This window comes from Plectropomus leopardus, chromosome 18, assembly GCF_008729295.1.
Source record: "Plectropomus leopardus isolate mb chromosome 18, YSFRI_Pleo_2.0, whole genome shotgun sequence".
In the NCBI taxonomy this organism is placed as follows: domain Eukaryota; kingdom Metazoa; phylum Chordata; class Actinopteri; order Perciformes; family Serranidae; genus Plectropomus; species Plectropomus leopardus.
Window position 1 is genome coordinate 11,787,384 of NC_056480.1, and position 72,089 is coordinate 11,859,472.

Here is a 72,089-nt window from a genome sequence, read left to right on the forward strand (position 1 = left end):
ATTTTTGTCGATTTTTTTTCGACATGCCATGTTATGATGTTTTAGGCTTTTTCTTTTTCAACATTGTATACTATGATGTGTCTCTACAAGCTATAATATGGCATTTTCAGCCATTTTTTTGACACATCAAAATTTTTACATTTTTTTGACATACTATACTAGGGCATTTTTGGCCATTTTTTGACATGCTAAATTATGAGGTTTTTGGCATTTTTTATTGACTTTCTGTTTTATGTTTTTATGCCTCAACAAGCTATGTCGTTTTCTGCTGTTTTTTTCAAAATGCTTAATTATGACGTTTTTGCCCCCTTTTTTCCCACATTGTATACTACGATGTGTCTCTACAGGCTATTGTATGTCGTTTTAAGCTGTTTTTCGACATATGGGTCATATTTGACAGTCACCTCACCTTTGATCAACACATCACCCAGCTCACTAGAACAGCCTTCTTTCACCTAAAAAACATTGCGCACATTCATCCATTACTCCCTTTCTCTGCTGCTGAAACTCTTATCAACACCTTTTTCACATCCAGACTTGACTACTGTAACAGCATCCTCTGCAGTACATCTTCCAAAGTCCTCAATAAACTTCAATATATCCAAAACTCCACCGCAAACCTCCTCACCCACACTTGCCCCCGTGACCACATCACCCCTGTCCTCCAAAACCTCCACTGGTTCCCCATCGCCTACCGTATCCAATTCAAAATTCTCCTCCTCACGCACAATGCCCTCAACCACCAGACCCCTTCCTATCTCAGTGACCTCCTTCCTGCAGCCTCAGCTCCTCCAAAGCATACCTCCTCTCTCCACCATGCAGAACCAAGCACTGACCCTAGGGGGACGGAGCCATCTCCATGGCTGCCACCGCACTTTGGAACTCACTCCCAAAATATTTTCAAGACTGCTCTGACACATCCAAATTTAAATCCATCCTAATAACTGACCTTTTTAAGCTGACTTCTAATGTGTGACTGTTCAGTATTCTTTTTTACTTTTTATTTAAGTATGTCGTCGATTTGTTTGCTTTGTATTTGTGTTTTGTTATTATGTTTGTCTCTTTTTTACTTTTGTACAGTGTCTTTGACTTCCTTTAAAAGTGCTTTATAAATAAAATGTATTATTATAAATTATTTTTGAAGAAATATCATATTGTAGCATTTTTATGATGATTTTACAACATACTATAATATGACTTTTAGGAGTACTTCCATTAGGCACTATATACTATTGCGTTTTGATGACATTTTTGATACATAATTTCTGATTATTTTTTGACATACTATACAGTGTCCTTTTTAAGATATAATAGCCTATTGGTTTAAACTAACTACAGGAAATACATGACTAAAGGAGCCGATTCAATGGGACCTTGACTTACACTTGTTACTATGTGAAACTAATTTTACCTCCTATGTGGAAAATTAATCAGTTGTGAAAGAGTACGGCCAACAAAACCATAAACATTTCATTGTTTATTTTCAACTTCATGTTCAAAAAGTTACATAGTATTTTAACAATTAAAATGTGCTAAAGCACAGCGTTCTAAACTTCTAAAAGCCGCTTCGGACAAATACAGAACATTTCAATGAGCATAAAAAAAGAAACCTATATATGTATAATAAAAAGTGTAAAACACCTACACATTAAAAATCATTGAACATCACCATTAATGAAAATAAAATGAAAGAGGAAATGTACAAAAGTCTGTGGGAACACAGGAGGAGGAGGAGGAGGAGGAAACTTCCATACAAGCAGAGTGTGTTTGAAGTGTGTTGCTTTAATCGAACATGTCGTCATCGTCGTCTTCACCCCCATTGTCTGACTCAACAAAATACTTTACCTCCTTCTTGGCCCGGCCCGGCCGGTCACGGGACGGAGCACTTATAGCGCTCAGGCTGTTGCTGACGTCATCTTCATCATCAGATGGAGGTTTCTGAGGCTTCTGCACAGGAAGACATTAAAATATGTAAAAAGACTGAAACAGGAAAAACATGCTGGTGTCAAGTGCACCACTGCTGCCTATGCTCCTATTCTTTATGCTATTGTTTCTACTATATTTCAATCTCTTTAATAATTAAGAACCAAAAATTTGCTGGAAAAAAAAAAAAAAGTTAGTTTTCATAGCAACAGAGGCAGTCCCTCTTGAATCGCAATCCCATCACTGATGTTAACAGTAGCAGCTGGTATATTTTACATGTCGAAAACTAACACTGCATCTAATAAACATAGGGAGATACTCACTTTGCCAGCAGGTTTTGCTGCTTTTTTCATTGGACTGTACTCATCTTCAGAACCGGAGCACTTCCGCTTCCTCCCTCTGCCTTTACCTGCAAAAAGTAACCACAACTTCCAATTACTAAAACATTCACCATCAGCATTTTTTATTATTTATTTTATTTTTATGTTTAAAAAAAAACAGGATCTGTGGTGAACCTTTAAGAGCTGGTGCTGGCTTCTTGGACCCAGTGTCAGAGTCAGAGTCCCAGATGGATTTATCTGGTTTCTTTGCTTTTGGTGCTGGTGGTTTCTTAGGTTTGGGAGCTGCATCAGAGGGCTTCTTAGCTGCTGCAGATCACAGATAAAAAAACCTGACCGTTACATACTGTTTACACATGGTGAGTCATATCTGGAAGCATTTCACCGTCTTTCTTTTTCATAATATGCTTTGATGAGTTACACCCATAATATCCTTATAAAATGCATCATGGGCTCCACTCTCCTCCCCTCCCTGCTGTTGGCTCTAGTCCTGCATTAGAGCTCCCTCTGTTGAACACGGTGAGTCATTACCTTTCTTTGATGCTGACAGTTTGTCAAACGCAGAGCTGCTGGAGTAAGTGGAGAACACTGGGCCGCTGTCGTCATCACTGTCAGACTTGGACCCATCTGCGAGACAAAAACACAGGCGAACGCTCACCTGCTGCACTCTCAGTACACACCACGTCTGCATGTTCACATCTCGGGCTCAGTTAACCATCTGTGAAGTATCATTCAAATCTGCCTTTCTGCACAACTCTGTTACACTCTGTTTAGTACTTAAAAACTTGGTTTGTCCTATGCTGCAATTGTTCCGACAAACTAATCAGATGTTGACTGAAAATGTTTTACACATCAGAATCCAACAGAACTACATCAGAAATGTTGGAAGTAGCCGGTACAGTAAACTAAGGTGTTGTTGACATTAGGCAGAGTTAAAGGAGAGTTATGTTACACGCTGATGGCAACTCACAGTCAACATACCAGCAGTTGATTAACCCTGGAGCGACATCTTTTTTCGTTGCTTTCAGAAGCCTATCACAAGTATTTAAACCTTTAAACCCTGAGCGAATTGGTGTGATTTCTTTCAAAAACATGGAGAAAAAGGCTTTAAGCAACTTGGTAACAAATTTGCAAGATTTAGAAAATTAGTTTGTAAAATCTATGAGAACATTTCTAGGGATTTTTTTTTACATATTTGAGCGTTTTTGTATTAATTATTTTAATAGTTAGAATTATCATAGTTACATGTTTAAAATTATGTTACACAATTATTTATGCTCTTTGCTGAGGTTATTCCTATCTATCTAATTTCTTACTTTTTAAACTTTATCTTATTTATGTGTTTATTTTTAACCAATTTGTAGCTATTTTCCTTGTATCCCTTTGTTTTCTAAAACCAATTTCTTGCTAGTTTTTGGTTCATTTATTCTTCTGTTGCTCATTGTCTTCTTTTTTAAACAAATAAATACACCATTATAAATTTAAATAACCAGCGGCAATCAAATAGTCAATCAGAACGTGCGTGTGTGCCACGAGCACGTATAACACTCAGCAGCAGCAACCCACGTCAGACGCTTCACACTGTGCCGCAGCAAGCCAACACGCAATCTGTGGTCATTTTAACTTGAACAGCGAACTTCACCACAAGAAGATTAACTGCTGAAACAAGTGACCTGCTCTACGTTCTGCCCACCGGCCCGCAGTTTGATCAGCTGGCTAGAGTCGAGCTGAGATGGGCTAGTTCACACCGCTGCAACTTTTCTTTGCAGCTTTCTAAAATGGTTTCGTCTTGTTGCAAACATTTGGTGTGAACTGGGCTTTAGGGTGAAACTGTAGCTGGTTTTGACTTCAGTCCGACACTGAGCTCATACTCACCGCTGTCGTTGCTTTTTTCAGAGAAAGCTGACTTGGATGAGAAGATGCTGGTTGTCTCTTTCTTTTCAGCTACAGGTGCAGACCTTGAGAGAAGCAGAAACAACATATTCAGCATTTCTTTTCTAGATATTTTTGGGCCTTTCTGCCTTTATTAGATAACGGACAGCAGAGACAGATGACAGGATATTCGGGGAGTGATGGACCTGACATGCTACAAAGATCCCTGGTTAGATTTACAGGTGTGAGAAACTATGGATACGTGATAAACGTCTTGAGACCTTTGCACACAGAGTCCATTTTTTAATCCATCATCCAAAAAACATTTGTTATATCTTATATCACAGATATCTTGCATATTTAGTCGGATGCATTTTATTGTTCTATTCATTGTAAAAAATCATAATATGAGATAAAATGTTAAAACACATCTGCTCCGTCACTTCTCAGCACTGGAGGTAGCTATCTGCTCTGCTCTCTATCGCCACACATTCGCTTTCTGTTTGTCCACCCCTTCGTCATCATCATCAGTCTGACCTGATAAAGTGAGTCATCTGAGTTATGAAAAGATATCGTGCACTTGGCTCCTCTCTTTGACACCAATGTGATTTGACTGTTTCTTGGTCAAAAAACTCTCTTAAAGCTTTTGACGGATGAGAAAAATACAGAAAATCGAACCTGTTCCGAAAACTTTAATGTTAGACAAAAGTTTTGGAGTCAGGCTGACACAACATGAGGTCGTATTTTTAGATGTGCAACATTTTCGGACGAAAAAAAATGGACTCAGTGTACAAAGGATTTTAGACCCTGGATTATTGAAGATGCCCATAAGGAATCGACTCAGAGACTGCAGCTGAAGTTTAACACGCTGCAACTGTCCAACAGACTTTCTATCTCAACACATTCAGATGAAGCTCCCGACTGTGGTTTCAATCTTACGTGGTCTTTTGTTTGGGAGCAGAGTAGGGGTCATCGATATCCTCGTCATCTTCATCATCATTATGGTCGTTGAAGCGCCCCTTGGTATCGGAGGAGGTGAAGTCGTCTTTGAATGACCTCACTGGAGAAGAAACCACATCATCGTCACCGTTCTCTTCGTCTGCCCCGTCCTCCCCGTACTCCTCCTCTGAGAAGTCGAATGTGTATTTTGGTTTGGAAGCTGGAAGACAAGAGCAGAGCGTGTGTCACATTATTATTGCTGCCGATTCGGGTGCCTTGTATAATAATTATTCGTGTTGCGTTTGGGTTACATCAGACGGAGCCCTCAGAGGCTTGAAGCCGTCAGAGGCTAATCAAACTGACGAAACGTAGAGCCGGTTCACAAGTTATTTTTGGCCTCAGGCTGCATGAAGTGGATTTAAATAAAATGTTGGCAGTCACTGTGTAACCAGCTACCTGATCCTGTCGGTGGGTCATATCAAAGAATTTGTACAAATGAAAAGAGAAATAAAGGCTGAAAAAGACACAGATAAACCCTAATTTTCTTCTGTTTTTTTAAAGTTTAAAATAACTGATAATGAATACTACTTTCATTTGTTCTAATTCTTAGAAGATTCTTGTTGATGTAGTTCAGTAAATGTGTCCAGCCCCTCTCCTTTAAAAAGGAAAAATTCATGTTTTTTTAAAGGCTGTCTTAATACAACATTCGCATTTGCTCTAAGAGTTATTGGTCACTGTACAGGTTTCTGGTGAAGATATGAGATACTTTGCTACTAAGCAAAATTAGTAAGTCCATGCTAGTTAAATGAGAAACCTGTTTATAATCTTGATATGGTAGGTTAATTGATAAAGCACAAACAGCCAATCACATCACAGAATAAATGCATGATAGTCCTTACAAAAACCTACTAGCAGGGTTGGTTGACTTAGCTTAACACATCACATTTTTTTTTTTTTTTTGCTTCAAAATTGGATGGAAAGACGGAAGAATACTCCCTCAGGGGACACTTAAACCCAACTTTGTGTTTTTTTTAGGGGGGGGAAGTGATCTGAAGCCTTAAGATCAATTTAAGATGCAACTCAACACTGTGTGTCACAAAACTCTATTGACAGTGTTTTGGATAGGCCTCTATTGAAAGTTTGAACATTTGGAGCGTATGGGGGCTAACAGAAATTTGATGCCCACTCCCATGCTCAATTATGTCTCGTAAATTGTTGAAGCAATTTATTGGGTTAATACCATTTGTTTCACAGATGTGGTGCTCAATTTGAGTGTTTTTTCAGCCCTTGAGAACTGCTAAAATGTTCAAAGATCCACACCAGGCACACCAGGAACTTGAGAAAAAAAAAAAAAAGGTTGTGCCTGTTTTAGCCTCGCTAAAATATAGCCTAACTTTTGAGCTTTTGTTTAACCCAGTCCCCACAGGCCAGCATGATACGGTTGGCACCAAGGGGTTATCTGGTTTCACAATATACCCGTACAGTAAGAAAGGATGGCCGGTGCTGCTGCAGGTTGGTGTTAACAGAGACGAATAAAAACTCAGCTGAGGGCCAGACTTTACCTGATGCCCTCTGGGACTTGGTGTCTCTGGGGATGACAGGCTTACTCTCCTCCAGGTCACTATCCGACTTGGACTCGTCGTCAGACCAGGGGTTTCTCTTCTTCCCCTTCTTCGCAGGGGTACCTTTGGGTGCTGGAGGTTTTCTTACTCTGGGAGGTCCTGCAACACATTAAACAAGATTATCAGACTGTTTGTTTGCAAGTTCACTGACTCGCACGCACGCACGTGCACGCACACACACACACACACACACACACACACACACACACACACACACACGAAAAGAGAGTGGAACATCACACATTGATGCATATAAGGGCATATAAGGCAGAAAATATATAAACCTTTGTCTAACATTATGTGGAAGAAGGTTTTACATGTTATATACGACAGATTACTGTTATTAATGAATTAATCGTTAGTTTCATTACACACGACCAAGTTCTATGACTTTCCAAAACTTTCAATTATTTTTTTCTCCAGGTCAGGGAAGTGTGATTGTGTAATTCCATGTTAAATGATGGATTATAGTTTTGTCACCGCACAGGCTCACAGTAATGGCTTCTTTCAAACCAGTCAGACACAGTATATCTAGGAGAAAAAACGCTGTATCGTCTCTGGATGGTGGTGGTTGTCCGTCTGTCTGTGCTGATCGAACTTTTATCTGCTAGTAATTTCAATGTTTCTTACAACCCATCTCCTCAATCATCAAAGTTTTCTGCCTGGCCTTTTAAATTCTGTATTTTTACATTCGGACAGAAATAGCGATTGCTAAATCTTTGAAGTTTCGAGTGAAAAACTTAAGTGAAGAGCTGAAATTTTTTGTTTCGTACTGACCCGGCTCTTTCTTCTCTTTCTTGACACGAGGAGCCTTTGGTTTGGCTACAGAGTTTTCTCCTGTTGCGCCCTCAATGGCCAAACCATCCTCATCAAACTCCAGCTTCACCGCTGCATCAGTGTCAGCCTGAGAGAAGAACAAAACCTGTTATAACCCTGCACCCCACATTTCACTCCGCTTTTTGTACATTGGTAGTTATTACCTTCTTCTTTTTGGTCGTCTTCTTGGATGCGTCAGATCTGATTGCCTGAGTCGGAGGCTCCACCCTGCGACCAAACGGCGAGGGCATGGTCTCCTCCAAGTTCATCTTCTTTACTTTAGGTTTGCCCACTTTCCCCTTCACCAGTTTGACGGCCTTTCCTGCACTCTGCTCCTCTCTCTCCTGGGCCTCCACTTTCTGTCAGACGAAACACAACAATTGTTTAATTATATATAGCTTTTTACTTTCCAAATACAGGAAATTATCAAATAAGAGCCAGTATTAAAATAATGGCAGAGTAGCAAGCACGAACAAATAAAGGCCAGTTAAAAAAAGGGAGGGTGGAATCCCCCACACTCTAACAGCTCATATAGTTAATCTGCATAATGTACAAGATATGTGCCAGCATAGTTTGTTTTTAACGGAAATCCTCTTTTAATTTACTAATACATCCCTATAATTTCTACCTCCCTTCTTGGGCTGGGAGAACCTGAAGATCATCCTAAAGACATTTCAAGTCATACGTCTTCTAGCAGTTGCAGAATTTTTTTCCTTTGAGCTGCTTTTAATGCCAAACATTAAGTGTACAGGAACTGTTGTGTTTCACATATGGCAGCTTAAAGGAATAGTGCAACATTTGGGGGAAATTTTTGCTGTCTGGTGAGTAAGATGGAAAGATTGTTCCCAGTTTTGTGTCTCTGGTAAGAAGCTACAACCTGCAGCCTTAATTTGGCATGAAACTAGAAACAGCTCTTCTGGTTCTGTCCATCATGTACAGTATATATGTGAGACATTTTTATACTTTTTGTATGAAAAAAACAAATTACATTTAATGTAGTTTGTGAGCTTTAGAGGTTCTGCTTGGTGGATTTGTTACCTTTGGACAGAGCCAAGCTTGCTCTTTCCATATGCTTTCAGTCATTATGTGAAGCTGTGATAACTGCCTGTAGCCTGTAGCTTCATACATAATTAAGAGATAGAGAGTGCTCATGAGAGTTGTGTTGATCTTTGCCAAAAAGCAAATAAGCGTATTTGCCAAAATGTTGAGCTATTCCTTTAGAGATGGATTGGAGTAAATAAAAAAGAAAACTGTAAAGTGTAACTGACTGCAAACAACCAGTGACTGAGAACAGCCTCTCTGTTAGAGCTCACACAGTGGCAGGGACTCTAAATTTCAATTTCAATTTTTTTATATTAGACCAAAATCAGTTATCATTAACTTCACAATAAGTTGCTAGTAACTGAAAGCAAATAAACCCCTAAACAAAACCATCTACTATTGTTTTGTCACAGGTGAGCGAGTGTGGCGTGGTGCAGCTAAAACACAAAACTTACATCCAGCTCCTCGATGAACACTGCCAGGTCCTCCTTCCACAGATCCTCTGGGGATTTCCTCTGGAGATCATTCAGCTCTGCTCTCTGTCCATCAGCACACATTCACTTTGTTAATCAACACATCTTAAGTGTGGTCCTGGGTCATAATCAGACTGAGGAAGACTCTTAGAGTTAGTTGTCTAATTTCAAAATGGTTAACCCCTTAAAAAATAAACGCAAATTCTACAATAACCACAAACTCCGAACAGGCACAATGGGAGTCTAATGAGATTTAAATGAACATGCGAATGATGTGAAAAGAAATAAAACATTGATTAATATACCTTGTGGTCCCTCTGTTTGAGAAGCTCGTCGACTTTCTCTTTAGTCAGGCACCACAGGGGCATGTTGAGGATGTAATTGAAGTTTGGCCCCGAAGACGAGCCGGAGTCCACAGAGCTGTCGCTCTCGTTTCCGTCATGGTCATCTTCCTCCTGAGCCTGTTGGAGAGAAACAAGATACATGCCAAATGCCACCTTCTGACATGAATAATGTACATAAACAGACTTAAACAGACAGAGGCAGCTCTATCTGGTGTTTGTCAAAAAGGATATACTTTTTCACATTAAAACTTTACTGCACTACATACTTACATATACTACTAAATGAAATATTTTCTTTTTGTTTATGTTGTTGCTGCTTCAATTTGTACATGTAGATGTTTAGTTAACCCTTAAAAACCTGGATCGACAAAACTTCTTTTTTTTTTTTCTTTTCTGCTCAGGCGCCTTTCACTAGCATATAAACCTTTGAAACCTAAGAAAATTGGTTTGATTTGTTTGGAAAACACAGGGAAAAAAATAGCTGGGAATATAAGATATGGTTAAAAAAAAACAAGAGAAAAATGTCCAGGAAACTGTATTCATAATTCTCTTAATTATATATTTAAAATTATGTTACAGAAAGGGGAATTTTGTAGCACTTTCTGGAGGATATTTCCTCTTTTTATAACTTTTTTTGTGCTTATTTTCAGGTAATTTTCTTACACTAATTACTAATGTCTTGGCAATTTCTTGTTAAGTTGCTGGTCGCCCTTTTCCCAAAGATATCTAGCCTATTTGCTCAGGTTTTAAAGGGTTAAAGCCACTGTCACAGTACCTTTTCCTGAGCCTTAGCCCAGGCAGCCAATGGATCAGACTCATAGCCTTTCTGGACGAGCATGCGGATCAGTTCACGCTTGGTTTTATTCTCTGTTGGGATAAAAAAAAAAAAAATGTGGGTGAGAACATATTCAACCACTCACTGTCACAAAAGATCTGATCTGATCTCAGCATTCTTACCGATTGAAATTTTTCCTTCTATCTTCTCCAGTACAAATCGAGCTTGGTTTGACAGTTTGGCGGCCTCAGCTCCCAGGCTGCCAAGTAACCAGTCCTTCCTCAGTTTGTAATAGTGCAGACGGAGCTCAAAGAACTCCCTGAGGATATCCTGGACTGAATCGTACCTCTTCATACAGCCCATGTGGTCAAACAGCACCTGAGGATTAAGTGGTTTAAAAATCAGATTGACGGTACAGCCAATGTGCAAGCCATTGATATGGATAAATACTTTCCATGATTTATATTTCACTTGTAGAACTGGTATCAGTTTACCATGGAGTTGCAGGTAAGGCTGGACTGCAGCTTGAAGACTTTGTGAAGACCAACGGCCTCGGCCTGGGCAAGCTTCTCCTCAGACATGCGGACCACAAACTTGACGGTGGTGTCTGTGTGGTATTCCTTATAATCAGTAATGAGAGCTGGTGTTTTGTCAGTGCCCTGCAGCATGGGCTCCAGCACAGACTCCTTATACGCCTGCACAAAACAGGGAAGAATCACAGTTAAGATTTACAACACATTTTATTTTTTATCATTGTTGTGTTCTGCTCAAAATTCGACTTTTTCATATGGAAATTGGTTAACATCTATCTTGTCTGAAAGAAAGGAAAAACTAACATCAGACATCCTGAAGAAAAGAAGCAGAACTGTACCTGAGTCCATGTCCGAACAGGAAGCTCTGTGATCTCAATGGTGTTTCTGTCAATGACTAAAACCTCTCCACTGACAAGGTACTGGTTCTGACCCAGTTCATGGATCACCCCTTTGAAGTTTTTGTAGCTGGGGAGCTGTTTGGGTACAAAAATTAGACAGAAAGATATACTGAGAGAGATGTCTAAAGTTACATCTAAACATAGATTTAGCCTCCTGCCTGCATCCACACTAAAAGCAACAAGTTATACGGGTCCACGAAGAATAAAAAAAACACCAACACCCACAAACATCTGGCTTTTTAATGCAATCTGATTCTTTACCATTGGCAGGGGGTCCTGGTGGTTCAGCATGCGGTTGATGTTGTTGACGATCTCTCGGGGGTCATAGTTGGGGATCTTACATGCCCAGCCTGTTCCGATGCCCTCGGCACCGTTCACTAGCACCATTGGAATGATGGGGATGTACCACTCGGGCTCAACCTTCTGGTTGTCATCGTACAGGAATTTAAGGAGGTTGGAATCCCCCGCTGGGAACAACAGCTTGGCAAGCGGACTGTGGGAAACGAGACCAACGTTATGAGACTCAAATGTTCAGGTTTAGACTTCTAGACTAGAGTCTAGACTTCCGAGTTTATATAATTCAAAGAAACATGAATATTGGTTTCATCAATGGCATAAACCATGATTCAATCCAGCCATGAGAGTTGCCTCACCTGAGCATTGTGAAGATGTAACGAGGGCTGGCAGCATCTTTGCCTCCATTGATGCGAGTACCAAACTGACCCAGTGGCTGCAGGATGTTCACGTTGTTACTGCCCACAAAGTTCTGCGCCAAGTTCACGATGGTCATCATGAGAGCTTGCTACAAGGACGCATGAGAAACGAGTTATCAGTAACAGTAACTAGAATAGAGAATCTGAACAAGAATACATCAAGATACAAGCTCTCAAGAGTGGGTTAAGTAAAAAAAAAAACAACCTTAAGATTTAGTCATCTGTTCTGATTGGTTGATTCAAGTTTGAGGATGTAAAACCCCCGATAAACACATACGGCTGCTTTAATATTAAAATGCCAACACCAAATGACCTCTTATACTGCTAACACTGTAGTCAGTATGAATGAATTTCACAAAGCAAACATTATAGAGAAAATAAAACAATAGCAAACTTTTTTCAAGATTAATTATTTTACGCTCAATAGAAAATTTGATAGAAATCTCAAACTAGCCCACTGACTCTTCATATACCCTGTTATGGCTCTCAAAACACTCACGGGCAAATTATGAGACAATGGTCCCTTGAGCATAGAGGCAGAGGGCCCAACACCTCTTCTCCTGTTTTTATCATTGTTTTGCATCTCTTCTCTTTATTGTCCTTACTCATCTCTTTGTGTTTTTTTTTGTCTCTTTGTAGACATTTTGAGTCTCTTGCTGGTTTTCTTTAGGGATGCACAAAAATATTGGCACGTCATTGGTATCCACAGACACTGGCTTCAAAAGAAAATATCATAATTGGCCAATGTGCTGATTTCTGCTCATGTATACACAAACCGATATATACACATTTATATATATATTTATACTACTGAAAAGGGAACAGGTACAAAACATCAACCTTAACTTGAAGTATTTCTCTTATTTTGCACAATGAATGAAAATTACATACAATGAAAAGCATTGTGTTTCATGTCCCCATCTGCCTGTGGGCCATCATGATAAGAGTGTGCATAATATGACGTGAATTCCACTACAGAAGCAAACTTGATGATCACTAAAACTAGGTGGGTAAAAAAGAGGATATATCGATATCGACAAAAAATCTAATATGGTGCATCCTTAGTTTCCCTGCCTCTCTTTGAACTGATTTTGTGTTTCTTTATGGTCATTTTGAGTCTCTTCATGGTTGCTTTGTATATCCTTTTCGCCTTTTGTGTCTCTAAGTAATTATTTTGCCTCTTTTGTAATCATTGTGAATCTATTTGTGTCTCTTAGCAGTGCATCTCCTTGTAATTGCCTTATGTCTCTTTTTGGTCATTTTGAGTCTTTTAAAAGGTCAGTATGCATCTCTGCCAGGGCCATTTTGCAGATGAAGGCCGAGGGGGGCTTTTCAGTAAACCATGCATGAATGTACTGTGTTGCATGTCTAGTAAACATCTGGTTGACTGTACCTCTCCATGATGGTAGGCAGACATCTCTGCCACTGAGCCAGCCAGCTGTGCTACCTTCACTTCCCTCTTGTCGTTCCTCTTTAAGCAGGTGAACAGCACCTTCCTCTGGCCGGGCTTTAGACCTGGAAACAACACACACACACACAGTCGTCAATACATCACCATTCCTCCAAAGAAAGAACAGATATTGATGGTTTCAACCACAATAGTTTTAGAAAAGAATGACTTTTTGTAGTAGAAAACCACAACAGGAAAGCAGGACAACACCAAACACTTCATAAAATATACAAACCATCGACCAAAGATGGAATGGATCTCTCATTGTCAGAGTTGGAGAACAGAATCAGCTCTTTGTTGATGAAGTCGTTGTAGGAGAGATGCCTGGCCTGAGTTCCATACAGGTATTGCTGAGAAAACATGATCAAAACGACAATTATTACACATACTTAAACCAGTGGTTTCATCTGAGTGGTCTTAGATAAGTTTCTGTGCAGAAATAAGTCCTCTGAAAGTTTTTAGATTCCAACAAATAAGAGTTTATGAAGTTTAGTCCCATGAACTTCAACAGAGTGGGCCACGCACGCACACACACAAAAAACATCTTTGAGCAAAGCCACAAACCTCCGGCAGGCCGTGCATCCTCCTCTGACGTCTGTCTTCCATGAAATTAGTCAGCCACTCCTTTCTGTCATCTGTCTTCTTCTTACTGAAGGCCTGGTGATTGAATAGAGCACATCAGTGTCCATTTCCTACATACTGACCTTGTTTTTCTTGGTGTGGACTATTGTGTGTTTAATACATGTGCATATTTATTTTTCACAAGAGAACAGTTACTAACTGTAGCATTGAACCCACCAGAGTAATGGCGGCGTCGTCCTCTGCACCGCTGTATCTGAACATGATGCGATGCTTCTCCATGTCAGCAAAGTACTCCTTTGCCTCTTTGCTTGTACTTGTACCCAAACCTGGAACAGAATTTTTTACATTTTTGAATCGTTTTTCAACAGCAGGATATAAATAGATATATACAAATGTTCATTTGCAACACTGACAGTGATATATTTAAGTAATCAAAAGTATCAAACCTTTGTAGTACTTTATATGCCAGGTTTTATAGTTTTCTGTCTGTTTCTTCCACTCCTCAAACTCGGGAATGCTGTAGAAGGCCACCTCCTGCTTGTTCTTGGTCGCCTGCAGACAAAATGAACATCAGTGAGATGAAAGTTTACTGTTCAACTTGTACTGAGTTTTCATCCTGTCCAGCAAATATTTTACGCAAAAACATATTTTGCATCTCAGTGCTGCTTGTTATCAGGTGCACTGAGATGGTAATATAAAGTAAGTGTGAGTCTTTTTCTCTCTTACTTTGACAATAGGCGTGATAAACTCCTCCAGGAATGTGTGTTTCAGAAGGGACGGCCAGTTGTGGTGGAAGAAGTTGATAAGGAGACCTTTGATATGGGAGCCGTCTTGATCCTGAGACAAGACAAGAAATGTTAGAACCACTGCCTGAATGGCTATACATTTTAGTAAAACTGAGCGAGTCTTTATGAGGCAGGTCACCTGATCAGTCATGATCATGATCTTGCCATAGCGCAGGGTCCTCAGTGACTCTGCGTCGTCGTAGCTCTTCTTGTATTGGAGGCCAACGATTTTGATGATGTTGTTAATCTCAGCATTTTCCATAATCTGTTGAAAAACAACATGTCAGATGCAAGAAATAATAAAACTGCATTACGCTATACTTTTATATTAATTTTGATTAGTTGACTGAAGCAGATTATTCCCACTGAAAATAAATACAGATTTGATTGCTTTCACATAATCTTGGTAAAACCAAAATATTCTACAAACTGTGGGCAGACGCCTCCAGCAAAGTAGCTGAAACAAACTAAAGGTCCTTTCACACCAACCTGGTCTAAACTTTGGGTCTTTTCAGTTTGATCTGAGCCAAATTTACAGGTGTAAAACCAGAGCCCAGACAGAACAGCTGAACCGTGGTGTGGATCAAACCATTTAATCCTCGTCAACCTCACTGTTTCTAAATCCTCATGACTGGCTCTGACCTTCGTGACAAAGCAAACTATGGACCAGGTGATATATTTTAAAATATTTGTCATATTTTACACCAATACTAGCTTTGAGAATAAATCATATTTTGAAGCGCATCCTACGTAATTGTAACTTTAAAAAAAAAGAAATCACTAAATCAGCCCATAAATCCTGGGGGGACTATTTGCTGCCACTTGTTTCCATATTGTAGTGCCCAGAGTCTTTTATTATAGCCCATTATTATTTCCTATGTTCTCTAATTTCACAATGATCGAGTCTCGTACCTGCTTGTGTGTTGCCTCTCGCACATTTAGGATCTTTCCTCTCAGTGGGAAAACTCCATAGCGATCACGTCCAATGACACCCAGTCCGGAAACAGCCAGAGACTTGGCTGAGTCTCCCTCAGTGAGGATGAGTGTGCATTCAGAGGAGTGCTTGCCACCTAGGACATGGATGCAGATAAGATTAATAATCTCTGTGTATCACTGTACAGTTTTCTGAGCATCCATGATAAAAGAAAAATTACAGTAAACTCTCAGATAAAAGCAGGTGTTCTTGCAAAGGCAGAGTTGTAAAGATGTCCTGAGACAATCCAAAGGGTTGTTATTGAGCTCTACCCAGGTATATTTTAATGGGTTGGTATTGGCTAAAATAAAGATTATCAAAATCCAATACTTTCTTTGCTGTGCAGCCTCCTCGTGCTAAAAGCAATGACCGAGATTACAGAGCGGTGACAGAGGGGCTGCATCAGAGCCAAGGTAGGGCATTTTGCAATCAATTTATTTATTTATTATATTGGCTAAAAAAAGGTAAATTAAATAAAAATTAAATACAATGTTAAAAATGAATGGTGATGAACTCATGACCATAAAGCGCCACATGACCATTGAATTGAGGCGATGCGTTAAAGTCATAACTTAAATACCAATGATGTGCAATTAATGCACTCCTGAAGCCTTGATGTGCCTTAAGAGCAACACTTCATGACCAATCTGATGCTCTGTAAAATTCTCTCTTTACTTCACATAAACTTTTATGATTTTGTTAAAGAGGAGACATTCAAAGCTCTGCCGTCAGTTGTGGACATTTAAGATATTCATCTACAAATAATAATAAACAACCATGCTGTTCACACACCAGCATCGTTGGCGTCATCTAGCTTGGGGATGCCTTTGATCTTGCTGTGCTTCACAGATGAGCACTTTTTATTCAGCTGTGTCTGAGCTTTGAACTTCACCCAGTTGAGGATACTCTCAACGATCCCACAGTTGGTTGCCTGTGGGGGGACAAAGAGACAAAATCCTTTCATGAATGATGCCCAATTATTTTCCATAAGAGACCAAAAACACAGTGAGGAGTTAAAGGCGACAGAAGTGTCCTTACAGCCTTGATAAACTTCTCTGACAGAAGGCACTTGGACCCAAAGCTCTTCATCTGGAGTGTCATGTTCTCCTTGGTCTGGGAGTCAAAAGTGGGGTTTTCGATCAGCGAGTTCACAAACACCCAGATGTGGTTTTTCACCTGAAGCACAAATGAAGGGAGGTTCAATCAGTCTACAATGACACCAACACAATCAGATTACAACATAACATCACGGAACACAGCTTTTCTCTGCCTCCATCACCCGTTACTTACAACATGTCAGCTACTTTTGCACTATTTCCACCTCAGATTATACTGTAAATACATATTCTATTTTCCCACAATCATCATAAATATTTGCACAACATATACACATATTTAGATTTTTTAAACTGAAACTGTGTGACATGCAGTGCAATTTCCTACTTTGCATTATTTTACTACTTATTGTGTAATAATATTTAAAGGCTATAATTCTTTATATCTACTATACACCATGTGTGTATTTCAGTTATCCTGTGCAACTATCAATCATGTACATACAGTATCTGTATAAGTAAAAGGTATATGTAGTGTATCTAGCTTTTATATTGCCATTCTTTATTTTAATAACATTATTTTTATTTTATGTAATTTGTATATTTTATCCTTTTTTTGCACTCAAATCACTTTTTGCGTTTTTCTTTCTGACTTTTGCTCTGCTGTAATGGGTGATCATCGTCATCACAGTCGCCTTGAGTTAGAAATGTTGCATGAAATCATTCATGTTCATACCTGGAAGGGTTTGACTGACACTCCTGCCTTGTTTTTTCGCTTCACCACTTCGATGAGTTTAGCCACTATCTGGTCCACCACATAGTCAATGTGTCTGCCACCCTGAAACACACACACACTCCGAGTTATAAACACATTTTACTCTTTGCTTCCATGTTTACTAACTTCTACCAGTTTTCCACTGTTGATATTTGGATACCTTGGTAGTGGCGATGCTGTTGACAAAGCTGATCTGCTGGAATCCCTTCTCGCTCATTGTGAGGCAAACCTCCCAGCGTTCATTCACAGCTTCATTCACCACTTTTAGAGCCACGCCCGTCTCGTCCAGTTTGTCCTTTACATAAAGATCCACGTAGCTGCGGAACCCATTAACCTTCAGGGACAGAAAAGCCAGAAACAAGTCAGGGTAGGCAGGGAATGTACGCTTTTATTTAACACCATTAATCCTCCATTTAGATTGTCTTTAACACATTTTTATGTCTGTTAGAATCAGCAACCTACATTTGTCAGACTTTAAAGCTAGTGCAGTAAAAAAAAGAAAAAAGTGCGTAATGAGACTTACAGGTAATTTCTTCCCATTCAGCGTGACCTTGACCCCCTTGCAACAGCCGGCTACATCATATGCTCTGCGGGTAAGAAGTGCTACAATATCTTTGTCCAGTTTCTCCATCTTGAACTTAGACAAGTCAGGCTGGAACGTCACGCAGGTGAAATCGTCCCCGTCAAAGAATTTGATCCTGGGATCCGAAGTCTTGCTCATGTTGTTCTGCCACGTCTGAGGACGGGAAAAAAAACATGGTATCATACACACATACCTGCCATTACCTAAAGCATAGTGAAATCCACTTCTAGATTGTCATCTTAAACTCAGACCACCCTTACTAGATCAAGTGCATTTAGTTAATCTCCCAAAGAACGTGATTTGAAACACCCAGTGACTTTACAATTGTGCCCACACATCAAAAGTGATAATATACACGACCTTACCTCAGACACGAGCACATGATCACAAAACCCTATAAAACAGCAATTACTTCATTCAAATATCTCAACGACAAAGTTTCCATACTACAATATTCTACAATCAGATACAGTCATTGCTGTCTGTGAACGAGTAAGACCATCACCTTGGGGTGACTTTAATTAAAGCTGCAGTAGAGCACATTAGCAGCTTCTACAGCTTGTAAACACAATGATATTCTACTTACAGGAAATCTGCTGCATTTACTGTGTTAACAGTGCACTATTCTTGCAGGGTCACCGCACATTTTCATGGACACAATTTTGAAACTTTTCAATGACTGTTTTTTCTTCCTTACCCTACTTGCACGGTATTTTCCAAACATAACAGATTCAGACTCTTTTCACACACATAATTTCATCTAGTTAGCAGTGGAGACATGGAACAGGGGAGAAAATGAAGAAATGTACGTGATGGAAAACAAAACATTATCAAATATCAATGAATACAAGAGCTGTGGTACATTGACAGCTACAGAAACGGAACTGCCATTATGTTACATCACGTGGAAGGCTATCCACGGAAGATTACTAAAATTTATTAAACACTTTAAAATTCAATGCTTTTCCAAACGCTTTAATGATTTTCACCAATTCATTGTCTTTACTATGCCTGGAAAATGTGATTGTGAATTTAATGACTTTTCCAAGTTTTCAATAACCATGGGAACCATGTTTTTATTGCAAGGTTTATGTTTTCAGAGGGAGGGAGATGATGAAAATAACCTTTGACCAAAAAAACAAAAGTTCTCTCATGACAAGCATTGTTATTATAGTCTAAATCTAAACTGATACTGACCATGAACATTCAACCAAGGTATTTTTTTATGGGTGGTGTCACTATATCAAACTATCAAAACATATAATTAAATACCTTTAATGGTACACGGGGCCCAATTATATGACATCTTAATTCTCCTGTCTATTAGCTGAAGTCCTTATGTGTGCCACCATTTTTTTCTATTCTTAACTATTTGCCCTTTTGTTGTTGTTTTTTCTCTGTTTAGTCTGTCCTTTTGATGTTTTTGTTGTTTGTTTTGTTTCTGTATGTGGGTCATGCGCGTTTTTAAGTTGGTTTTTGGATGGTACTTTTCTTGTGATGAAAATTAAATGCAGTATTTCAAAGCACGTTTAGACTTCCTCACCTGTTTGAAACTGTGTCTGTATTCCTTGCAGGCAGTTTCCACTGTGAACTTGGTGCTGAAGATGTTGCAGAGTTTGGCACCGTACCCGTTCCTTCCACCTGGGGCCAAACAAACACTGAGCGTTACATACAGTTTAGCAATATTCCCCTTTCTGTTCCAACGTATATAACCTGATGAAAATGTTAAGACATATCCTCTCACCTGTGACTTTTTTCTCCTCATCATCATAGTTGCTGGAAGTGAGCAGGTGGCCGAAAATAAGAGCTGGGACATACATCTTCTCGTCCTTGTGCTCCACCACAGGTATTCCTTTACCGTTGTTCCAGATAGAAATGGTGTTGGACTCACTGGTGGAGGCAGAATAAAGGACAGGGACGAGTTACAGAGGCTAAAAGAAGAGAACTCGGACACAGACTACCCGAAATCTATTTAGGTGTAAGACCAGATATTAAACATTAATACTTCTGATGTGCTGTTTTATTTCTCAGTTGCCTCTATAGAATAATGACACCATCTGCATTCAGATTGGTTCTTTATAAGCCTCGCTTTCACTATGCAATCTCTTCAGGCAGCAGGTACAATAGGCTGTGAAAATGAAGGCTCTTTTTTACGGCACAAAGGAAGAGCATTTACCATTGCAAAAAAAAAGGGAGATAGCACTTCTGTTTTGCCTGGTGGTGATCTGTAGCCCCCCCACAGTTACAAAAGAGCATCGGTCGACCCTTTTACGCAGCCTCTTTAAGGCAGAAATGTTGCGCAATTAATATGCCTTGCCATTCAACAGCAACAAATTAAAATCTGGTTAATAAGCGAGATGTTGCAGAACAGGACAAGAGTGACATTTTGACGATGTGTTATATGTGCAGACCACCACCGGTAGCTTTAAAACACAGCTAGCAGCAGTTTGCTGCTAATTAAAAGAAGAACAGCAACAGAAAATGTCCACAATTTGGGGTGACATTGACGTCCGGGAACAGAGTTACAGGAGGCAAGTAAGTGAGCAAATGTTATTTATATAGCACTTCTCACAGAGAGGACTCACAAAGTGCTTTAGACAGGATAAAAGAAATACAAAATACAATAGAATATAGAATACAATCAATGAAATAACAATTTAAACACAGAAAACAGGGCCGCAGTAAATTACAGTCATAAAAATAAATATAGACATATAGTCACAATCGTTCGGCAAACGCCTGTCGAAACAGAAGTGTTTTTAGCTGCTTCTTAAAAATGTCCACAGTGGGCACAGCTCCCAAGTCCTGCAGAAAAGTGTTACACCATCTGGGTGCAACAGACTCAAAGGCTCTATCACCTTTATCACCTTTATCACCTTTAGTTTTGAGCCCCGTGCGGGGGACAACCAAAGGCCCGGGTCAGCAGACCTCAGTGGCCTGCTGGGAGCATGTACGCGGAGCAGGTCAGACAGATATGCAGAGAGATGCAGCTAGGGGAGACTGCACAATCACACTCAGAAAAACTGCATTTAGCCAGTACCATAATCAATTAGGGAGTCCCTATAATATCATTAATTTATGTGTAATGTTAAAAAATGGTTTATTGAAAACCAGCAGTGTCAGAACCGATGCTAGCCTAATTTTAAAATGTGTGGGTTTTTTTTAAAATTGCTTTTAATGTGTGAATAATTAATTTTATTATGTTCTATTTTGTGACTGTTAAGTGTCTTGGAGTACCACGAAAAGTGCTCTATTAATAAAATGTATTATTAATTGTAAGGACAGAACTGCATCATCTGCTTTTTTTAATTTCATTCGCTCATATTGTTAAATTGTGTCAAACATGCTTAATGTGTACATGTTAAACTGTGTTGTGTTCCTTATCTCAATGTTGTATGTCTGTACGAGTGTACACGTCATATCTACATATTGTATTCTTTTTTTATTATTTAAGGATGCCCATTAACATTAGGCAAGGGGCTACCGATGAAAATTAGCCCCCCAGCCTACTCGGGTGCATTCACATTTGTGAAAATGTGGATTAAGGTACATAGTGCCTTCTTAAAAAAATAAATTACAATAACAAACTAGGGTTTTAGGAATTCAGGATGATTTATCAATCTTTTATCTCAGCATTGACACGACTTAAGTAAATGTCCAGTTGAGACAGGAGGAAAGATAGATAGGGGGAACCTGGAGCAACGATTTACCCGCGTTATAGGGCGGGGGCGTTTGTGGGTGGATGTCAATGGTCATGAGATAATGGTGGGGTGCGGTCAGTGTGTGGGTGTAAATACATTTCTGAATATGTGAAAAGGCTGTGATCAAGCAAACAAAGGGTGTAAATCTGCTCTTGTATGATCCTCTATGTATCATATCTATCAATCTCATCTCTGATATGATATGATGTCGTTAAATGTGAGCACCAGCGCTTAATGAGCTCACCCACAAACAGGCTGAGTGAGATGTGGACAGGAGCATTAACATCTCTATAAAACCACATTAGCAGCAGAGACCTGAGTGCAGCGGGGCTAATTGTATCATTTATACAGCAGGGGACATTAGAGAGCGGCAGCTCGGCTGAAGGACATGCTGCTGTTTAAGCAGTCAGTTGTTAATGCAGTTGGCAGGCTGGAGGTGAACCGCATATAAAACAAGAGCTCAGTGCATTTAAGCGCAGGCTCATTATACTGTAGATCCTCTGGATTTATGTCTCAAACCTCCTCCATCAACTGCGTGTATTCACCGAGCCTCATCAAGAAAACAGCCACCCGAATACAGGCAGGGACTGTCATCATCACAACTTACAAAGAAGGAAAACAAAAGGACACTCAAAGAAAAGAGCATTTTCCTTCCAAAATGAGCTGCCCATCAGTTTTTATGCATGTAATGAGCTCATGATCGTTACATTTTCAAAATCCAACACGTGGGGCTGATAGTTGTTTGTTAAAGGTACACATTGTACTTGGTACACTTTTATGTTAATTGTATAATAAAACATAGTACTCACGGATCGATGGTGATCTTAATGGCAGACATGTTCTTGTCCCTTTGTTTGTTGTCAGCTGCGTTGACTGTCAGAGGAAAAAAAAAACACATTAAAATAAAATGTTAAACACACAAAAGTATCCTGAATGAGACTTTCATAAAATGAACTTTGATTGTAACAAAAATGATCTTCAACACCAGTTAATCTGTCAATATTTTTTCAGTCAACTGCTTGGTCTGAAATGTCGTCAGAAAACAGCAAAAGAGTTCATCAGAATTTAACAGATCACAAGGTGACATCGTCGAGAGTATTATTCTGGCAAATTAACAGGCCAAATTACACAGACGTTCAATTTACAGATCCAAAGGTGGCAAATTTTCCCTTTGTAGGAGCTTGAACCAAAGAATGTTTGATGAATTGATGGAATAAAAAATAATAAATATGACAATAAAATCAAAGTCGCAGCTCTTGTAGGCATATAAGTGTTTATCATTCCAAACATCTTCTGGTCGCGTTAAAAGATGCAAGAATTTACGAGGATTTGTATTTAACCAGATTATGAGATCCTTCCTTGCAGACAATAAGATGTTTTATCTTGGAGTGGGGAAGTTTTAATATGTATCTGTAATCTTTTAGCTGTTGCCTGTAAAAAGGCAATAATATTGGCTAAATCTGGGAGGTTTTACATCTATTTTAGATGTGCATGGTGGGGGAAATGTTTCTGATGGCGCTGCAAATGCGATTATATCTGAATAAAATTAAGTACAAAATGGACACTGAAGTGTGGCATAATCCTCCAATCTGTCTTAGGAAAAAGTACTCTGTATTGGAGGCCAAGCACTATCGCAGATTTATTTGAGGAGGGTGTGTTTCTGTCATATAATAATCTAATAAAGCTATTTGACCTGATAGGAAAAGGAATATTTCTGTAAGAATATACAGATAAGAAGCTGTATTATGTCTGGGTCTTGTAATGTGATTGATAACACAATCTTAAACTACTACTGGAAAACTGCAAAGCCTCACTTCATAAAACAACCAACTCCGTCTTGTGAAATGAGGCAAATTTTCAAGACCCTAAATTCTCTGAAACAACCACCGACATGCCTTATCAGTTCTTTTTCATTTCTATATAATGGCTTTTAAGATAAATATATATTCATGAGAGGGGACAGGGTGGTGCCAAAAGGGGGCCGAGTGCCATTTGTATTTATTTTACTGCTGAGAAAACAACCCATTGTGATTGTTCTACATTTTTTGGTGATTTTCAAAGCAAACATTTTGGCTTTTTTTTCTTGAAAAATCTTTGGTGATTTTTGAGGAAAACATGCCCTCTTAAACCACAGGGATTTTTTCTTGAAAAATCACCAAAATTACACCATTTATCATAGCCATCAAATGAAAATTATCGTCGGATTTTTAATATTCGCCGGTCCTTGAGCACATCATGTTTTATTACAGAGGTTTGTCAAACAGATTTCCACGACTTTCTCAAACCCTTCAGGCCTGGATATTGCTATTTGCAAATTCCATGACTTTTCAAAGTTTTTCATGACCGCACAAACCCTGGTGGAAACAAGATGTATGTCATCGAGAAAAAAGGATATAAAAGAACTGAATAAAAATCATGGACCCCACTTGGTTCAGTTTGTTGACCAAAGAATTGAAAAACTATACTTCCACAAATAATGCCAGTGTAACGTAGATTTTTGCTGAGTGATTGTCTTAAATATCTACTCCCTGCCTGTGCCTCGTGTTAATAAAATGGTTTCAGCAGTTTTATCCACAAAAAATTAAACTGTCATTAATCAAAACACCTTTATAAACACAGAGGCTAAGAGGGCCAAGTTTGCAGAGATGAAGTAATCATCATCAACACTGTTAAGCAGCATCATTTACAATCTGATTACACTGGTGCACTTTACTAAAAGAGACAACAAGCAAAGCATTACTCCCACACTGTACAGTCATTTAACAGAGACTGTACACCTGCTTTATCAGCCTTTACTCAGCTGAGGAAAGCTGACTGAGCACACTTGCACTTTACCAAGGAAAATAAATAAAGACTGCAGCTTTGGCCGTGAGCTGCCACAAACACCAGTAAGATTTCTCAGTCAACTTTTCATTTTTCACTAATGTCTCCATTCAGGCTGCACACAAAGACACGCTCACAGAGGGAAACTAATCTCCACATAAAGTCCTTGATCAATGCTGCCTCTGAGCAGTGCCAACAGCACACTGTGAGTCACTGAATGACGCTGACATTTTTATAGAGATAATAAGCCTTCGATATCCCAGTTAGAGAGGGATGATCTCAAATGACAAATTAACCTTTATATTAACTGTGCAGATTAGAAAGCCAAAGGAAAAGTGTGGATTCGCTTACCGAGAATTTCATCAAAGATTTTGAACAATCCAGGAACGTAGGTGATTTCTCGCTGGTTCATTCCTATTTCTTCATCGAAAACCCACATTTGCTGCAAAAAAAAAAAAAAAAGATACAAATATACTAAGGGTGGACATTTCATTGGTAGCAATGGTAGCAAAAAATGCAAATGATAGGTTAACAAAGTTGAGTGTAACAAGTTTAAAGGCCATCAGATGTTTTTGATTACTGATATTGATATCAAGATGTTTGAACTGGCAAAACAACAAGCAAATATTCTACTAGTGATTATCTCACATAATATAATGTCGGCATAAGACCAAAATCTGTGACTCCAAACTATGTGATCAAATGTATCTTTTTACTCTGTGAGATCGCAGTGATTTCACAATTGGATAAATACAAAAGCATCGTGTGTGAATGTCAAACTTTTTGCCTGCATCATGTCACAGCCAAAGCCGTTTGAAGGACAAATAGCAGCTAATCACAGAGAAGATCAAACACATTTTTTTCTTTCATTAATTCTTTGTAATTTGCAAGATGAAGAGGCAAAAACACACCTGCAGCGAGATGCCACGATATGTCTAAGAAAAGCTGCGGTGGCTGCGGTGGCTGCTCTGAGCTGCGACTGTTTCAGTCTGCAGCAAAGTGCAGCCAAACAAAAAGTTGCGAATAGTTTTACATTTAGCTGCAAATTGCGGCCACAGAATGTCAACAGGCAATCAGCAAACTGAGTCCTATGCCTCCTTTGACATGTTCGCCTATGTTACGAAAAATTTCTCCCCCCTAAAACACATGTACACAGGATTTCTTGCAGCAAGCTGCACTTTGAAGCTGCTTGGTGTGTTTTCAGAGTAAAAGTGATGACCTAGGATGTGCCAAATACATAATTAAAAGTGAAACTGAATGATAAATGTTTTATTTTTCTACAAAAGGCAGAACACGCTAGCTTTTCCCTCATGCTACCACCAAGCTCTTTCGAAAAATTAAAGACCCCCTCCAGACAAATTTTAAAGTATTTAAAACACTCTGCTATGATTAGTATTATGTTCAACACGCTTTTACTGAATAAAAAGTAAAATCTGGAAGCACATCTACTCTTTCTCTCTCATTGAGAAACTCTTGATGTGGCCTTCACCCCATCTACTACCACTGCTCGCACTAGTCTGACTGATAAGAGAGCAGTACTCATCAAATGGATAGCGCTTACGTCAGAGGAAACATTGGAAAAGATTCAGCCTTACATGTTTGAGCCTTAGTCAGACTAAGTTTTAGACGAGAAGTCTGTTGTGCAACAAAATCAGCTACTAGCAGACATATTAGGATGGTAAGTGTACTTAGCATAGTTTGTTTGTTTGTGTTTATTGTTATATTGTAATTGCCACTGGACGACACAGCGTTTCTGAAACGTACAGTTATATCTGCTACAAAGTAACAGCTTGTTGTCGCATTGTTATGGCATAAACGTAAACCACAGATGTAATCAAAGCTTGCAGAAAGATATATTCTGTCTGCCTGAGGTTTTTATATTACATGTAATCAGTCAAGTGCACCGGCATCGCCATCTTTAGTAGGATTCAAGTCAATACAGACATTTAAGGAACATAAACATAAGTAAAACTAAATTTTGAGTGGAGGGGGGACTTTAACTACAATAACCTACAGCTCCACTTTTGGTCTCGTAAAACACATTTTGCTCTCCATCAAGTGAGTTTAAATTAGCGAGTCTGTCATTTAGCTGATCACTGGACCTGTAGTTTCTGAACATAATTCATACAAGAGTGATTATCTATCGGTCTGTTTTCAATATACTAATTTTTGAATAAACAGAAGCGGAAGAAATCTTTATCGTCACATGTACAATATGCAGCGAAATTTGTCATCTACATTTAACCCATCCTCCTCAGAGCAGAGGGCAGCCACGTGCAGCGCTCAGGGACCAACTCCAGATTTTCTGCCAGCCCCTCTCTCAGGACTCAAGAGCACCGACAGGAGTTTTAACCTAACGTACATGTTTTTGATGGTGGGGAAAACCCACGCAGACAAGGGGAGAACATGCAAACTCCACACAGAAAGAACCAGGTTCGGCCGGGACTCGAACCCAGGACCTTCTAGTCACAGGAAGCCTCCCTCGGGCTACATCCAGGCATGTGGGAATAGCTGAGGCGTTTTAAAGAGAACTACCCACAAATCTCTTAATTAGCGGTATTTATGAATCGCAGTGTTTCCTCGAAGGCCCATCAGTCTATCCTTCAAGAAAACAATGATTGGCAGTTTGCTCTGGACTCACCTGGGTGACGGGCTCCACAGAGCCGATGTATGTGTCTGGACGGAGGAGAATGTGCTCTAGCTGGGTCTTCTTCTGGTACACTCTCTCCACCGACAACTTGGAGCTTGCCTTTTCTTTCTTGGCCCCTTCCATCTTGCCAGTTTCACCTCTGCCATTTGCAGCCTCCTGTTTGGCAGAATTGTTTTTGTTGTTAAGAACCATTTAATCAAGAGTTGAACATGCATCACCCAATGCAACAAAAATGTATTTTGCACTGCATTATTAACTGAATCAGGTATGTAAAATGTAAAAAGTTATGCACAAACATCTTTTTTTCAGTTTGCAATCTTTTACTGTCCTGTTGCAATATACTGAGTTATACATAATATAACCTGTGACAATATATGAAAGTGTGTGATGCAGGTTTAACAGTAGTTCAGTAGATGCACATCATACACTTGTCTGATTTGCAGTATTAAAAGAGGTATAATGACTGCTTCTTAATCAGCTAAATACTTTAATAAATACTGTGTGATTAAATACAATTCTGTGTCTGTGTTTTCAGAATTGATGTTAATGAAGGTGCTGGTAAGGAGAGTACACTGTATAAAAACTGTGTAAACAAAATTTGATACACCCACAGCACAAAATCTGGTACTTTGAGCCACGCTAACACTGTAATGAACTGTAAATGCAACCCCAGACCAGACAGGATCTGTCTCTGAGGATGCATTTGAGTGAATGTGTGCGTGTGTGTCTGTGAGTGGGGGTTGAGGGCATCTGGGTCACTATACTGGTTAAGTTACTTCTCTTGTATGAAACCTATTCCACTGAAAAATCATGCTCACTGGCAATAGAAGACATATCTCAAAGCATGCTTCAAGACTTGCAAACGTTTAACACATTGTACTGAATCTGCTTCAAAGTGATTTACTAACTTAGACAGAGCGTTTGAGTTCAGTGAGTTCACTTCCACTGTGCCTCTCCATCAGACAAGACAATGGCAACTTCACGAAACCAGTGGCTGATGCTAAATGAGATCAGAGACTGAGAGGATTTAATATACTGATTTTATTTACAATGTTACTGTAACAAACAATGCACCTAAAGTAAGGGTTGTAAATTATGGCTGTTAAGTTCTGTTGCGTTTTAATTTATTTCACATTACCAAAAAAAAAGGCACATTTTCTTTGTTTCCCAGATACAAAAGTACTTTGAACTAGACGTAATAAAAACTATACTTATTAAAACTGTACTAGATGGGTCATATTTGTCATGTTTTAACAATGTACTTAATCCCAGGCTAAAAAGATACACTGACCTAGAATTAATCAAATATATATATACACACACCTAATATACTTCTAAGCAATGTACTAAAATTGTGCTTTTGTGATGTAATAACAATGTACTAATATATTAATGATGCCATTAGTGCTTCTTTAGCCATAACTTGACTGTATTATTTTGAGACACATTAAGCATTAAGATACACTTAAATATACTTCAGTATATCTTTTATTACTAATGTTGTACTTACAAATATAATTTAAAATATAATTTAATCCAACTTTTTTCTACTTAAAGTACTTTTAATTATTATATTAGTGCACTTCATGCGGATCACAAATTCAAATAAATTGCACTTGAAATGTATTTATTTTTAATAACAGTGTACTATGTATTTCAATAATATGTCATTAGTGAACTCGACTGTACTATTTTGAGACACCATTAATATGGACTTATATACTTAAGTGCATCCTTTATTACTAATTCTGTACTAAAAACTGTACTCTTCTCTACTTAAAGTATAGTTCAATCCAATTTTCATTTAACTGTTAGTACACTTATAATATACAATAAATGTATTTACAATTAAAGTAAAATGTGTTATAATACATTTCAAGCACAATTTGATTTTGTTGAGCGTTTCAAGTGTACTTAAATTACAATAAAAAAAAGACTTAAAAGTAGAAACAAAGTTGGATTTCAGTGTATTTTTTAAGTGCAGAATTAGTAATAAAAGATGCATTTAAGTGGTGCATCTTAATGATGTATAAAAACAGTATAATAGGGTATTTTAGTATGTCTTTAGTAGCACTATAATATATATTTAGTGTATTAAGTACATTATTTGAACACTCGTAAATAGCACACTTTCTGTATATTAATAATGTGCGCATGGAAGTATACTAAGTGAGCTAAATTGAGTGTACTTTGGTGTACTTTTTTTAAAAACTTGGGTGACTTTGACTGTCTTTAATCTGAGGATGTTAACTGTGGACTCTTTGGTCCGCTGTAATCCTGCTCTGTCGTCCTCAACCTGAAACTAAATGTTATCTCTGCTACTATCTGTTGTTGTTTTCCTGGTGTAAAAAAAAACGGTCCTGCATCAGAGCTAAGAGGCCTTTATAACCCAGTTGGGTTTAGAAGAAGACCATTATAACCCATTATAACCGGCTGGTCTTAAAACAAGCGTACTCAGGTTTGGAGAACAGACACCATGGACTCATTAGGGACATTTAAACGCGAGCTGAAGCGTTCACCGACCCGGTGCACCGTGCTAAGGTGAACACAACACTTTTAAGGTGATACAAAAGCACAATTTACAAATGAAATTGTAAGTTGGTAACGTTAGCTGTGTGGCAAACTAACTTACCATCCACGCCAGACCCCCGCTTCCTGCTGCGCCGTTGGACATCTTCCTTTGTGATCCTTTTTTGTGATGCACCCCGCAAAATGTCTTCAATTCCGGTGAAATTAAATGTCCGCCAGCATACAAAAATGTCTCAGTTGCTGAAATGTATCCAGACCCGTTTATCTTCCATGCTCTTTCTCCGTTTCCACAACAGATAATCCCGTGAATGTACCAAAACAAGCGGAGGGGAGTGTGTCGCGGCTATTGTTAAAATCGACAAGCGGTGGCACAGTAGGCCTAAACTTCCAACAAAGATGCTAACCGGGCTACTTGCTGCTAAATAAATACTGTACAAAACGCGCGTATTAAATAGGTTTACGCTTTCGTGTGAAAGCTCGACAGAATAAAATAGGAGTTTAACTGAAATGCTCTGAAAACAATATACTTTAACACATTTCCTTCAGAAATAAAACGATAAGCTAGCAGCAGCACCAGCTGTCCGGCTCCGCCATCTGCAAGATAGACGGCGAATCGTCTCCAAGATAAACCGACCAATCAGACGGCTGCTTTTGAAAGGCACGGGCACTTGGACCAATCAGAAAAGTCGACATTTAGCGACCGTGGTCTTTGTTTCAACGCAAGATGGCGGCAAACTCAAGCTTCATCAATAAAAGACTAGACAGTGTGTAATGTAATGCATACACAGCGGATAGCAGACCACAAAATATCTTTATTATACAATCAGCATTCAGCCCTGTCGCCCTGTCACACCAACACTTATCTCATAATTATACACATTAATGTAACTGGGCATGGTGAGGTGTAAAAACACCACAGCCAAACATGACCACCCACCAACAATTACAGCAGTGATACTCAACTTTAAGCAACAACCATTTTTTTTAATTCACAATAAAAATAAAGTGATTCAAACTGGGAACTGATTTTTACTTTTATACATAAGGTGTTAGCGTGCATAAAACAGCATCAAAATAGTGCTTGTTTATTTAAAAAAAAGTGACAGTGGAGCATCCCCCGTATCCCCCAATAGAGGTTCTGGCTAGTCCCAAAATGTCCTGAAAACCTAGAAACATCCTAAATGCCTAGAAACATCCTAAAATCCTGAAAATGTCCTAAATTCTAAGAAATGTCCTGAAATCCTAGAAACATTCGAGAATCCTAGAAATGTCCTACAATCTTAGAAATGTCCTAAAATCCTAGAAATATGCTGAAATCATAGAAACATCCTAAAATTCTCGAAATGTTAAAATCCCAGAAACATGTATGGGGCTGCTGCGACTGGTCCCTGACCTCCTTTTTGCAAAATTGGCCCCCAAGCATATCAAGTGAGTATCCCTGGACTAGACAGTGTGTACTGTAATGCATACATTGCCCAAGCGAGTACCAGAATGCAAAAATATCTTTATTATACTACTACATATTTCCTAACATTCGTTCCTTTCCACCACACCAACACCCAACTTATAATTACACAAATTAATGTAACTTGACATGACAAGGTGTAAAAACACCATAGCCAAATATGACATAACACACTCACCACTAGCAGGAGAACTGGAGCAACCTGAGCCGACAAGGGCATCAGTCCCAGTGTGGAAGGTTTTCATGTATCACAGTTTACAGACACATTCACAGTGGAGGCAAACATTACAAAAAATATGGCTTTAAAACTCTTTGTGTTTATTGCAGACTGCATATCTCATATGTTATTTGGCCCTTAGTCAAATCAAAGTTTAACATTAGTGACAACATCTGTTCTCTGCGATGGTTACAAAACTCACGTCTTCACTCATCTATCATTAGGCCATGCATATTTGAAGGAACAGTGTGAAAGATTTTGGGGAATGTCATGGCATCTAGGATTGCAGATTGCAACTAGTTAAAACTTCGCTTTGTTAAAATTCCTTTAGTGGTCATTGTTCAGGCGGTTTGTACCAGGAGCCGAATTATCCGTTGAGGAGTCTACCTCTCCAAAACAAATGGACCAGGTGAAACACACAAGTAAAAAGGCTCAATGAAGCAGTTTTGCGCGACAAATTAGTGTTTCTCTAATGCTGTTTGGCATGTAAGAGACAGGCAGATAGTCCACCGCCTCTGATAACTTAAGATCAAGACGTTCAGGAGGTTTTTACTGGGAGCCGATTATCCTCAGAGGTCTCTTTCTCTCTAAAAACAAATAGACCTGGTGATATAAACCACTAAAAAGCAGCATGTTGAAAAAAATTGCGTTTTTCCAATGCTGTTTGTCGTGGATGGAATTCTAACTACGGTGGACATTACGAAAAAGCAAAAGGCCCTATCTAGAGCCACAGTTCGGTTCATCCATTTTGGGCTATAGTAGAAACATGGTGGATGAGGAACACTCTGTGGATGAGAAACTGCTCCATATGCAGATATAAACGGCTCATTTTAAGGTAATGAGAACACATTTTTTTATTTTTAAGTGACAATACACTAAAGAAAACATACTTACTACATTCAATTTAGGCCAAAATATCCCACTAAATCCTGAACACTGAACCTTTAATCGTCCTTACCGACCTACACACATTTAAATATTGCACTGATTGGATTTCATACAAAATCATCCCAACAATTAGCTCTGAACTTGTCCCAGCAGTAAACACTATAAAGGAATTCAGGATCAGATTTTGTTGAGTAAAACAACTGTTAAGCATCGTCTAAATGGATGAGGATTTCAAACGAAGACTCCTCCGTCTCCTTCAAGCTCTGTCTGAAGAGCTGAGAGTGCTGCCATGACTCTCCACCACTGAGTTCTGCTACAACGATGAGGTCCGAGGAGCCTGATACACTCTGGAATGACTGCATCTTCCCATCTGAAGGTTCAAACACAGGAGCGACATTATGTCAAACAGTTAGATTTTGAGGTTGTTTTTTTTTTTTTTATCAGAACATCTATTACATAGCCGTACCTCCAGAGAACTCTGTAGTAATCTGGCCCGCCTGCAGGTGCCAGCAGACTTTTCCAGAGTGGAAAGTTTGGCTACTGGCCAAGATGGAGACGGACTTTATCTTCATTCCCCCCGGAGCAAAGTCAAACTTCCAGCTGATTCTTCCCTCCGAGGAGCCCTCTGATCGAGCTATGTACACCTGAAGAAAGAAATCGGGTAATCACATCAGAGTTTATTCTCATTTCTTGCTATTATTACCCAATTATTTTTACGTTATGGGATATTACCAAACTGTTCCTAATCTTAGACATGTTTACAGGGTTCCCACACATTTTCATGTAGCTGGCATACATGGACAAAGAGACAGAACAGATGGAGAAAATGAAAAAACATACGGGATGGTTAACAAAACATATTGACGCGAATCAGAGCTACTTTTTGTTGTCAGCTACAGAAAACGCATTCAGCGTTACGTTAAGTGACAGGTTACTGTAAAAGTGTCATTACACACAACAATATTCCATGACTTTAACCCAAGACTTTCAATGATTTTTGACTAATTCCATGACATTTCCAGGCCTGGAAAATATGTGATTGTGAAATTCTATGACTTTTCCATGACTGTGGGAACCCTGTGTTTAAAGTCAAGTTTTTAAACTGCAGCATCTTGCAGTGCTTGTTTTGGAGGTGGTGTTTTTTTTTTTGGTCTGTGAAAAACAGAAGGTGCTTTTTCTTAACACCCACTCTTGTCTTGTCGTGGTTCTCACACAGTGTGATTAAATCAAACAGTGACTACAACTACTTTCATAATGAAAATGTGGCTCTAATCTAAAAGGGAGAAAGAGTGAACTTTTTCACACATTCATTACTACAGTGTTAACATTCCCTCTATTAATATACATATATAACATAATATGCATGATGAACATGTTTTTATACAGTATCTTAACTTATGTTAAGTGTTTAAAAGTGTTTTTGTTTTTGTGTTTTTTCCCTACTACCATTACAAATGTTTCCTATATTGAGCCATACAATACTGAAAAATTATGTTCAAACTACAGTTTTTGTGATCGAACAATAAACCATGATAAACATACCATCTGCCAGTCCTCCTCCACCTTTCTGAAGACTGACTCATTCCTCCACACACACTGATCCCAGCTCTGAATGACCTCAGAGTTGTTGGACACTCGACAGTACTGGTCTTTCGTGGCGCTGTAGCGCACGTGCAGTAACCTGTCACTCTTTTCTTTCTCAGTAGGAGTAAACACAAAACCGGCAGCCTGAGAAAAACACACAGAGATACACAATAGTTTAGCCAAATACTGATTTGGATTTGACACTCTCTTATCAGGCTATAAAGCTATGATACATCAAGCTATTATTATGCTAAGAATGCAACACTGGTGGGTTGGTGAGCCCACCGCTCATCTGCATGTGGTGTGTAATGCAGTTGTGAAAGCATCTATTGTACTAATACTGCAAATGCGGAACAAAAACTGAACATTATAACCTTCATGAAAGTAGAATTTATTGCAGAACCGTTGTGTAAGACTGCAACAGTTTTACATGGATGGATCTAATAAACATCTGAGTATCTACTATCACTGCTATCCTTGGTTGTAACCTAAGATTTTAGTGTACCATGATGGCAAAAATCAAGTGAGTAGACAATTAAAAAAGAACCAATGTATACAAATCCCTGAAAATCTTCTCTGGCTATAACTTAGCTGTGAGCACCTTGCAGTATTTTAATAAATAAAAGTGTTGCAAAATCCTGATCCCTAGCTCAATATTGCAATGGTGATCATGCTGCTGATGGGAACAGCTCAACTGAAATGTCTATCGAAATACTGTAGATATGGTGAAAAGTATCAGTGGATATAACGCAATACGGTATATAATACACTGTACCTGTGTGGAGGTCCCTGTATCAGACTTCCTGGTCTCCCCCCGCGCTATCCTCCAGGCCAGAGAGCCAGAGTTGCGTCCGCCCAGCTCTCCTGGTTTTGGTTTCTTGGGGGAAATAAACTCCACCAGCTCGACAAGCAGCCTTTCGGTCAGCTCCTTCTTTCTCTCTGAGTGCAGGGACTGCTGCCTCTTCAGTGTCAGAGCAGATGGGAAGTGCTTTACTTCAGACTCACCACAGCAATTAGTCTCGTAATCAAGATATAAAGGGTTACGACTTACCGAGGCATTAAGCCCATTAATGGTGTGCAGCAGCCAGGCCTCCTGAACCCTCGTCCTTCTCGACAAAACCTCTGGATGTTTGCAGGAATATCTCCACGTCACATCAACTACCTGCGTCACACACACATGTGGAAGTATGAACTGTCTGTTGACACTGGATCTGTATCTTATGCAGCCCCACTTAAAAATCCTTAACTATTCCTTTAATGTCTAAACAACAGTAAATAGAGCACAGCTCTTTGCTATTTTCACCGTAATGCCTAGTATCCCTTTTAGGCTAATCAGCAGACAATAATTACCACATAAAATAAAAAAAATAACATGAAAAAAGTGTTGACATTAAGCGTCAGAGCATCCACAGTATTTTATGTCTAGATTCAAAACAATCCTCAAAAGAAAACACCCTCGTACAGAAATTGAATAATACTCTATAATCCTTAAAAACAAATCACCTGCAGGCATTATTGCAGTAAAATAATCCATACACACTAGATTTTACCCCAATATTACCAAAAATACCCATCTCTCTTTTTTAAACAGAAACAAGGGAAAAGATCTACAAAATTCTTTAAGGTATGCCGTGGAGTTTTTCACCACTAGTAATGCTTGGAGGCAATGTTTTTGAATGGGCTCTTTGGGAATCAGAAGACATTGAGAGGCAGACTAACGCAGTGTTCGTTTCGTTCTTTTCATGTATTTGTTGATTGTAAATTAAATATGAAATCTAACTATATTTTCACGACACAATACTTTGGTGTAAATTTGACATTTTTTACCTTACACCCAAGAATAACTGGACTGATACCTGTGTCTGACAGTACTAGAAGTAGTAGTTACAGTTAAAGAAGTGATACTGGTAGGACCATAGTAGTATTTAGTGTAAATTTATCTGACCTGGTCCTTAGAGAAAGCCAGTACATAGGCCAGTTTCTTCCCCCAGCCAACTTCATACAGTAGCGGTTTATCACAGCTGTTCTCACAGGAATCGCAGTGCAGCCAGCGACGCTGAGAGACGGAGTAAATCTCTGTCCACACGTGGTCTGAAACATCACAGAGAACAGAAGTGATTTACAGTGAACCTTTCATATACTTTATACACTGTATACATTGCTCTGACATCAGAGCAAGTATAAAAGTACAGCAGTTGTGATGCAGAAAATGAGTCAACCTAACGATACATAGTTCTCAATATCTTACATTTTTACTATTTTATTGATAGAATATTTTTTCTTGAGGGCAGAAAAGTGTAATCACAATGAGACCATCACATTAAACTAAAACATTTGAGAGTGCAAGGTCATTCTTGACCTTTAGAACAGGTCAAGAATTACTAAACTTTTTTTTAGGTAAACAGCAGCTGTTTGAGGCAAGGTAAGGCAGGTATCACTGCAGACCAACAGCGCTGAGGCTGCTGGGTACACACTCTGAAACCGACCCTGCTGAGATATCTGTTACATAAATAATATTAACACTGAGTGTGAACGTTCATTGTTGATCTTAGAAACAGCAGTTTGCAAAAAAAACCTCAACTCTTCCACTTTTCCAGAGCTTTCGACCACATCTCTCTGTAAATAACCGACTAGTATTCAGTACTCCTGGTCAACAACATTTCCTCATAGCTCAAATACAGGTGCATTAAACTGCTGTTTCTCTCTGCAAAACAAAAAATTAGCGATGCAACAGCAACATCCGTCAATCATGTGATTACCTGTGCTGTCCCAGATATACCTGGCCTCAAGGCCAAGGGCTCTGCAGCACAATGTGAAACAGTTCGCCCACTCCCCACAGCGCCCCCTCCTGGTTTCAAGAAGCTTCTCTGGATTGTTGTACCTTTTAACGATACAGAGATGCAAATGTGCATTAATGAGGCAATTAATTATTCTTTATGTGTTCTGTTGCCAAATTCATTCATACTCTTTATGAATGTTTGCAGGAAAGTATGTTTATATTACTATTTAAAAGTTCATTGACAGTGAATTCTGCAAAATAAAACTCAGTGGTTTAACAATGCATACAAGCAGTAAAAACTTCCTCTTTCTGCAACTTAATTTTAATACTAGCTGGTAAAACTGTTCCCAAACTCCTTTAATGTAATAACTAGACCAAATGTTACACTAACACACTCACACATACACAAACCTGGGGAATCTTGTGGAGAGCTGGCAGCTCTGACAGTAGTGGTTCTCCACTCGCTGGGCTCCCCAGCGGATGTCCTCGGTAGTGGGACTGAGGGAGCTGTTGTTCTTGGTGGGGCCTTTGCAGCGGCTGCAAGGCAGACAGTCGACCCAAGAGAAGAAGTCCTGTTTGAACCATCTGAGCAACTCCAGCACCAGGAAGTCTTCTATACCTAGTTTACAGTCTACAAATTTGAAAGCAAGTCACTTAGTCTCTCTGAATTAGTGTTTCAAGGGACATGCATTTCTTTATCTAGAATCAGTATGATTTATTGTTTTGAATACGTGAGGTTCTTCACCTGGATCAGCCTGTTTCACCTCCTTCAGCTTGCGTTCAGCAGAGGAGGACAGCTGCTGGTGAGGGATGCAGCTCCTGGCTTTTTGCTGCAGCTCGGGGTTTTCATACAGCATCACGTGTTGGAAATTTGACTGGAGAGTCACAAAAAAGCTCATACTGTTCTCCTGAAAGAAAGACAAGAAAATATGTAGATAAGTGGAGACAGAGTGACAATTTACCTTAACTGAGGGAGGTACATGGGCATGTTCATCAGAGGCGTACAGTATTCATCGCAAAGAGGTACAAAGCATTAAAATGTAGTACCCTAATTTAAACCCTTAAATATTAATTTGTTTATGGAAGATTAACTGATTGCTGTAGCCACTAATGAGCACATTTGAGGGGATGGCCACATTGTAAATGTTTCATATGCACAGATTAGGTTTTCAAAATGTTCTAACGCCATGTGGATATCACGCTCCTTATCAGGTAAACTGGCATTTAACTGATGTTTCAAATTATCAGATGTCCATCATGACACTTGTAGATTCTTAATTTCATATAAAAAACGATCATAGCCACAAAAAAGGGACGAGCTGAGGTCTGTTTAGTCTCCACTGTGAGCTTAACACTTCAAATAGGGCCAATCCCAATTCCTGCAATTTAAACCAGGGGTAAACATATCTTTACCAAGGATGAAGGCTGTGATGGAGATGGTGTAACTGGAGGGCTGGAGGCAGCAGCAGAGCTCTGTGGTGCTGAGGCCGAGGCAGCAGCAGCCTGAGCAGTAGGTTGGACATGCTGTCCTCCGCGCAGCCTCTGATCCCTCTCTGCTGCTATGGATTCCCTGATGAGCTTCAGCTGTTCCACTGATGCAGACCTGGGGAACACCAGGTGGGTCTCGGCCTAAAAAGAGGCGCAAGAGGTCATAAGGTTTACTCACAGTTAGGCTGATGGCAAATGACCAAATAGACCCCTGGCAATTAAACAAGTGGTTTAACGTATTCCAGTAGCCACATGACAGTTATTTATTAATTACCTCCTCAAATCCCATCTCAAAAAGGCACTCCACAGCTCCTTTGATGGGCAACAGCTTGGTGGAGAATGTAGGATTGCCAATTCGGATCGATCTGTACTTTTCCTCATTGGGATACCTGTTGGGAGGTGACATCAAATGAGGACGTAGAGCTGTTCTTGAGGATGTTCAGAAAATACTTTTTTTTCCTTTGGGAAGAGACAAATTACTATGCACAAATCAAGGAGTTATATGTCTTAGATGAGAGATATACATACACTAATGATGAATTGTTATTTTAAAATGTTTAATTATTGTACCCATGTAACAATAATATCCCACTTTACTGATACCTGCTTTGCCATTTCATTGTTGTTTGGCTTTTTTCCCCACACACTCATATTTGATGTGAGTCTGCTCAAGTATGAACTTTGATGTTACTAATAGAAGAATGACATATTTAACCCTTTGAAACATGAGCAAATTTGTTAGAAGTGATCAGTCACGAGTTACATCAATATTATGTGAAGGTAAACCAAAAGCAAAGAAAAAAGGTTGAAAAGTGTATAAAAATTTGTAAAGAAAAAAAGAATGAATTATTTAATTTGAACAAACAAACAAACAAATAAATACGCAAATAAAGTAGTCAACAATAGTTACAATAATTTAAAAAAAGGAAAATGCCCAGAAAACCATATCTATTACTATATGAATATGGTCTTATGGATTTTTCTTCTTCTTCTTCTCATTATTTTTTTTATCATCATTCATGCCTAATAATTTCCCCACCTCTTTTCAGACCCAATTTTCAGATAATTTTCGTCACCTTTTCCTAATTTCTTGCAGTCTGTGGGACAAGTTGCTTATTGCATTTTTTTAAGCATGTTTTTTAAAAAAAAATCACACGAACTCGCTCAAGATTCACAGATTTAAATGCAAGTGAAAGGCAACTGAAGGCAGCACAAATGATTCAAAGGGCTAACTTGAGACATTTATCTAAGCATATTTTACAGCCAATGTTAGCAAAGGGTAGAGATGACTGTCAAGATTTTAAGACAACAAAAACAGCCTCCTGGTGAGTCAGGTGTACGCCGAATTATCCAGAATACTATTTTGACTGATACTATAGTTATATAAGGATTTCCTTCGCATGACCGTGTGCTCATAATTAAGGAAAATAAAAATGCCCGGATTTTAAACTGAGTTTGGTTTGACGCTGTGCGTGTACACCAATAACGGCATATATATAGTATAAGTATAGCTATTTTAGCTTTACCGGCGGTTTGACAGCTGATTACACAATGTTAGCTACTTTATTTGTGATGTAAGGTTATAGAAAATGTCAAGTTAGCTTACACATCACAGTCCCACAAAACGTTTTTGCATCGTGAAGTTCACAGCCTTACCTTAAAATGTTATCCGCGTATGTGAGCAACAACTTCGCAACATCTAGAAATACTTCATTTGAATTTTCACACAATGTTGTCACTGCTGGTGACACAGACATGCTGTTATTTCTCACTACGTTAGCTAGCTTTAATGCTAATGGTGCGATTTTGGCTAATACATGTTTTGGGTCCTGCGTTTAGCTGACCAATCAACGCCCGAATATGTGTGTGCAGCTTTAAATATTATTATTTAATCGCCTTTTACAATAGTTACGTTTCATAACGCATGTTTATTGTTTTCTCGCGCTATAGTTTCAATAACATTTTTAAGAGTTTATTATTTACATTTACATAAACTCATCTGGCGTTCAAAGATGCTACCTAAAAATAGCCAGCGTTACGTTACATGCAGAATGAAAGAGTAGTTTTCTCGTTTCATTGATGATTAACAGAAAACTTTGACACTGTGCTCCACCAAGTGAGTGAAAAACTGAAGTCCAGCTACGTCTAGAAAACATTTCAACTTTGTTTTTGTGTATTTATTCTTCTTATATGAACAAGGGATTCACCTAAGCTAGAGGCTAGCTGTGTCAAACTTGACAGGTATGTCTGCTCTATCATCCTGTTGGACTAAACTCCAGCTGAGGACACACAACATCAGGACACTTCTCCAAAAGACCGTCTGCGTTTGTCCAAAGCAGGACTCCAGACACCGCAGCTCGGAAAAGCACAAAAGGAGAGTTGTTATTACTGGTATAGGGTTAGTGTGTCCTCTGGGCACAGGGACTGCACTGGCCTGGGACAACCTGATTAAAGGTGAGAGTGGGATTGTTGCTCTTACCTCAGAGGACTATAAGACAGTCCCCTGTAAGGTGGCAGCTTTGGTGCCCAGGGGAGATGGTCAGTTTAAGGAGGAGAGGTTTGCCTCTCGTGGGGAGATCAACAGCATGTCCCCAGCCACGGTGATGGCCCTTGGAGCTGCTCAGCTGGCTCTGGAGGACTCAGGGTGGTACCCCAAAACCCCAGAGGAACAGCTCAACACTGGGGTGGCTGTTGGCATGGGCATGGTGTCATTGGATGAAATCGCTCGCACCTCCGCTGCTTTCCAAGAAAAGGGCTACAGCAAAGTCAGCCCCTTCTTTGTGCCTCGTATCCTTGTCAACATGGCAGCCGGGCACATCAGCATCAGACACAAACTGAAGGGTCCCAACCACGCAGTGTCCACAGCGTGCACCACAGGAGCGCACGCCATAGGTGATGCGGCCAGGTTCATCGCACACGGGGATGCAGTTGCTATGGTAACAGGGGGAACTGAATCCTGTGTGGGGCCTCTGTCAGTGGCCGGCTTTGCCAGGGCACGGGCCCTCGCCACCAAGTGGAATGACAACCCCACGCAGGCGTCGAGACCCTTTCACCCAGAGAGAGAGGGCTTTGTGATGGGTGAAGGAGCGGCGGTGCTCCTGCTGGAGGAACTGGACCACGCAGTGAAAAGAGGAGCCAGGATCTACGCAGAGGTCCTGGGTTATGGACTCTCAGGGGACGCCAGCCACATCACCGCACCCACTGCAGATGGAGATGGAGCATTCAGGTGACTCAGGAGTTTATATTTCAGAGTTTTTGTTGTTTTTGTTTTTTAACCCTTTGAAACCTGAGCACATTGGTTTAATTTCTTTCAAAAATATGGAGAGAAGGCAACAAGCAACTTAAAACATGGTCCAAAAAAAAGCAAAAAAAATTGTAAAACATTTACAAGAACATTACCTGAAAGTAACCGAAGAAAAAAAAAAGAAAAAAACAAACAAGAAAATGACCTTAAAAAGTACTGAAAATTTTAGAAAAATCTATATTTAATTATTTATATTTATTAAAATTGTTATTTATATTATTATAAATATAGTTTTTCTACACTTAAAAGTTCAACTTTGACTCACTGCACTTATTTTAAATGTGTGCACAGTTTCCCTGAATTGAGAAATTATTACCAGTTATTTTCATACGTTTATTTTGTGTACAACAACAAGCATTTATTGTACAATAGCTGCTGCAGAAATGAACAAAATGAGCCAGCAAAAGTAAGGTCAAAGTTGAAATAAATTGGAATAATCCTGCAACTGTCTTTACAGATGCATGTCTGCAGCCCTCGCAGATGCCGGCGTCTCACCAGCAGATGTGACATATGTGAACGCTCATGCGACATCCACACCTTTGGGTGATGCTGCTGAAAATGCTGCCATCAAGAGGCTCTTTCAGCAAAGCCTTGAGAACCTGGCTGTGTCCTCCACAAAAGGAGCCACAGGACATCTGCTTGGGGCCGCAGGGGCCCTGGAGGCAGCATTCACCGCTTTGGCCTGCTACCACGGGGTCCTCCCCCCGACCCTCAACTTGGACCGTACTGAGCCAGAGTTCAACCTGAATTATGTTCCCTGCACAGCGCAGCCATGGCGGACGCAGGGCCAGCGGGTCGCCCTCACAAACTCATTTGGATTTGGCGGCACCAACGCATCGCTGTGTCTCTCCAGCATCTGATGACACACTGAGACTCATTCTTGACTTTTTTGTTAGGAATCAGATCTTATCCAAGCTGTGTCCTTTACCTCGGGTATGATAGAGTTTCACTGAAGTGATCAGAGGTTGTTCTTTGTGTTGTTATGAACTGAATTTAAGGGGAAATCTAAAAATGCATATAGTTTGACAGGCTTTAAACAGGAAAAAAAATAAAAGCACTAAATCTTTGTAAAATGCTGTTGATGTTGTTGTTTTTACATGAATGGGAAATTGGCAACATAAAAAATGGTAAATGTGAGTATTGTGTGGCTCTGCTCACCAATATTATTGTTTATATTTGCAGGCTTGTGAGTGAAAGGTTAAATCTTGACTCTCACTTATTACTACTGTTGAGGTGCCTTTGAGCAAGGCCAGTTAGCTCAGTGGCCACCAGTTTAGACATACCAGTTAATCTGTGAGTTATTTTCACAATTAATCAACTGTTTGCTCCGTAAAGTAGCAAGATACATTATTTATTAGAAAATAAAGTTAGTTACGTAATTATTTGATTTTCTTGTGATCGACTAATTGATCATTTGTGTTATAGTTTTTTTTAGCTCCTTTGTGTTTTCCAAATAACTACTTCTAAATGAATGTCTATGTAAAAGTCATTCATTACCTCCAAGTGAAACTCCAACGGCTTCATGGCTTCTGGCCATGATGTGCTAGAAAGAAAACAAAAAGATATCAGATAATTCCAAATCTGATACATTTAAATGACATTTTTTCCTTTTTTGATAAAGGGTAACAACACAAAAAGGTTGACAATAAGTGGTTTAATATCTTAAGTTAGGTAATATATCCTATTAAGTGACTGAGCTCAACTATCACTCTGAAACACGCACTGTCTGTATTCCAGCAGGTGGCGTTGAATCATAGCAAGTCATGCATGTTCCTTTCATGTACATGTCCTGTACAGTTCACGTTTTAGGAAGCGTGTAGGTTTTGTAGGTTTTGTTTCAACATTGGCAGGGACACATGAATCGGGATGTCCAGGGGTCCTCCTCCCAGGAAATCACCACCTCACGTCCTGCATTCTGGTAAATTTTAATGCGCAAATTTAAGGTAGAAATATCTATATATATATATATATATAAATATATATATATATATATCGTTTTTTTTTAATTTATTTATTTATTTTGAATTTTCTAATTTTTATTTTTTTGTTGTTGTTGTTAATTATATAGTTATATGTAGTTCTATTTTATGTATTTTTTTTTCTATTTATGTACTTTATGTTTTCCTATACTGCAAATAAACCTTTCTACATGAATTTGTTAGTAAACATTTCTTGATGCAAGCTACTTTTTAACAGATTTTTGACACTTTTAAAAAGTAATGGGGAGAAAATTGTCCTTTTTAAAAACTCATGAGAACATGTCATTTGCCTTGCAGCTTTATGTCTCCACAAACCTGTCAGGTTGCAGTTAACATCCATGTGTCCAGATTCATATGCAGCCATGACAGCTGACAGTGCTTCAAATATGGATATTGCTGCAAAGAAGATACATCCTCTAAAACATGGATGCTTCACATATATAACAGTCACCACAGTTTAAAGGTGGGCACCGAAGATAAGCATCACCAATTCAGTATCTGGCCAAATGTCTCCCCTTCTATTTCTGAGATATATTATGAAACAGCAAGCCATTATCACAGTGACGTTGCCTTTGACCTTTTGGATATAAAATGTCATCACTTTATCCTGTTGACATATGTGTGAAATTTTGTCACAATTAGGCCATGAAGTCTTGAATTATAGCCAGAAACATGTTTTTTTTCAGGTCACAGTGACCTCTGACCACCAAAATTTCATCAATTCATCCTTGAGTCTAAGAGGACGTTTGTGCCGAATTGAAAGAAATTCAATTACAGCGTTCTTGAGATGTCATGTTGATGAGAATGGGACAAATGGACGGATGGACAGACAACCTGAAAGCAAAATGTCTCTGGCCACTGCTATCGCCAGAATGGAGGCATTTAAAAAAAATCCACCACAGAGTGCTCAGAAGAGAAATAGAAAATTGGATACACAGGAAGCTTTTAGAGTCATTAGAATAGACTGAGAGGAAATCATCCTGTATAATTTATCAATATGGATAATTGTATTAAGAAGATAATATCCATTAATTGCCTTCTGTTAGCTTCATATATCCAACCTGTGCTTTAAACAGGAACAAAGCTCTGAGAAGCTCTGACAATTTATTGCAAATAGGAAATAAGTGGTGCCGGCAGTGTGCACAGCTGACTTTAATAACATCCTAATGGAGGCATGGCCTCACGGTAGTGCCTTTAGTGATCACTTATGAATGCACTGCCCAGACCAAAACCTCTCTATTCTGTGTTGTTGTCCCCTAGATTCAGCCTGGTTTGGCCTTTTGCTCTAACTTTAGTGTTGAGAGAACAACCAGAGCAAATGGTTTGTGTAAGAGAAGCTAATTGGGGATAAGTGCTATTTTGGAAGGGTTGAAACTAAAGTAATGAGGTAAACAGTCCCTGTGGGGGAAAAAAGACAGTTTTCCAAATTGTTCCAGGCCTTCAAAGTTTGAATGACAATTATTCTGCTCCTTTCCATGGTGGAAGAAACACAACGTTCTTGTCTGGCCTCCTGGGGGAGACATATAATGACTGTGAAGGGACATGAAGTGGTCATTTGGAGCCTCTTATGTGATGGTTGAGAATATATGTGTATCATCGAGATGCTTTTTGAGAGCAACTTTGTCATATAATAAAAACAAATCTCACATTTAAGAGTAAATTATATGCCACTGAGAGGAGGAGAGACACTGGCTTTGTAATAAAATAAGTGAGTGAAATGCAAGACTAAAGCCTCACTGCCTTCTACTGACTGCAGGTCCTTTACACATGGATGAAATGAACAACATAATAAACGGACCAATGTGTTGCTTTTTTAAACACACATATTGCCTGTGAGTTCAATAAGAAGATAGCAAACACTGTCTGTATCATTATGAAGAAAGAGCCAGGAGGGAATTCGTATGAAAAACTTCACACAGGACCTTTAAGTGCTTTTACTTTTTCTTTTTTTCCCTTTTGCATATCTATTTCCAGGGGCCCTTCGTCTCATAATTCATCCATGTTGGTAATTCAATCTTATCTGTGGGGAGTATTAATGTTCTACATGAATTTATGACAACTGGCTTATTAAATGCTGTCCTTTCTTGTGTATGAGAGGGAATTTGGGCCTTGATGTTGGTGCTTATGGAAATATTAGAATTCATCCTCTGGGGACCATGAATATCAGCAGTCAGTGTCATGTAAGCCAAATAGGCTTGTTGCAACAGTAAAGGTCGAAGGATCACCAAATCATTTTAATTCATCTTCTGGGGACTACGAATATAATAAAATGTCATGTAATCTGGACAGTCAAGGAAATATCCTTATTTTGAGCAGATAATCAACAAACCATTTAACCACATCATCTCCTTTAGAAACAGCATTTTTACTTCTGCAGATATTTCATATCATAACAATCAGAGGCGACCAAAGCTTCTCAGCCTCCAAAACGCTCTCAAAAGCTCCCAGCTGGGTGTTTCATAACAAACACCTGCAGTTCTCAGCAGGGAAAAAACGCTTTGGTGGACACAGCCCCGTAATTTAGATGGTATGGTATAGTAATTATTAATGGACTCAGTTAATTATGCTCTCATTTTTCCTTCAATTTGCTTACAGTCTTTCTGTTTTGATGCCCTAAGGGTAAAGTGTGAAGCCAAATCTGTACCAAACCGAAACCTTCGTTCCATGCTCTGTATATGGCGAGGTTGATCCTCTAGCTCTGCATTTCACTTGGTGAATAATTGTACTGTCCCGACTGAATTTAATAGCATGATGTAAAGCCAGGCCCACATGATGAATTACTGTACTGGGGAATGTCGTTCTAGACCCATTTTTAGAGATTACGTTTTATTAACTCTTCTGGATGTCACATCCAGCTAATGAATAAATCAATTATTCATCCATTTTTTAATTTGAAATAATCTGACATAGATAAATGAGTTGCAACAAGCTTTGAAAGGAAAACCCGGCATCTTCATAGGCCTCGGGACTTATACATCACTCTTTGTCCAGCTCTGGTTTCTAAGTCTGCACAGTATATGTGAGTTGATTTTATTCAGCAGTGTCTTACTCTCAGTTTTGCATCATTGCAACAAGTGCTAACATGCACTGTTGTCAATGGTGGAAGAAATATTCAGATCCTTTACATAAGTGAAAGTAAAAATACCACCCTGTTAAAATTGTCACAAGTAAAAGTAAAAGCTGCATTGAAATGGTACCTAAGTAAAAATAAGTAAGTATAATCAAGAAAATGTACTTAAAGTATAGAAAATAAAAGCACTCACCACAGAAAAATCACTTCTTTAACAAGGGAGCATCCCCCCCAAAAAACCCTGAAAATAATCCAAAAAAATGAAAAAAAAAAACCCCTCAAAATTATACAAAAAAAGAACCCCTAACTCTCAAAATTATATAAAAAATAGAAAAAAAACCCTTCAAAAGTATTGAAAAAATGAAGACCCCTGCAAAAAAACTAAATTAGAATATATAATATACTGACAATTGAAGAAGAAGAAGAACCCAGAAAACTCAAAATTATTTAAAAAGAAAATAGAAAAAGAAAAAAAACGTTTATCAAAATAGTTGGCAGTTAACTTTCTGTGAATCAACTGATTGATTAATCAACTAATCATGGAAGCTGTACTTGTATTAACTATTTGGTAACTTAATTTATACGAAACATCATAATTGAAAAGCCCCTCCTATTTTTTATGCCAAAGTCCTAATTTGTCAGATTATTGTAGTGAAATGAAAAGTATAATATTTCCCTCTGAAATGTAGTGGAGTAAAAGTATAAAATATAAAGTTGCATGAAAATAAAATGCTCAAGTAAAGTACAAGTACCTCAAATTCATACTTAAGTACAGTACTTGAGTAAAAGTACTGAGTAACACTCGACAACTGAATGTTGTTTTATTTTATTTCAAGTTATAGATTATAAACTCTGTACAATTACATGGACAGAATTCCCTACCTTTGTGTGGTACTGGAAATGAACGGACAAATACGTATCGTATACCAAAAATATGTTGCAGAATTACATGCACAGAGTGGATGATGATTTTGCAGCAGCACTGCATCATGTTTCACTCCTCCACCCCTGCCCTGCGTACTCTGAGAGCTACCTGTAAGTGTACCCGTTCCACTACTCCATATCAAGTGTGCCTTTGCTGGGCAGGAACTATTGATTCCTACAGGTGTAATGATGACTTTGGTTCGTGTTATTCCTTCTACTCAATTTTTTTTTCTTTTTTACATCCCTGCCTCCTAATTAGGAGATATCCAAGCTGAATTACGATCGCCATGGCAACGGAGTCAGCATGCATTCCCTTTGATATCACCCTGTCCCACATGGAGCACAGCTTATCACCAGCTTCTAAAAATAGACCTCCTTTCTCTCAGTGACACATACTGGATGGCCCTCATTCCTCTGCTATGACCATTATTCAGGCCCAGTGTAAGCCCTTTGTTCAGTTACGGACCTCTGGAATTTGAGCCTTTATCAATTTGACTCAAGATGTTGCAGTTATATTCTTTGTTAAACACACTATAATTGTGTATACCGGTGGTGTCCAAACTTTTTTGAATGGGGACCATTGGATAATGTGAAAATACCTGGGGCCAGCTGCTTCTTGTATTAATAGGTCATTAAAAATAAAAATAAAAAATGACAAACAAACAAGAAAAACGTCAAAATGTACTGAAAATGTACTAACTTTCTGCCGCTTGCAAAAGCGACGACCATCACCGTCCACTTCTTTGCTGAGTCTGCTACCTGGCAGGAAATGTCTGCTCTTCGGTAGCTGTTTGTTGGTTTAGTGTCTGTTTATGAAAACACATTGTATCTGCCTGCGTGGTTACGACTTGGTGCATGTCTCCAAACTTGTAATTTTTTTTTCTCCAGTGCTCTAAAAATGATTCATATCACTCTTTGTTTGAAGTACTCACAAGTGTTACCATTGGCAATGAGTCACAAGTTAATGATTGCACAACATAAAGGTTGGGAGCCACTTCCCTAGACTACAGCAGTGGTTTTGCAGATTTCAGTCGATTAATTACCAATCTATTATACTTTAAATGCTGTTGACCTTTCCCCCAAAAAATCAAATGTCTCTTATCCTTGTCCACGTGGTATCTGAGGTCAATTTTGGTTCCTTCTTGAATAAACTGACTCACTCTGTGTTTAGACCAAAATCAGCACTCTGTTACAACAATACATAGGCTAGGGTAATTGTAATTATTACTTTTCTGCAATGATCCACAATCCCTTGGAAAAATCCTACAGGCTTTTTGATGAGGGATCAAGGGTGATGCTAGTGTCTGCATCAGCCTACAGAAAAGCGTCATCCCTGAGGCACTCTATAGAGGTGGCTAAGCCAGCAGTTAGCAGCTAATGGTGCTAAATCCATTATCGGCACAAACTAGAGGGAGGGCACTACACTTCTTAGAAAACGCCTTCTCGATATCAGCTGTCAGGGACATATGAGCACAGTGCAAAGCAACACAATGACTAACCAGTGAGATACATGTACGAACATGCAGGCACAGACGGACTGGCTCAACAAGTCACAGAGAAACTTGGATTACAACACACAGAGGTACCATGACTTCATTCTCTGCTCAGTAAGCCATTACTCCACTATATCTTCACACAGACAATAGTGGTTTGCTGCTATATTAATGCTCTGAATGTTGAATAGAGAAAATTTGAATTGACTAACTGTGAACTGGGAAGTTGTGGTTTCCAGGGGCAGTTGGGAGGTAGTCCATTAATCATGTGTACACACTGTACAAACCTCTAAAGCTGGTATTTCATTTGTCTTTATGTTGTCGCCACAGTAGTAAAACACCAAGCCATCCATCCTGTACATCGCACACATTGATGTCCCTCTGCCATATGACACAGAGGAGGCCACATTCTCCAGAGAGCAGACACTATAACTGTTTGTCCAGCAATGCATTTTAAATAAAGCTACAGTTAGAGAGCTATGTTAGGAATGATCAGCCCTATAGTGAAGAGCTATTGCAATAAACAATGGGTCAGTGCAGCCGGGAGAGGTCAAGGATGGTGACACACATGCCACAGTTGTTGCATCAGGTTCTCCTTGAAGATGAATACAGATGAATGACTTTGTCCTTTTCTAGCACTGGTGTCAGTAGCGCTCATGATAAAGGGTGTAGAATATGTTAGAGATACACGAGAGACATGTCCCTTCCCACATACTACTGAACTGTCCAATAATTGTAATTAAAAAAAATCCAAAAAATATATGTTTTTTTAAGTTAATAACAAAATTAATAAAATCCAGTCACTGCTGTCTTTCAGTGTCAACTCAATGTACTTGGTACACAAATGGTTATTAAATCTCATTCTCTATTACTACGAGTCACACCTCCCTTACCCAATACTTCTAATATTTCTGATAGGACTGGCTTTAATGTTTATTATGTTAACATGTGAGAGGCTGTAACTACATCTGTCTGCAGAAGGCAGTCAATCCTCATAGACCCCCATGTTAAAATGTCCAACTTTAGAGCAGAAATAGACGTGTTTACAGCCTGGTACAAAAAATGGCTTTAATTGCTGTAGCTAATTTCCCCTTCATGACAGCTGTAGAGGGGGTAGGTTTTTATATAACCCAGCCGATTAACGCTTTGAAACATGAACCAAATCTTTTCATTAACCAAACAAAAACTGTTACCCAAAGAGCAACTTAACAAGAAATTGCCAAAAGTTTGTAAAAAATATATAAAAATGTACAAGAAAATAACCTGAAAATTCTTCATTGACACAGCTGCCACGTGTGCTTTATATGTTTCCCCAATGTTGAAATGAACCTATGCCCTTGCTCATGATATCTGGTTTTATATAAAATAGGTAGGAGTGGAGATGTGGTTGCTGATTGACAATGTATAATTAACCAGCTTCTTTAACAAAAATAAATGCTAGTGATCTCTTCACAAAGCCTAATAATAATAATAATAATAATAATAATGACTGACTCTAGCCCTATAATCATCACCAGAGTGGAGTCAACAGACAGGAAAAGTAACTTCACCAAAGGTATTAATATAAATGCACATTCATTAAAATTCTGAATAAGTTCTTCAGAATATGAAAGGGTACAGTGACTGCCTTTCCTGCTGCTCTCGGGCTTTGAGTATGTGTGAAAAACGACTCAGATGCAAACACAAAGTCTGTTTTTACATAATGTGTCCTCACAGTCGAACCCAAAAAGCATTCACACACTATAGTAAACTGACTTTATATAGCTCTTTTCTGGTCTGAGTGACCACTCGAATTGCTTTGCAATGGAGGCACCATTTGCCCATTCACACACACATTCATATGCTGCTGGCTGAGGCTACTATACAAGGTGCCACCTGCCCATCAGACAAACATTCACATGTGCTCACACACTAATGAAACAGCTATTGGGAGATCAGTCTGGGTTCATCCTCTTGCCCAAGGATATTTCTGCATTTAGACTGCAGGGTCACACAATTTCTATCCGAAATATATACAAAAATGTAATTTTTAGTGAAAACAATGCAGATTTACAGCAAGACACAAGATGCAAAAAATTTGAAAAATGAAAGCAAAAGTGAGTTTTACCTACATTGGGGGCTTTAAGAAGCTTGTAACAGAAAACATCAAAACTGAATAACTGACTTAGCTTTAAGCCCTGAATCCTCACACATTTTAAACAACATCTCATGTGACATTTCCACAAGTGTCTGAGTGCTGAAGGGTGTGATAGTAACATGCTGTATGAGGAGTGGGACCGCACTTTGTGAAATCACTTAACATGGAGACACCGCCGGGGATAGGAAAGTGTGAGGCTGATATTTCAGACTGTGGGTAGTTTCATGATATAGAGTATTTGTTTTTTGCTTACTGTTTTTGTATCAGTGACAGTTGTGTTTGACCAAATAAACATGTGTTGAACACACTATAATGCCATCTTAAGACATATAAGTACATGTGCACTGTGCTTGTTATAAGGGTCATCATAATGGACTCAAAATGACCAACAAAACTTCATGAAGCACTTAAACAAACTAGAGGACACATGAGGAGAGCATGCTATATGGCAGCTAAACCATTTCAACATATGAAGGCTGAAAAAAACCCCCCAAAAATTACAATTAAGCGTGAGACAAACAGTTTGTCTATTAGCTAGGCAATAAACCAACAAAACTCTGAACTTTAATCTTAAAATTAACTTCAATATACACAAAGCAAAGGGATGTCTCACCCTAAATCCCCACTTTCTGTCCCAGGTGCACACGAGCGACTGCACACAATTGACCATCGGCTGCCGGGGTGATATTTGTGCCGAATATGGGCGAAGCCTCATGTGATGGAGCTAACTTACTTCTAAATAATGAGACTTAACAAAAACAAAGTTCAAATCAATGGGGCAATACATTAATTCATCAAACAACATAACTAAGATTTAACCAAACACATAGCTGAAGACTGTGTCCTCTTGGTGTCTTCCCTGCAGACTAATCTAGCACACCTGCCTACCTGACATGCCGGGTCAGGTGATGCATTCAAGTGACCAAAAAAAAAATGGGAAATTGTAAGAGCTTGGTATAAATGGCGTATAAAACACATACCACACATCAGTTTACCTTTTCATTGTATCCCTGATATGTCTCTTTAATCCACTTTATAAAAGCAATACACCAAGTGGAGCCATAAAATCACCACAACATGTGTGTTGATGAAAAATTCTGAAACACATACTCAAGTTGATATCCGTGAGAAATATGGACATGACTTCACTGAGCTGAGTTCACTCCTTGTGGACTCTGATAAAAGCATGCCTTTCATTACAGGAGCACTTGCAGGCCTCAACTAAATAATATGACTCTATGTTGTAATTTGTGTTGGCTTTAAATATTTTTATCAATGGGTTTATTGTAAATACATTTTTTGGAGTCAAGTATTTTAATTTTTTGTGTCAATAAAATAACTACCTGGTTTCAAGCAAGCTGCTTCATTTCTACTTTATTTCCAAATTAAAAAGCATTATGTGTTCATCCATGGAAACATTCAGAAGGACACAGGGTTAAATGAAGTTTTTTCATTGACTTGTAAGCTATTGGCAGCTGAAATAATTTTGTTCTGGATCTTCAAACTGAACAGGATCACCTTTCATTACCAAAATTACAGAATCAATAGCTGCACAACCCCTCTGACCCTCTCGCTGTGAAAGCAGAACTTGGCTATTGAAATGTACATAAAAGATGTTTTGAGAGATACTGCACTCAGTAAAATGGACAAATCGCATTCTCTGAAGCATGAATGTCCCAAACTAAAAAAGCCTTTTTGGCTTTCAGGAGTCGCATAATGACTCCTTCTTCATTTTTTGCTTACAGAGCTCAAGCTTCCAACGCAGTCTCTTAACCTGAGCAGCTGCTGTGTATCATTACAGTGGCAATTACTATCCTAATGACATTCACATAAGCTTTTTTACAAGCTCTAATCATATTTGGTGATTATCAGTCATTATAAAGCGACACATGTATGGTAATTAGCCAATCGAAAAGTGTTTAGTACTGTACTGCATTCTGCCGTAGTCCTTGTAATTATCTTCCAAAAGAGAATATTTTGCTGTGCACAATTACAGTCAAGGACTGCAGCAATCTCTCTGCATAATGTGATGAGTCTCCCCAGCCTGGCTAGAAAAAGAGTCATCAGAGAAGCACTGAGAGCACTTTTAGTTGCTTTCCATGTTTATTATCACAGAAAGTACATGTTTAATACACAGAGGTACATCACAGTGTTTAAAGGTTAATTTTGTAGCTTTTGTGACAGCTTGGTGTAGTACTTCAATCTTTTCTTCTTTCTGTTTTATCCGTATTCAGAGTTATTCACTGCTCACTTCTTCCACCATCTGCTACTGCCAACGGCTCTGAAATCTACTGCTCTGTTAGTGCTGTTTCGTAACATCAACGTTAACACTTCCCACCAAACCAGATCAGCTGTTAGAGGTGGGTTATACTAACAATAACTTACAAATACCAATAACTGTTTTTGTTCTCCAGTAAATAGTTTTGAGAGATATTACTCCAAATTCATCAATTTAGTTTTAATCTTGTTCTAGACATGGGCCAGTCAGCCGGGGGGTTTAAACACAAAACTCTCTTGCAGTGGGGCAAACACTGCTAATCACTGCAATTCAATCCTCAAATCTAATTTTTATTTTTTTGGACAAGCCCCCTCCCTGGAAGCTGATTTGTGCATTGGCTTCTGCTGGTCTGCCACATTCTAGTAAGTTGCCAAATTTGCAAGCATTACACTAGAAATGCCCCACGTGTTCCCATCCTAAGTTGTCACATGTTGCCACTTTGCAGTGGACAGTGACGTCTACATATCATGCTCTAGGTATCCTTCTGCGTCTGCTCTTTACGTTCTGGGATGCCGCTATCATGATGTCAACAAATGCACATAGTATGACACTGCACATGGTTATGTTAAGACAACAGAAGTACATAGCAACAAACGCCAAGACATAAACAAAAGCACATGCTTGCACGAATGGTTAGGTTTAGGCAAGAGAGCACATGTTGAGGTGTAGAAGAACAACCATCACATTCAAACAGGCAGCGAACGCCAGACTCCTGCATGAAACTCCTTAGGTTGTTGGATCTATCCAGCACCCCTCCTGTCCACTCTATAGACACCTTCATGCTACTTATATTATGTCATTACTGGCAGCGTTTCAACCTGATGTCATCCAGTGGCGTATCATTCAAACATGACAAGTCCCATCAGGACATGTTCTCAACTGATGCCGACTATCAGAGAGAATCAGAATCAGTATGAGAATCATACTGATGTGACAGACGTTGTTGTGTCCACTGGCGTAAAATAGCACCATGACCGGTTCCATCCAGCTGACGCCGTCCTGAGGCATTTCATACAGATGTAAAAAGCAGCTTTTGCTGTCTGAAAATAAAGCCGATGATGACTTTGGCATGAGAATGGGCTTTTAAAAAAAACAATCAAGTTTATTGAACATAATGTAACTTCTCACTATCTTGAAAAATGCAGTTTCTGAAAAACAAACCCTTTTGAGTCATCATCCTCAAATATAATTTAAGTTTTAGTCATGAATACCAAGTCAAAGTCGTGGAAGAGTCTTCCATCAATGTCCATCAAGCAAGGCCCAAGTTTTCAAATTTGTGACCCGAGTCTGACTCAAGTGTGACTGGAGTTGCCAACCTCTGCTATCCGGCATCACAGAATGTTAAAGATTCAGTCTCCAAAAATCATGGTAAAAATGTATAAATAGTTAAATACTATGATACACCTTTAAAGAATAGTTAATGTCTGTCTCACAGAAACAGATGGTAGTGTATTTTATGTCATTTGTCAGATTAATGTTTGAACCGTATCATTAAGGTAAAGTAAAAGGTAAGATCACCATCTGTTCATCACAGCTGTGGACGAGGCATTGTTAGGCGTTGGGTTCTCTCACTCCCACATGTATATTCATCCTTTGCTCAGAGACTACCGATTTGTCTTGTCATTGTCGAACACTGGTGATATACTACCAGAGGAACAGCATAGCTTTGTAAACACTGCCTAAGATTCTGCAGTAGCTGCTGAGAGCCTGAATGGGCTGTAGCTTTTGTATGGCTCGTTCTGTCTGGGATAGCACCAAGAAGCGTCTCATCTTCTCTGTGGATCATTTGACTAACAGATTGCAGTGAGTAGAAGGAAGGATGAGAGGCCTCTACCATCTGCTCTTTTTCGTATATGGAAGAACAAGGTCTCATGAGATGACGCAGAATTGCTAAATGCCAGCCGTCTTGGTCCATCGTCTGTCTCATCCATTATACTCCTATAAATCTTTGTCTTCTCTGTCTTTTCTGCAAGTTTGCAGAGTGTTTGCATCACAAAAGCAAGCCGAGGTATGTCATCCCCTTTCTTTAAAATGACCCTCTGATGATGTGTTTGTATTCATGAGGCAGAGTTCTGAAACTGTTGATGCAGCCCTACGGAAGTGTGAATGTTTCGAGAGCCTCCATTAGCTGTCAGGAATTCAACAGACGCTTCTCACACAGCACAGATGGAAATATTTCTCAAAGCACACTGTTACAAGCCAATATCACCCGAAAAATGTGCCTTCACTCAACACACTGCAAGGCCTTTCACATTGTTATTGGCTTTCCACAAACACTAATCCAGAGTGTCCATAGCAGGTGGTTGAATGTAACTAAGTCCATTTATTCAAGTAGTGTACTTAACTTCAAATTTTAGATGCTTGCATTTTATCTGATTATTTTCTTTTTATGCCACTTCATACTTTTACTCCATTACATTCCAGTGTGAAATACTGTACTTTTTACCCCACTTTATCTGGGAGCTTTAGTTACTTTACAAATTAAGCTTTTTGCATACATATCAGTAGTTTATAAAATATGATGTTTTGTTATTAATTAAATTGTAACCGTTTACAAAAGTACAGCTGCAACAATTAGTTTATAAATCAATCAGTTGATTGACAGCAAATTATTTGCTAACTTTTTCGATAAACATTTCAATTATTTTTTCTATTTTTTAAAATAATTTTGAGGGTTTTTTTGGCATACGGGAAGAGAAACAACAAACAAGGGCTGAAGTCAAGATGTTATATAAGATAAGGTTGCCATTCTTTAGCCTTTGAGCTCTTTCGCAGAAACATTTCACGAATGTTTGTGTTATTGTTAACATCTAGACAGTTTCCTCACCTACCGCCTGCTTGTATGGAGAGTTATTTCCTCTCATGCAAGCACAAAACATGCATGCTGGTTAGCCAGCACAGGCGATGTGAAGTATTGCATCATTCAGCTTTTTCACCACTAGTTCTTTGATGTGAGTGTGTTGTTTCTGGATCTTGATATGAGTGGAAATTTGGAACTGTGGTTGGAGGAACAGTTAAGTGCCCATCTGTAGTGTTTGACCCTGTCCACTTTAAATTTTATGTCAATTCTGCCATTAGACAGCCACTTTCAGGCCATGTTGACAACTTTATCAAAAGGTGGTGTTAGAGGAAAATGTATGCCTCCACAATGGAAAGGATTCATCCTCTGGGGAGTCAGAATGTGCTTGGTGAATTATATTGCAACCTGTCTATGAGGTGCAGATTAGACATGTTGGATGGTTATGTCCACTGGACTGCATTGCCATATTTAGGCCAAGGTGCTACTTCTGTGGGTACGATTAAATAGACTTTTAATGGATTCTTTAATTGAAAGAGTGCTGTATCAGATTTTCAAGGCTCACTGATAATATTGTCACTGGATGTACTATAAAAGGACTATAAGTACTGAATGCACTATATTCTCAGTATAGGAGAAGGATGGTTGAACACATACAGGAAAAAACTAGGGATGGTTGTATCCATTTAATGTGTTACCCAGGTAACTAATGTCTGTGCAATGTCATCCATTACTCATCTGCACTCGAGAGACGTACACTTTGTGTACTTGACATTACCCTTGACCTTGTGTCCTGAATACATGTCTCAACAAAACCTGACATGTTGAGGCAGGATGATGACAAGTGAAAAAATCCTGCAGAGAGGATCGAAACAGTTTCCCGTCTCTGACTGAACTTTAACTCTGGATTTTGAGATATGCAAACTTGATCATAAAAAGCTGAAATTTATCTGAAATTATCTTAATTTTAGAAAAAGTCCTCTATTAATTGTGAGATCACTAGTTCATGGTTCATAATTGAGACAGCAGTGCCTAGGTGAAGAAAGCAGTTCATTCTGAAGCTAAAATTGTCATTTTGGTAATCATATCACTTGTTCTGAGAGCCAGCAATAACAGGACCAGGAGCTACCCACGGCCCGCTTTTAATATTTAATTTCTTATTTTACAAATGAGTCAGAAACATTGCCCTTTCTTATTCATTCTCCTTTTTCCCTCTGTTTGGTAGTGTAACTGAGTTTTTGTTAAAATGTGCATGATACAATTCCATACAAAAGAACTTTATTATTTACCCCTCTAGCAAACCCATCCATCCATTTTCTATACCTCTTTAACTGTCAGATTATTAACATAATGTAACAAGTAAAGCCTGGTTACAAAAGCATTAAAACCAGCAGAACTGGATTAATTTCAGCAGGAGCTGCAGAAATTGTGGATCTGCTAACAGAGTTAAAGTAAAACTTTTTTTGCATCAACTTAATCTTTGGTGAACTTTGACCTGCAAATTTGCACTGTTGAAAATGTTCAAAATTTTAAAATGAAGAAAGCTATTGTGGCTTACTAGCTTTAGTTGAGAGAGCACAAAAAAATGTAGCATTTTTTTCAGTCTGCAGGTTAACTTTGAGCGTACACATTCTCAGATTTTTAAGAGCAGAATCACGCTTGTTTCTGAGTCTGCTCACTTAATTTTCTCAAGCTGTATTGGCCACTGAGCAGTTAAGGTCACTGCCTCCTATTTTTGACTTGTAAGCTGCAACAGAGACACACCCAAATCTGGATGTCAGGATAGGTCAAAGTCTGCACAAGCAAAAAGTCACTTTTTTAAGATATTGCTCTCAAGGGAGCATCAGCTGAGAACTCACGCATCCGCACAGGAAGTGAACTCTGGACTCCTGCATGAAAGTCAGTTGTTTGCAGACCTACCCACCCAAAAAGCACACTTAATCTTCTTATATGATGTTGTTACTGGCTGTGTTATTACCTGATGCTGTCCTTCAGCATTGCATGTGGGCATGCCTGCTATTTTGAAGTAGTAAGTAGGTTTTGAAGTTTGACATTTCGGCCATCCCCATCTTAATTTTTAGAGCCAGAGGTGACTATAAGGGTGGATCTGACAGTTGTCATCAATGCTGAAATAAGCTATAGAGACCCAAACTGTTTATTGCACCAGGCTGAAAACATGTTTATTTTTTGTGTTAGGTTGGGTATTTTAATATGGGAGTCTATGGGGATTGACTCTGGCCTTCAATGAATTGCAGTTCTGGGCACTTCTGCCTTGGCTTCATTTTTTAGCCTTGGAGGTTGCTGCTTGAGATTAATATATGTAATCAGTACTGGACATGGCACATTCAGAGCCCGAGGCAAGCTTCTCCTGGTGCACCGCTCCCCCTTGACAGGCTGGGAAACAGGCTGGGGTGAGCTTACTGCAGGCATGGATGCAGGGAAGACTTTGGAAACCAGCTCAGGAAAACTGGGCAGTATGCAGGTTCCACCTGTTCAATCTTCTTCCTAAAAAAGATGGCAAGGGCCTCCAGGAAGCTTGGGGCAGGATCAAAGAACACCTCCTTTGTCGCTCGAAAAAATAAATAAATAAAGGAGAAGGGCAGGCTAAGCGGGTGGGTGCCTGCTGGATCCATTTTTGGCCAGATTGTATTGTTATGGTGTAGTTAAGGTGAACTGAAACACGGGACACTGAAAGGCGAGGAGACAGGGATGTGGATTAGGGTTAGAAGCTGGGAAGAGGGAGGTGTCCCTGGCAGAGAAGCAGGGCTGACAAGACAAGGGACAGGACTCCCAGCCAGAGAGTAGACAGTTTTAGGTAAGGAGAAAGGAAAAGGAAATACAGGCAACAGCAATCAAACAGGAGAAATGCAAGTGAAGTGACTTATAGTGCTGACAGGTAGCTGAATGTATGATCTGCTGATGAGTGGATAGAGAAAAATAGACACAACCTGAATGAATTAATTTACTTCAGAATTCAGGATAAGAAGGCATCTGTCATGATCGGCTGCCATGCATTCCCCCCCCCCCTTCGTGCGTCTCTGTGTCTCTCCCTGTCTGTTACCCTTCTGTGCCCTTACCTGTGTGTGTGTGAGTATAGGCGTGGTTTGTTCTTCCCGTAGGCTGGGCCAGGTGCAGGCAATCTCCTGATGAGCTGGTGGAGTATTTAAGCTGTTGCTTCAGACCTACTCGTAGCCAGAGAATTACTCTTGCCAAGTGGTAGATGTTTCTCACGGCCTCTAAGTATTACCTGTTGTCTCAGAGTGTTTTCTGAGTTTTTGCCTATGTGCCTCATTTCCTTGTGTCTTTTACTTTTTGTCTCAGAGTTGCTGGTACTCCTTGCTTCCTGCACCAGCCGTTGTGGTGTTCACTCGTCTGTGTTCCTGCCTGCCTGCTTGCTCGCTCGCTACCCACCTTCGTCCGAGCACTCAAGACCGAACCAAAGAGATCCTCACCTTTGGTTTTGGACTGGATGTATGTTAATGGTGGAGATCACATAGAGCTTTGTAAATAAATCACGCTGTTGTTTCACCTCAATCCTCGTCTTGTGTTCTGTGTCAGCATTGGGGTCTCTGAAATGTCCAACTCGTCACAGCACCTGGAATAAAAATGCATACATTTCCATTTCTATTACGTTACACTTTGTATTTTATCTTTTCAGATGGTTTCACATATCATCTCATACTTGACTGCATGTTGCTGTGATATAATGACTATAACTGTCTAACATGCTACAGTGGTACCTTGACAAAAAATGAAATCCTTTAGACAGAAAATTCTCAACATGAATATTAGTGTTATATGAGTGCACACACAATAGTTTGTATTGTAAGCGATGTGGGTCTAAGTGAGGAAATAATCAGTCCAAACACGTTCTGGGTTTTACTCATAAATTTTAGTGAGCTCCCATACAAAATACATTGAGCTCAAACCACACTTTTTCCCTCTACCATCTCCAACTTGCTTGCCCACCCCCTGTTTTCTCCTCTCTTCTCCTCTCTTACCTCAACCTGAAGAACTGACAGCTGTGTGAACAGCGCCAACTAGCTGTCTGAACCTGTGCTCACACCATTCTGTGAACATATCCCACTTTCACTCTTACAGTATGAAATCCCAGTCCGTTCTCATTCTGAATTTGTAAAATACAGCTGCTTTGACATTGCTTTTGATGTAAGATGGCAATGCCAAAAGCCACCTTTCACATGTGCATGAAAAATTGCTGGAGGGTGTCGGTGAGAACACAGCCGGGCAGAACCAGTTATTGTGTTATTTTGCACCATCGGATGACAAGAAAGCCTCTGCTGTGTCAGCTGAGAATGCGACTAAACAGAACCTGTCGCATTCACATAAACCAAAACAGGGTGGCATCAGGTAGAAATGCTGACGTTAACGACACAATATAAGGAGCACAAGGGCTTCTACAGGGTATTTGGGAGGGCTGGTGGATGGATCCAACAAACCCCGGACTTTCATGCTGGAGTCTAGTGTTGCTTTGCATCTGAATGTAATTTTTTTGGGGGGGGGGGGTTCTGACACATACCATGTGCCTCCTTCCTCTAATCCTAACCATCTGTGCCAGCATGTGCGTTTGTTGATGTCCGGCGTTGGTTGCCACGTGCTTTTGTTGTCTTAAGATAAACACATACAGCATCATCCCACCACGTAATTGTGTTGACATCACAGTAGCGGCATCCCAGAACGTAAAAAGCACAGAAGGTTACCTAGATCGTACAATGTAGATGTGGAAGTCCACTGACGAAGCGGCAGCACGTGGTGACTTGGGGTGAGAATGTGTTGAGAGATGGTTGGGTGTGTTTAGGTTTGGACTGGACTGCTTCCTTGTTCATTTCTGTCAGCGCAGCCTGGAGTGCTGCTGGGATTTTGTGATATGAGTGAGAGATTTAATGGGTCACATGTTGCATACTGTGTTAATGTTAATGGTTATCCTTAGTTGAAATCTGAGGCAAACTGGCCATAATTCTGTTTTGTGTTCAGTGACTGATGTAAATGTGTGTGAGGAGGTGGATGGAAGATGAATGTTATTCATACCACAGAAATAGATGCAATCATAGGGGAACCAGCAGAAAGTAGAGGGGAAGGGGGTCGCTATAATTAGGTCTATATTTCCTCGCTACGGCCCTGAATTAATTTAATGAACTTCATCATCATTGATCCTTATGAGATATTTGACAGTTTATAATTTCAAATCACTATAATGCTTGGTCTCAGTGGACACTTCCTTTATTAGATTGTCTTACTTAATGCTAACTTACATCCAGGTTTCAGGACTCTTTCCTGGGGTACTCTATACCTAGATTCTGGATGACAAGATGCCACAAATTTATTCTAATGGAGTTGCTCACCTGCTGCATATGTGGCTCACTGAATATTCACAGTAGTGTTTCTTCCGCTCGCCCTGCCTGGCTCATAGGCTTTACATTATGATGACATCATTACCATCCCAGGATTTGCAAATTTGCTTCCCGAGGCCTTGGGTAGCTGTTAAACTGGACTTGTGGCTTGAGGTTGGAAGAGCATCCAGGGCAGGGAAATTAAGTAGTTGTTTTACATTATTTAATCACATTACATTTTGCATATTACCCTTAATACAATTTCAGGTCATTATTATATTGTTTTGCTTCCGGTAATTGGCGAAAAACATCATTGCAAAAGAACAAAAACCAAAAACTCAGCGGCTGCATCTTTTTTAAAAAAATCCTGCATTATTTGCATACCTTTTCATTTTCATGTGATATTTGAAATGTAATAGCAATCAGTACAAAGAGTATGTATTTTAGTATTAATAGAGCTGCTTTACCTTTAAATATTTTAAAGGTAAACAGTAAGACTGAACTCAGAATTTTCTCATGTTTAAGTCTTGCATACTAGCCATTTGACAGTACACCGACCTCTCTGTGGGTGTTTTCAGGCAAAGCGACAGTGTGTTGCTCGTGGTGTGCAAGCATGTCAGGTGTTATTAATGCTGGACTGGGGAGAGGAGAAGGAAGACCACTGCTAAAACTGTCAGTGCAGGCAATGTACTGTAGAGGTTATTACACCAAATATCAGGGGAAACAGCCTGCCCTGCTCACTGTGAGGATCTGTCAGTCCTGACCCAGCCAAGAGGATCCACACGCCTGCCATTTAGCAACCAAATACAACCCCGTGTATTAAACGATTCTGGGAGTAGCTATGATGTACAGTCCAATTAAATATGGTCTGTTTTGATCAACTAATGAGTTAATTAGGCATTCTGCCAATGAGCAAAGGTAATATATGTATGATCACCTCCTTCAGTGATGTTGATCTCAATACCAAAAACTGTCGTAGAAAATTATTTTAAATGTAATAATGAATAATCGTATGATGTATGATTCACACATATTTACAGTCTAGATATTTTTGAGGACCTTAGAGTCCTTCTTTGACTCTAGGGTGTAAGATACTGCAAGAGAAAGACCTTGTAGATGTTTAGACTACAGTGATAAATGTTTATTCTGACCTTGAACTGCAGCTTCAATAAGTCTGAGCACATTCATGCTCCCAAAAGATTCTTAACAATGTTCAGTTTTAGGGATCTTATGACCTTGGTCTGGAGCCACCTGGAGGCAAAACCTAAAAAAAAAAAATCTTGCAATCTCAGAACCCATCGGCTATCAGTCTGATGATGATTTAGCCTCTGAGGGCAACAACCACTATTTTGGGAGGTTTCAGCAGATCTCTGGATAATTGATATCCAGGCCCAGACTTCCTCTTCCATTGGCCTTAATTGTGATTAGCAATTTTTCTATGCAAAAATTGAGTTGGCGTTGTGAGACAGCCACTCTCTATAAACAGATATCTGTAAATCAATGCAAGTATATGGTTAAAAAGATCATTTTATCTTTATCTGATTTTATGATTCCGAGATTGCATTTCAGTCCATACGTGTTTACCTGCATTTTAATCTGTTCTTCTGAAAAGTGCTGAACCTCAATTTAGCATTCACAAACCACAAGAGTCACAAACCAGAATGGTTTAACATAGAGGTCAAGCCAGCTTTGGGACATTGAGTCTAGATTTAACCTTACCAAATGGATCTGACCCCGGACAAGCCCCCATTTGTCACAAACAGGCTCAGAGAATTTAACAAAGAGGGAGTCCACACAAGAGATTTAATAAAAACAATCCTAATTTATTAACTCAGAGTAACTTTAATGAACAACAGAGTCAGTCAGTGATTAAAGCCCTGAATGTATGTGTGTTAAGTGTGTTGTGGATGTGTTGACAGTGCAAAACCAAAAGGCAATGATGCAGGTGGATGTCTGCTGAAGGAGGGGAAAGACAAGTTAACACCAGCTCTAATAGCCTACAAGGCCCAGGTGAGTGTAATTTTAGGTACTGACCCTCAACTGTCAGCCAGCTGCCTGGTTCAATTGGCAAAGACATTCTCCAAGACAATGGGAGGAGTGTTACACAGTGCAGTAACTTAGTAAACTAATGTACACAGTAATAGAGATGTTTAGTAGGCTTATGTGGAGGCACAAAAATGTCAAATATTAGTTACATTTCACATTTTATTCTCACAGCATGGATACATCCCCAGTGTACATTTTTTTTCTTTTTTTGTAGTGGCCTATTCTGTACTTAGTCTTCATGTTTTAACTATCTTTTACTTGCAATTTGTTTGAAGGGGCATTATTGTAAAAGAGGAAAACAGATTTGTCTCTGAATAAAATGCTGAAGTTTATCTAGCTTAGATTCTTTTTTTAATCTATGTATTTGATACAATCAGTTGATTGAAGTAATAATCAATGGATTAATTTATTATCAAAATAATGTTATGTTATATGTTGGTGAATATCTAGCAAGCAGTTACTAAGGCCTTATATGGTAAATGTAATGAAAATAAGTTACTGAAATTAAAACTAATTATTTTTTACTACTGATTCCATGGTTGCAAATTGATCTTTGTTTACCATTACCATGAAAGGCCATCTCAGCTGTTTGGTAGATGCCTATATATATACAAAAACAAAATTGATTCTTGTTATTTAGCCCCTAAGGACATAAAAAATTAAAAGATTTTTTTCTTTCATATACTTTTTTTTTCTCAGTGAGGACTTCAAAGGGTTAATCAGCTTGGATTTCATCCCCGGAGCTATGGTTTGATGACAAAATCTGTTAATTTGTACATAAAGGAGGAAAAACTGGTCTCATATCTCCCTTCTTATAGGAAAGGGCTGTGAGTGTTTGTTTCAGTACGACCTTTATCTTCTCTCTTCTGCTCAGTTTTAGGCAATTATCATCCATAATGTGCATTCAGTCTTCAAACATAAGTGTTATGGCTTGCTTCTAATTATAGACGGAAAAGTTCAGCTTTCCTTATTTGGTTTTCTCACTAATCCAAACGTGACCCAGAGATTCGACTGTATTTCAGTGCTGTGAAGTGTTAATGAACTGTAAATGACAGAGAAGGTGTTTCTCATTCTTTCATACTGAAGGTAGCCTGAAGATGAATGTGAGAACCTTCCCAGAGGAGCAAGATGAGGAGATCAGGGGGTAAAATGGTTGGATAATCATGTCCTCTTCATGTTTAATTGCTGTATGAAGGCAGGCCATTTTTAGCTCTTTTATCAGCAGTGTGTGTGTGTGTGTGTGTGTAGGCTATATACTATATATGCATATGTGTGCCTTCACTCTGTGCGGTAGTCAGTGTTGAATGGTACAAAAATGCCACCATCCAATAACTCTTGTCATTGCAGAGGCATACTTACAGGAGTTCACACACATTTTGTTTGCTTCCAGTGTTGTTTTCTTTGGCTTTTATTTAACGAAAGACCTCTTTCTAACAATTACATCATGCTGAGTCAAACACGAATGTACCACATATAAGCTTTACAAAAATATCTTAAGGTTATTTTCCAGATTTGAGACTGAGTATTTGAGCCAGAGTATTCCGGCCGAAGTTTTGCCAAAAAAATTATATTATACTGGGTTTTAAGCTGTAATGTTAATTCCATTCCATAATATGAAAGTGCAGAACGTGTACTTGTGATTTTGTGTTTGTTTCACACAGCCTTATTAGGTGCTCTGAAAATTTGACCTCGCAAAGTTCTCATTTTCCATGTCCAATACCGGCCAACCCTTTCCCCTTAAGACAGGTAGAGTGTATATGTGATGTAGTGTGGCGGCGTTGTCATTGGAAATGAGATTCTCCCTTGTGTGTGTGTGTGTGTGTGTGTGTGTATGTTTATATGTAGAAAAGTACCATAACTAGGCCAGTTAGTGTCACAGATACAGTGAAACACATCCTTTTCCAAAATGTCAATTTTAATATGATTACTTGGAAAGTCATGGAAAGGTTTTGAAATTTTGCGTGGGATCCTTGGATGGATGGAGAGAATGACCAATGGATCAATGGAGAGAGAAATTGTAATTAGGCCTGTTCTGGCTGAATAAATTAAGCAAATCTATAAATGAACACAGACTCATAAATCAATTCCTATTCTTTTATCTTTGAACAAATATGAAAGCCAGGACATACTGTCTCCGATCAGTGCCAGTTGAAGAATCCCTCCATCTGTGCTCTGCTGTCAAACCCTCCGCCATCGCTCAGCATGTATCGCCACTGAGACCCCACTAACCCGCTGTATCGGAGCGGCTGACCTTTCCATGCGAGCAACACAGATCGATAAAGCGTTATTCGATGGTCATGTTGATGTTCAAAGAAACAGTGAGGGGTCATTGTGTCCACATTCAACACAATAATAATTCATGAATGATTTAGGAGTAGTTGTTGCTCCTTCTGTGAGGATAAAAATTCTTGGACTTAAGTGTTTTCCTTGTTTGTTGTAGCATTACCTGTCTGAAAACCATTAATGAAAACATGAGTCATCCCGTGACATTTGAACAGGAAGCATTGTTTATGCTTCACACCAGGTGAATGGCATGATGAGCTGTGTACTGCGCAGATAAAAGCCCTCTACGCATTTATTATGCTTCTCTTTCCTCTGGCTCCGTATACAGCCTATAATTATCTCCAGGCTACGAGAACATTGACCACTTAATAAGGCGGCGACGGGAAGAAATGATGGCCTTTTTTCCTGTAAAATACATGGAATTACACTGTATTTTGTCCCGCTTAAACGTCACACACTGAAGAAGTTTGGGGAGCACAGTGGACATGGGTGTTGGCCCTCATACTTTGGGATAATGACTCATCTTGTGCTAATGAGCCTTTTGGAGATGCGCTCGTCATAATAAATGAGCAGTTTAACTGAGCAAAGTCTGTTCCTCGTGACAACCGAGTTGCCAAGGGATTTAGAGGACAATACCAAGCATCAGCAGTCTCATTATTCCTATTCTTAATAACATATGAAGCTAATCATAATATCAATATTTCAGCTATAAACACTATTTGCTATAAATAAGAACAAGTACAGTCATTTAGGTTAAATCCTCCCATAAAGAGCGACTGTATTTAAGAAAATTGGATGGATGGATGTTCAACACAGCCTCATACTTGAGCCTCAAGTCATGCGCTGTGTTAACTTTGGCACATGATTTTGATTTAGTTTCAGAGCCCAGACTGGAAAGGCTCTTTATAAAAGAGGTGCAACGTAAACAACAGTCAAGCACTTGTGTTACGAAACATAATGTGTGATAAATAAACAAATGTGACCATAATCTAACCCAAACAACAAATAACAGAAGGCTGATGGTCCCTCTACAACAGGGATACCCAACTTGCTTTGGTCAGGGGCCACTTTTGCAAAATGACAGGAGGCCAGGGGCCAGTTGCAGCAGCCCCATACATATTTCTAGAATTTTAGGACATTTCTAGGATTTCAGGAGATTTCAAGGATTTTAGGATGTTTCTAGGATTTTAGGACATTTCTTGAGTTTTAGAACAATTTTAAAATATCAGGACATCTCTAGGATTTTAGGACATTTCTGGGATTTTAGGACATTTCTAGGATTTAAAGACATGTCTGGGTTTTTGCCTTATAGGGTTTTAGGACGTTCTAAGGACTTTAGGACATTTCTAAGATTTAATGATGCTCCTAGGATTTTAGAACATTTCGAAGATTTCAGCCCAGCATCAGAGGCCAAATTTGGCCCATGGGCCGTAAGTTGAGTACCACTGCCCTAGCCTATGCCAACCTTTAACCTAAAATAAAACCGTGAAAACAGGACTACTAGGGCCATCATAAACAAAGAAAGAACAAAAGCAGCAATCAACATCAAGCTCTAATGTTATTTGAGATTCCTACAAATATAGTACCTTTTCTTGTATAGGGGTTATAGACGACTAGGAATTTTACACTCAGAATAAAGTCAGCTCAAGCATGTACCTTAAACACAGGACATACACTGTTTACTTTATAATTATCTGGTCCAGTTGATGAGCATTATCTGTATTGTGTATAGCTCAGTACCTTGTGGACCTTATAGATATTGACACCTGGAGGTTGATAATATTGATTAACCTGCGACACAAAGAATCAGCTGCTTCTCTCTATGAGTCTGGGAGGGGAGATCAGTATTTATTTGTAAAATAAACACAATTGGTACTTTCATCAAATCAGTAACCCAAATCTTACCAGTTAAACATTTCAGTCTGATTTAGTGAATTAAATTGGATTCAGCATTGGCTAACGAGATGAAGATGGCAATTGTTAAGGTACCCAACAGACTCCTATTAATGACATAATTTATCACCTTAACCTTATCTGCCATCATCTGCACAGATAAATTAGCAGTATCATAAAAATCCCATCTTCAAAGTACGATGTTATCTTTTGATGTCCAGTGATGATCGTTCTCTTGTGTGAGGACTGTTTTCTTTTCTAGTGGTGCTGTAGTCCAAGCACTCCGGTTCACATGTTAAAGATTAGGAAACGTGTCATTATTGTGATCAACTGAGACCTGAGCTCAGGCGATTCTCTCGCTTCATCCTCTTTAAGTATGACAAAATCTCTGCTTGGGCCAAGGAGGAGAAACATGGCTGCAAGGGGACATTCCTCTGTCCAAAACCACTTTTTGGCACCAACCGTGCCTTTGTTTCCCCCTGGAATTGAATCTGTCCTGCTCATGTAACAAAGATTTATTCTGGTTTCCCTTCCACTTTTAGAGCAGTTATCTTGGTTAGCAGCACTTGGTATCAGCCTCTCCATCTGAAGGCCTTTTCACACCTGAAAGTATTCTCTCCATTTCATCCTCTCGGAAAATAATTTAAAAGTGTCGGAGTTCTGGTGAGTTTTCCATCTGACTCTCTATAAAGTCATCTTCTCCTCTCCCAATGTGCTACTGCAACTCATTTTGTTTTTTGTTGTGTTATGTTGTGCTGTTCATGGACAAACTAAAACCTATACTGCAATTTATGACCACTTGACAACTCTCCTGGCAATTTCCCATCTGCTTTGATCAGCAGCACCTGCTGGCTCTGAACACAGCCACCATTACTCTGTCGCTACACCGCACTCACACTCTGAGGTGCTACACTACTCTTATCACTTGATGATAGCCTGGCAGAGCTTTCTGTAATTAGTCCGGAAGTCCAAACTATCCAAAAAATGTTTTCACGCCCAAAACAAACCAAATCACGGTTCAGTTTAATCCAGACTGAGACCACCTCTTTCAAACAGACCAAGGTTTGGCTGTTTGGTCCCAACTGTGGTCTGAGGGAGATTCATACCTGTGATTTTGAGTTCAGATTAAACTGTACGCCTGCAATAACTGGTCCTGCCTAACTTTCTTCCCACAAATTCACAAAGAGAAAGAGAAACTAAAAAGAAAGGCGGGAAAAAGTAAGAGAAAGCATATATAGATAGAAGTAAGAAAAAGCACGGGGAAGGCAGAGCCAAGGCTTCAAATGGGAGTCCACAAACCAATGGGTGATGTTAGAGTAGCTATGTTTATCATTTATACAATCTATGGACATTACTCACATTTGTAATTTTTTTAAAAGGAATACAAAGTCAGCCAAATGGCTTTGAACTTCTGGTGAGAAATCGGGCAAACACTTGGGGGAAATGACAACGCCTGACTTGTAAAGAAAAAATATCTGCAAGACAGATGTGTTGTTCTTACTGTACCAACTGGAATTGAGTGCGGATCAGAAAATTCTTGCCTATTCTCTATCCGAACTCGTCAAATACTCGGCAGTGCTTTTGGCATACGATCCTGATGCTTAAAGACACCTATTGCATTTACATGATATGCCCCTTGGTGGCATCAGTTTAGAATGTGGCCGAACGGGACCAGTGATGTTATTATATACCGCCGTACAGCGAGATGGCCAGATGGCACCTGCCGTGTCAGCCTGATATACAGACAGCCAGTGTCACTTGAGAATGCAGCCGGACGGATCTGGTCATGTGCGCCTGAAACATCACAAAATGGCATCAGGTTGAAATTGTGCCAGTAACATCTAAGGAGTGCGAGGGCGCCTACAGGGCGGATGGGAGGGGCAGTGGATGGCTTCAACAAACCCCGGACTTTCATGTGGGAGTCCAGTATTCCAGTTTTTTTTTCTTTTCCTCATCTCACCATGTGCCTCCTTCCCATAATCCTAACCATGTGTGGCAACATGTGTGTTTGTGGACGCGTTGGTTGTCGTGCTTGTTATGTTTAAAATAACCATGTGCCACGCCATCCCACCATGTGTATTTGTTAGCATTACAGAAGCGGCATCACAGAATGTAAATAGTAGACACAGATATCATAAACGTAATTTGTAGACAGGGAAGTCCACTGCAAAGCAGCAGCATGTGATGACCGGGGATAAAAACATGTTGGAAATTGACATGCATTCATCAACAAACCACGGCAGACTCCCAACCATGACCTTTGGAAAACAGGAAGCAAGATGGTGAAATTAGGGGGAAAGGTCGAAGGTCAATGTGTGAATGTCCACAGCAAAGTTTATGCTGGTGCAGCTTGCAGCTGGTCGAACAGACTGATGGACAGATGGAGGCAGACACAGAAAGTTTGCTTCTTGCCTGAGATAAAAAACATAATCAGAGAACCTATACTGTATGACTGTTATCTTATCAGAGGTGAACACTTGGATCAAAGCTGAATCACTGTATACATGTCTTGTCCTGTTAGGTTTGACTGAGGATGAGGAATTATTGGCTGCCAGGCAGACGGCCGTGGCCTGGATTGGTAGGAATGTGTGGTGCTGCGACCTGGTTCCCTTTATGTCACCGTGATCTGCTGAAACACAGTTTCATGAGCAGATAACACTCATAACTTTAATACTGCACAGGCCGGTTTCACAGTCAGCTACAGGGATAAAGCTGAGATATTGTATTCTATTGATCAAAAAGATCTCTGTCATATTATTTAGACACTGGTATGCTGTCCAGATATTGACAGGAAATATGTCTTTAATCCCTTCCCGGTATATTAAGGCACCAGCAGCTGGAGGTGCACAATTCTACTATTACTTATAATAGATTGGTACAATAACTGTTCTTTTGGAATTGAGTTGTCATTAATACACATACACATATGCAAGATGTATTGCCTGTCTGCCAAATGATGTCTTCCCATTCATTCCATCTCCTCTCTACATGGTGAACACCACAGCTGCATCAAGCTGCTGCAGTCAGCCACGACAAAACCAGGAAACCAGGTGATTCCTTTTTCAAAATAAAAGCAGTGCATTCAGGGAGCAGATCGATTCTACCAGTGTTTATCTGCTGGTTAGCTATGCTAAAGATGTCCTATATCAAATTGAGGCTTGGTTGGCCAATAACTTCAGTCAAATAAGTTGTGACTTAAGTCCCATGGAGGCAAAGAAAAGTCACAGTCACAACGTCATAGATGATGATTGGTGAAAACAGTGCCAAACATATCATCTGCCATCTGCCCGGTACAGTGTAAACTCACTCACAGATTCATCTGTGAAGAGAACACCTTTCCAGAGTGCCAAATCCAACATGAGTGCCATCAAACATGAGTAGTTGCCCACTCAGCTCAATGAACTGCTGTCATGTCAGGACCCTGGCGAGGACGGTGAGCTTGCAAAGCTTCCTTGAGATGGTTTCTGATGGTTTGCGCAGAGATTCTTGATTGGTTTTAGAGTGGCCTTTCATGGTGCCCGACCAGAGGCGCAGCTGTGTCCTAATGATGCTGTTTAATCAGTATCTTGATTTTCCACACCTGTCAGGTGGGGGAAGTGCTCGCTGACACAGTTTTTAGCAAATCTGAGACCATAAGTTTGGGAGAAATGAGTCTCTGTGTCTTAAGTCTGTCTCCCACAAGAAAGACAGGGACACAGATGGCCTGAGAGAGGACAAAATTTGGTGCCCACAAACACAGATAGGTTCTCTAATGGCAACACACACACACACACACACACACCTGGAATCAGTTTCTTTGATCCACAGTAAATGTCTTTTCTTGCGTATTACAGTTTTAACCTACATTTTGACAATATGAATCAGAACTGACCTGCTTGCTAACCCTACTTGGAGTGAGATATATTTGGATTTTGAAGGATAAAACTTGGAAACCTAAAACAAATTTTAATATTCAAACAATTACACAAGTACACAGACAATTAGAGCACAGCACTGTCCAAGTTGAACGAATGATGTTGAGAAGAGAAAAGAGACGAGGAGGCGACAACAGAGTGCCTGCAGAAGGAGGTGGGTTCTCCATGATATGCGAATCTGCTGTTTTCAGGTGTGGTTTTGATTATCAAGTAGCTGTTTGTGCCAAAACCTTCTAATGTTTCTGCTCTAGTTATTTGTGCAATAAATGCTTGTCACACAACAAGGGGACAAACGGACTAATGAGAGCTGCATACCCAGCTGAACGTCACATTCAACCATTCACCATGGAGGCAAAAGAGCTCTGTGAGACAGAAACAGCAGAACTATAGCCTGGGATCATTAATCTTTAACTTATTATTCAAAAAATGACTTGAATGTAATATATTGTTGTTCCGTTAATAATGTGTCCCTTTATGTTGTCTAGTTTAATCATTCCCACACAAAGGAG

The 72,089-nt window shown here is 39.3% G+C and overlaps 3 protein-coding genes across 4 annotated transcripts; 1 reads left to right on the plus strand and 2 right to left on the minus strand.

Moving 5' to 3' along the window:
- Positions 1–1,670: 1,670 nt before the first annotated feature.
- top2b (DNA topoisomerase II beta) lies at positions 1,671–30,301 on the minus strand. 2 transcript variants are annotated; one of them, XM_042506272.1, is made up of 36 exons: positions 29,797–30,301; positions 27,156–27,320; positions 24,866–24,956; positions 22,501–22,564; positions 19,735–19,880; positions 19,534–19,631; positions 17,931–18,143; positions 17,568–17,741; positions 17,369–17,470; positions 16,616–16,753; positions 16,370–16,508; positions 15,517–15,674; positions 14,744–14,869; positions 14,546–14,656; positions 14,266–14,371; positions 14,036–14,145; positions 13,802–13,894; positions 13,473–13,587; positions 13,181–13,302; positions 11,728–11,876; positions 11,336–11,567; positions 11,015–11,149; positions 10,638–10,838; positions 10,326–10,521; positions 10,144–10,235; positions 9,330–9,485; positions 9,007–9,090; positions 7,675–7,869; positions 7,472–7,598; positions 6,635–6,793; positions 5,073–5,292; positions 4,137–4,219; positions 2,793–2,888; positions 2,439–2,567; positions 2,247–2,332; positions 1,671–1,947 (listed from the first exon to the last, which is right to left on the minus strand). In XM_042506272.1, exons 1-36 carry the CDS (start codon positions 29,836–29,838, stop codon positions 1,783–1,785), a joined length of 4,818 nt encoding a protein of 1,605 aa, XP_042362206.1. In that variant the 5' UTR covers positions 29,839–30,301; the 3' UTR covers positions 1,671–1,782. The 2 variants fall into 2 exon arrangements, with proteins under 2 accessions (XP_042362206.1, XP_042362205.1); XM_042506271.1 differs by having other exon boundaries at positions 2,439–2,570.
- Positions 30,302–31,303: 1,002 nt separating this feature from the next.
- ngly1 (N-glycanase 1) lies at positions 31,304–39,932 on the minus strand. The gene is made up of 12 exons (XM_042507168.1): positions 39,771–39,932; positions 38,389–38,503; positions 38,040–38,255; positions 37,372–37,534; positions 37,038–37,257; positions 36,607–36,728; positions 35,793–35,938; positions 34,899–35,009; positions 34,623–34,808; positions 33,806–33,991; positions 32,730–32,907; positions 31,304–32,633 (listed from the first exon to the last, which is right to left on the minus strand). The coding sequence occupies exons 1-12, from the start codon at positions 39,869–39,871 to the stop codon at positions 32,467–32,469; spliced, it is 1,911 nt and encodes a 636-aa protein (XP_042363102.1). The 5' UTR covers positions 39,872–39,932; the 3' UTR covers positions 31,304–32,466.
- Positions 39,933–40,158: 226 nt separating this feature from the next.
- oxsm (3-oxoacyl-ACP synthase, mitochondrial) lies at positions 40,159–42,373 on the plus strand. Its single transcript, XM_042506912.1, has 2 exons — positions 40,159–41,340; positions 41,876–42,373. Exons 1-2 carry the CDS (start codon positions 40,358–40,360, stop codon positions 42,276–42,278), a joined length of 1,386 nt encoding a protein of 461 aa, XP_042362846.1. The 5' UTR covers positions 40,159–40,357; the 3' UTR covers positions 42,279–42,373.
- The last annotated feature ends 29,716 nt before the right edge of the window (positions 42,374–72,089 follow it).

Excerpts from the sequence above, each read along its gene's own strand:
- top2b (XM_042506271.1), bottom strand. The coding sequence starts at position 29,838 with ATGTCCAACGGCGCAGCAGGAAGCGGGGGTCTGGCGTGGATG. Across the intron at positions 24,957-27,155 it reads CTGTGGAGCCCGTCACCCAG|CAAATGTGGGTTTTCGATGA; the intron begins GTGAGTCCAGAG and ends TTTTTTTTGCAG. Across the intron at positions 14,372-14,545 it reads TTATCACGCCTATTGTCAAA|GCGACCAAGAACAAGCAGGA; the intron begins GTAAGAGAGAAA and ends TTTTGTCTGCAG.
- ngly1 (XM_042507168.1), bottom strand. The coding sequence starts at position 39,871 with ATGTCTGTGTCACCAGCAGTGACAACATTGTGTGAAAATTCAAATGAA. Across the intron at positions 37,535-38,039 it reads CATCACAGCCTTCATCCTTG|GAGAACAGTATGAGCTTTTT; the intron begins GTAAAGATATGT and ends TCTTTCTTTCAG. Across the intron at positions 34,809-34,898 it reads TTAATGGGCTTAATGCCTCG|AGGCAGCAGTCCCTGCACTC; the intron begins GTAAGTCGTAAC and ends CTGACACTGAAG.
- oxsm (XM_042506912.1), top strand. The coding sequence starts at position 40,358 with ATGTCTGCTCTATCATCCTGTTGGACTAAACTCCAGCTGAGGACACAC. Across the intron at positions 41,341-41,875 it reads GATGGAGATGGAGCATTCAG|ATGCATGTCTGCAGCCCTCG; the intron begins GTGACTCAGGAG and ends CTGTCTTTACAG.